Below are 72,089 nucleotides of genomic sequence, written 5' to 3'. Positions count from 1 at the left end.
TTTTTTTTAAAATGACTACCTTTAAAGTTTTTTGGGTATGCTGAAAACGAATATCGCATTTAAATTTTCTGCAAATAAGTAGCTTTCCGGATATTAAGCAATGCCATTTCTTACGTTATTGCTGTTGGCTGGTGGCAAACAACCCCGAGAAACTTTAGTTTCTCGGGGTTGTTTGCGTGTTTGCGCATACCAAGATGACCACCAGCGATAACATAAGAAATGACATTGCTTAATATCCGGAAAACTACTTATTTACAGAAAATTTAAATGCGATATTCGTTTTCAGCATACCCTAAACCCATAGAAGTAACCATTTTGAATGTTAAGGTGGAAACAAGGTAAAAAAAAAAATTACCGTTTTATTTCTTTGTTTACATAATTGAATTTTCAGTAAAACAGAATAGAAATGACAAAAATTACCATCAACTGGTGAATATATAGTTGTTGCCTATCAGGATTCCTGGTATCCTGGTACTGTGAAAGCTACATCAAGGATTCATGTAGAGTATGATTTATGGTTGCATTTCAAAAAATAGAGGTATACAAAATTGAAAATTGGACTGGTCCCAAAATGCATAAGTTCTGGTCGACTATGGGAATTTCCATCTTTTACAGAAATCTAAAATCTATATGAAAAATTTTCTTTGATTTATTTCTGAGATTAATTCATATCTACTCAATTTTTTTTTTTATTTGAGGGGAGTAGTAAATACCGACCATGAATGCTCTTTAGGCATTCAATGGCTACACCCAAGATTAAGCTCTCCTTTGGTGAGGAGGCAGAAAAATGTCTATTCTCAATAAAGCTATATTTAAATACCACTATAATATTTAGTTTTGTTCATGAATAGACACCCACTGTATGATACCATGTGCCAGTTTTAAAAAATTGAAATTTGTACATCTGAATTTATAATTCATGGCTTATGGTAAAGAGATACATTAGATTTGACTGCATAATCAGAAAGAGCAGACAATTTTACATAAGAGAATAGCTTGAAAAATAAATAAATGGTGGCAAAATTACCGAATTTCATGAAATGTTGAGGTCTGTAATTTAATCCACTTTTTCTAAAGAAAAACGTCCACGGAAAAGTCTCAATTTTGGCACTTAAAATTCTCATAACTTTTGAACTACTGATGGTATTTGTATAATTCAAACGATTTTAAGCATCTTTTACATAGCTCTTTTCATGCAAGTTGATAAAATAACAATTATTTAAAAAGAAAAAAAATCAACTTGTAATGCTACTATTAGGATCCCTCTCCTGCAGTGTACTGGGAGGAAGTTTCACATGCCTCTCTGCAGTGACTTAGTCCACACTACATTGTAGTGTACATTGCACTGTAGAGAATCTACTGTTCATTTTATAAAATTGTCTGTGAATAATGGCTTCACTTAAAGTTTAGAATACAAAAGTCAAGTAACATGATTCAGTTGTGCTCTAAACAGAAACATTCATTTTGAATGCGCCCCTGTCTTCTCAAAGAACTAACTGTATGAAATTATGTTTACATAATCACTTGAATTACAATTAAACGTACAAAAGTTAAGTATCATAGTTCAATTGTCTCCTATTAAAAAAACGTTCATTTTTGAATGTGCCCCTGTCATATAAAAGAATCTACAGTTGACTTTATAAGCTGGGTTTTTCTGCTTGTGTGGTGATAAAACTTCTCCAATGCACTTGTAATGTTAGGTTGCATAAAAGCGGTCAAAATCGAACTTCCTTCTTTAATTGAATCTTTTAGATTATTGACTTTCGATACTTATCTGATGCATTCCGATACAAAACCTATGTAAGAACACTCCCAGACACATCAAGTACCTTCATGTGAAATTTTAAAAAACTCGGCCCAGCCATTTTGGAGTCTATAGGAAACGAACTTACACACACAATGTTCCTTTTATAAAGATAGATAGATACATCTATACATTTCTCTCTCTCTCATATTAAATTATCAAACACAACTTTTTCAAATAAAAATATCCCCAGTAATACAATAGTGCGATTAATTTTATATCAATGAATTTTACAGCAATATATATATATATATATATATATATATATATAGGTAATATGGACTCAGTATTTGGAGTAAAAGTATACTTTTATCCTTGGAAAATATATATAGGTTCAGTCTTCAACAGCACTTCTTCTGAGTTGACAGTAATAAGAAGAAACCCAAAGGAACTAGAAACAATGCTATAATAAATAGAAAGACAGGTACTATTTCAGAGCTTTCCTTGTAGACTACTAAGACTTGAGAGACCAGTCTACCCTATTAGTCTTATTAAATCCAATAACTGGAAAGAAGATCGATACATACTTTTCTCTTATTTTGTTGAATTTTACTTCAGTAAGTTTGAAGAGATATAGGGGTTCCCTATCAAGACTAAAATGTCAGTCACTGCAGGGAGGCATGCAAAACTTCCTCCCGGTACACTGCAGGACGGGGATCCTATGATTTCATTTTGATTTAAATTTATATCCAATGACTGCTATTTTTATTTTGCTACAGCTTCGTTTCAAGGGATTGTTTTTAAGTACTGCGTCCTCGATATATTTAATTGGGCAAATACACAAAAACATATCAACACAATGTAAATACAATTTTGTATAAAAAAATAGGGATCAAATGTGATTCAAGTCCCGTTTGATTGTTTGAATCAGAAAAAAGTGAGTTTGTAAAACCAGTTAAATCTAAACAAAAATTAAGTCAAAAGCCCAAATTGATCGTTTTTTTACTGTATCTTTCTCCTCTCTCTTTCTCTCTTTATAGATGAAATAATGTTCTTATTCAAGATTATATTTTGTTTAGTTTATGATAAATTATTCCAATTGATTGACTCTGACTTCTTTTGGTGTTTAGTTTGGGATTCTAGCCTTTCTTGCCACAATTAGGATTTGTAGATTGTAGATGTTTCAATAAAATTGAATTTGTTATAATTACAGAATTCTTCATTTTCTGCAATGAGTTCTAAAGAGCATCTCCAGAAGGAATTGGTGCTGAGTCAGCGAAAGATCAAAGATGCGGAAGAGAAAAAGACAAAGTTAAAGAAGCTTGTCCAAGAATTGGATAATCATTATCAGACTTCCAAGGGAAGTGTGATGCGTTATAACAAACTAAAGACAATTGTAAAAGAGTTTACATCTGAGAACACAATGAAATTGCTTCAGGAATGTATCAAGCGAAAGCCAGCTGTAAATGGCAAATCGAACAGCCTTACAGGAAATCTTTTACAGCGATGTGCAGAGTTTGCAGGGAAAGCTGCTGAAGTTGCTGAGAAGAACACGGATATAACAGACGTCCATATCATACCTCCTGGTAAGCAGAACATTTTGAAAATATTTTATTCAAAAAATTGAAAAAATTAAATTTAATCAGCAAAAAAAATGATTTACTTTCGCATGGAACTGTTATTGTGGCAACGTTTTTGATCTTTGTCTACGACTTACTGACATTAATGGATGGTGCAACATCTCATTTTAACTGTGACGATTTGACTGTATTCCTAAAGTCTTAGGCCAGTGGAACACAAATTTCTGTGTCACACCCAAACCCTTACATACCATATACCTTACATACCGTCGATATACTGACAGTCACTGCTTGTTTTTGTGTCTGAGTGGGTGGGAGACTGGGGCATGGTGTTCAACCTTGCAAAAACAATTGTGTTATTGTTCTCTAGATATCTCTCTCCTGTCCTTGTCCATAGGATTTGGTTCCAAGACCCATTTGTGCCATTCTCAAAACGTCATAACTATTGGGTAATAATATCTAGCAATGTCAGGTTTGACCACCATTTGTCTTAGGTATCCAAAAGAGTTAAGGAGCTTTACGTGTTGTGTATCCTGAGCTACCAAATTTCTCATAAATGGCATTTGCTGACTAGGCTTTAGAAGGCAATGATTCCTCCTTACTTAGAATACAGGTCCCTAGTGTTCGTCAGAGTTAGTAAGGTGTTCTCCGATTCTCTTGAGCATCTATATTGTCATGCCATATATATCTATACCACATATTCCCTGCTGCGACTCTGTTCCCTCTGAAGTATACGATTTGCTTGGATTAGATCTGCTGTCTACTTGCTGAAATGTAACAATCTTCTATTGCCTACAGACTATTTCATGGTTCTTGCCCCACCGCAATGCTTAAATACCACCCTATGCTGCAACTGAACAGACCAAACTTGCGATGGTATACATTCACATTAGACACTCCGCATAATCACATCGGTGTTTGCTCAGAGATGTACTGGCAATCTCCTTTTGTACTGTGTTCTGTAGTCTTGACCGTGCTGCCTCAGAATTGTGAATGAACATCTATCACTCACTCGGAGTTCAGTGTTGGCCTCCTATCATGATGTTCCTAAATTTTATGCATTCCCTAATTAGCTTGATAGCCTCTGTGTATTGCTAATATTTTTTATGACTATGGTTTAATATTTTTTATGACTATGGTTTAATATTTTTTATGACTATGGTTTAATATTTTTTATGACTATGGTTTAATAATATTTTTTATGACTATGGTTTAATAATATTTTTTATGACTATCGTTTAATAATATTTTTTATGACTATGGTTTAATAATATTTTTTATGACTATGGTTTAATAATATTCTTTATGACTATGGTTTAATTATGTTTTTCATGACTATGGTTAATAATATTTTTTATGACTATGGTTTAATAATATTTTTATGACTATGGTTAATAATATTTTTTATGACTATGGTTTAATAATATTTTTTATGACTATGATTTAATAATATTCTTTATGACTATGGTTTAATAATATTCTTTATGACTATGGTTTAATAATATTTTTTATGACTATGGTTTAATAATATTTTTTATGACTATGGTTTAATAATATTCTTTATGACTATGGTTTAATAATATTTTTTATGACTATGGTTTAATAATATTTTTTATGACTATGGTTTAATAATATTCTTTATGACTATGGTTTAATAATATTTTTTATGACTATGGTTTAATAATATTTTTTATGACTATGGTTTAATAATATTTTTTATGACTATGGTTTAATAATATTCTTTATGACTATGGTTTAATAATATTCTTTATGACTATGGTTTAATAATATTTTTTATGACTATGGTTTAATAATATTTTTTATGACTATGGTTTAATAATATTCTTTATGACTATGGTTTAATAATATTTTTTATGACTATGGTTTAATAATATTCTTTATGACTATGGTTTAATAATATTTTTTATGACTATGGTTTAATAATATTTTTTATGACTATGGTTTAATAATATTCTTTATGACTATGGTTTAATAATATTCTTTATGACTATGGTTTAATAATATTCTTTATGACTATGGTTTAATAATATTTTTTATGACTATGGTTTAATAATATTTTTAATGACTATGATTTAATAATATTTTTTATGACTATGGTTTAATAATATTCTTTATGACTATGGTTTAATAATATTTTTTATGACTATGGTTTAATAATATTTTTTATGACTATGGTTTAATAATATTCTTTATGACTATGGTTTAATAATATTTTTTATGACTATGGTTTAATAATATTTTTTATGACTATGGTTTAATAATATTTTTTATGACTATGGTTTAATAATATTTTTTATGACTATGGTTTAATAATATTTTTTATGACTATGGTTTAATAATATTCTTTATGACTATGGTTTAATAATATTCTTTATGACTATGGTTTAATAATATTTTTTATGACTATGGTTTAATAATATTTTTTATGACTATGGTTTAATAATATTTTTTATGACTATGATTTAATAATATTCTTTATGACTATGGTTTAATAATATTCTTTATGACTATGGTTTAATAATATTTTTTATGACTATGGTTTAATAATATTTTTTATGACTATGGTTTAATAATATTCTTTATGACTATGGTTTAATAATATTTTTTATGACTATGGTTTAATAATATTTTTTATGACTATGGTTTAATAATATTCTTTATGACTATGGTTTAATAATATTTTTTATGACTATGGTTTAATAATATTTTTTATGACTATGGTTTAATAATATTTTTTATGACTATGGTTTAATAATATTCTTTATGACTATGGTTTAATAATATTTTTTATGACTATGGTTTAATAATATTCTTTATGACTATGGTTTAATAATATTTTTTATGACTATGGTTTAATAATATTTTTTATGACTATGGTTTAATAATATTTTTTATGACTATGGTTTAATAATATTTTTTATGACTATGGTTTAATAATATTTTTTATGACTATGGTTTAATAATATTCTTTATGACTATGGTTTAATAATATTTTTTATGACTATGGTTTAATAATATTTTTTATGACTATGGTTTAATAATATTCTTTATGACTATGGTTTAATAATATTTTTTATGGCTATGGTTTAATAATATTCTTTATGACTATGGTTTAATAATATTCTTTATGACTATGGTTTAATAATATTCTTTATGACTATGGTTTAATAATATTTTTTATGACTATGGTTTAATAATATTTCTTTCTCCTGATTTTCCTATCAATATTTATATATCAAATTTTAAGTTTGAAAATTTTTGAAATTCTAAACTACATATGCTTTTTTTTTTTTTTTTTTTTTTTTTTTTACAAAGGAATCACCACTTATCAAGGCCGGGGGCCACTTGAGGATAAGGGTTAATGATTGTACAGTAGTCAATGGGACAATCTTGTAGTTGAAATTTGGTAAATTGGATTACTTAAGGGGACGGCGCATCAAGAATTTGTTTACGTTGAATTTAAAGATGATCCAAAAAGCAGGCAAATGGAAGAATTGCACAGGTGTGCAGTTCCAAGAAAGAAACTTTGTTCATGGAATCTCTGTTTAGGTTTAGGCACAGATAAAAAGTGGGAGAAATTATTGATGGTGGTTTCAGTTAGATGAGTGTTTCTCATGAAAGTTTGACAAGGGGGGACCATAGATTGGAGCTCATGATGAGCACTTGCCATGAAAATAATAATAAAGCAGAGACAGGCAACGTTTGTTCTGTGGAGAGGAGGTTGCAGGGAATAGAAAAGGCATCTCCTACGAGGCTACAAAGTCTATTTTGAACTCTGTCAAAGCAGGATAAGTGCTTCTAACAGCTCCTGCCCAGATGTGGCAACAGTACTCCATCTTAGAATGTACCTGGCTCTTATACAAGTAGAGAATTGCATCGGCAGTGATCGATCTACTAGATCGATAGAATGATCCCACGATTTTTCCAGCGACCTTGGTAATGGATTTGATGTACGTTCCATTTCAGATCAGGAATACAGGTCAGACCCAGAAGCTTGTCAAAACATAAATGTCTATGAATGATCTTAGGATGTTATTTGGAAGATCATTGATGTAGATCAGGAAGAGAGTTGGGTTCAGGATAGATTCTGAGGAATTCCAACATTAATACTGTGAGCTTCTGATTTCTGCCCATCAACCACTACTCTTAAGAACCTATCAGAGAAAATGATTTTATAATTAAAAACACAATTTGAGTTATACTGTAGCTGCAGATCTTGTGAAGTAGACCTTTATGCCATATCCTATAGAAGGCCTTTTATATGTCAATAGCAATTGCCCTAGAAAGGAAGCCTCCGTCGAGAGATTTGCTAATCCTATGAGATATAACCGTTAGCACATCTGCTGTAGATCTAGCAGAACGAAAACCATATTGCCTGTCACTATGAAGGTTATTTTTGTTAAGGTGGTTGACTACTTCTCTATTTAACAGATTCCAGCAACTTATTCATGACACACAGGAAACTTATGTGTCTGTACTGTTAGTTCACCAAAGTTAAGCAATGTTGAGCCTGGTCAGTACTAAAATGGGTGACCATATAGATTGAAAGGGATTAATAGGAATTAGTATTTAAAGAGGGTCATTATACTACTACAGCTTTTGGTCAGCATGTAAATAAAGTTTTTGTTTTTTGAAATAATTGAGTCGATGTGTCCATGCATTCCAAATTGAACTTCTGTCCGCTGTCAAGTTTGTTTCATTTGAACATTTCAATTTTATTGCTAAACTTGCCAATTAAATCTATTCTTGTTTTGTTAGAAGATGACATCGAAAAGTATGACAGAATTGTTAAATAAATTTAATCATCTATAAACATGTTAAGAAAGAATTGCAGATCTTGTTTATTTTAAGAACTTGTCAATCAAAAATCCAAATATCTACATCTGTTGCTAATTATGTGAATGGAATTAATGTGTTTGTATTTTTATCTTAAAACTAAAGATTAATTCAACTTGTCACAGAAACAGGTATGAAATCTTATTTCTTTGTTTAAAATCAAATTCAGCTCGCAAGATGCTAGTATCTGGTCTATAAAAGACAAAAAAAACAGGAGCTGATTATAAAAAAACTGTAAGTTTGTTTTGTTTGCAAAACTGTCAATCTAATCTCAAATGTTTCAGCTAAAAATTTGTGGACATTTGTTGGGTCAAAAGAGTGCTATTTTGATTGTTAGTGGAAAAACATATACAGTTAATGAATTAAAACTTATCTGGTTTTGGTCGGGTTAAAAAGTGAATGCCTGTGGATTTAAAATCTGGATTTAGGTAATCAAACCCTGAACAGTTAAGTTACACTAAAAATTGCTTAGAAAAAAAAATCACTTGAAAAATGAAACTTCTCTACAAAAACTGTTTCGAATCTTGATTAATCTTTTCAGTCGTTACATATTATTGACAGTAAAGTGTAGATACAAGTATCCAGTCGAAGTGGATTATAAAGTATGATTATGATTTTATAAAGTGTAACTGCAGGGATCTGCTGTCACTCTATCTGTAGGGTTAGCATTAGGGTAATCATAATTTTTAATCATATAATTTTTAATCATGAAATTTTTAATCATAAAATTTTTAATCATGAAATTTTTAATCATGAAATTTTTAATCATGAAATTTTTAATCATGTAATTTTTAATCATGTAATTTTTAATCATAAAACAGCAGAAAGATTTTAAGTTGGATGACAGATATTGCCAGCATTTTAATGAAGCAAAACATGATGTAGAGTTTGTAGAGTTGGGGCCTTTTTAGAAACACCTCCACACCTGTAACGATGATTTGACCAGAAGGAACCCCTTCTTAAGGAAATAGATCAATAAAATGTAGAAAATATAAAAGTGGCTGACATCTCCCTCCAAGAAAAATATCCAGAGTATCTTCATCCTTAGTCAATGCTGCCTTGATTAAAAATTGATAGTTAAAAATACACACTTCCAGCACCTGCAACAGCACACAATAATGTTGTATTCAAATGATGGCCAATTGACTACATTTTAGTGCATTCAAGATGAACATTTTAGTACATTCAAGATGAACATTTTAGTACATTCAAGATGAACATTTTAGTACATTCAAGATGGACATTTTAGTACATTCAAGATGGACATTTTAGTACATTCAAGATGAACATTTTAGTACATTCAAGATGGACATTTTAGTACATTCAAGATGAACATTTTAGTACATTCAAGATGGACATTTTAGTACATTCAAGATGGACATTTTAGTACATTCAAGATGGACATTTTAGTACATTCAAGATGGACATTTTAGTACATTCAAGATGAACATTTTAGTACATTCAAGAATTCAAGATGAATCCGCTGTGTTCTAGACTACTATGTGTTAAGGAATGCCAAAACAGGAAATCTCAATGGTTCAGATCATATGCTTATACGCGCCAAGTCTTAACTATGGTTGAAAGCTATTTGTAAGTCTCAATCTTTGTTGAGATTAAATGCAAGTAAGTTTCAATGTGATGCTGTTGATGCACATTTTCAAATTTAAATTAAAAACTGCATTGATGGTTTCCCACTGCTTGATCCTGACATATCGCCAGAGAAGCATTGGTCTGTTTTTAAAGACAATCTCCAAGAAGTTCATAAAAAAAATGATGTGCTTTTAATTATCGAATGCAATGAATCTCTCAACATAGGCTGAAGAAACACAGAATGCAAAAAATGATCTGATCTTCCTCATCTTGAGAAGGCAAACATCTCGTTCTGTGAAATCTGATCACAAAAAAGTTTTGGAAAACATCTCAAATGGAATAAGTAGCAGCTGTAGGTGATTTGCAAAAGCTATATCGGCTCTTGAAGTCGGCAACAAAAGGTGCTTATAGAGCAACTTGCTAATAGAACAAGGAGTCGTTATTATAAATCTGACGGAAGATCCCAACGTTGGCATCAGCACTTTGCGGAGTTGTTAAACTATGATCCATTTACACAGGGCTTTCCTCTTAATCACAATTCTTTATGAATGTGATTGAAATGTCTCCAGACTCGCCAAAATTGCAGAAGTTACAAAGAAACAAAAAAAATAATAGAACTGCCAGTGAAGATGAGTTGCTGTCCAGAAATTAATTCTACTGAATTTTCTATTCCATTTGGAACACCCAAAACATTCCCAATAATTGTTTCTTCAAAAAAGGTGACCAGCAAGTTCACCTAATTGATGTTGCATCCAAAATCTTTGTAATTATCCTCCTTAGACGCTTCCTGCAGGAGTTTGATTAGACTTAAACAATACGACTTTCAGCACGGCAACAGAAGTAATGCTGGTGTTATCAAAAGTTAACTATTGTCTGCTTTGTTAAATTTGACTCCATTGATTGCAAATGTCTGTAGAAAATGGTGAGGCGTGATGGGTTCCCTACAGAACTGCTCAACCTAATCAAAGTTTACTACAAACATATTATAATCCTTGCCATAACAATGGATCATGGTTCTAGTTTCTTCACGTCATTGACTGGATGTTAAAGCAAGGATTAACTAGCATTCCAGGTGTACAAGTTGGACAGGACTTTATAGTCACTGATCTAGACTTCACTGACGATGTTGCAGTATTAGGCGAGACAAACTACACTTAATGGTATCAGTAGCACATCTTCGTGGGTTGGCATAGAAATTAATGCCTCAAAAATGAAGATTGTTTTAGTCAACATATTTCTGCCACATCAATTTGCTATAACCCTTAACGGGAAAGTAGTCGAAGAGGTTGATGACTTCAAATATCTCCGTATCACCTTCACATCTACAAGGCAGGAGAAAGAGGTCATCTTAATTAGAATCAACAAGGATTGTTTGGGTTTCTGCTGGCTTTGTATTTGTCTTTGCTCACAAAAAAAAATCCAGCTAACGATTAAATGCAGCACCTACTATGCCTATCCTCTACAACTGCGAAATCTGCCTCTTTCAAGTAGCTGACATTCAAAGGCTGGTGCATTCTCGGGATTTGTATTTCTGACCACAAATGCCACAATCCATGCACGATATGAGCTTTTGTTTAAGTTTTGTAAATAGAATTGACAAAACTTCAAAACAAATGTTTTCATTTTGAAGATTACTTTAACCCGTGCATATTTGTGGAATAAAAAAAATGCTTTAAATTAGTTTCAAACAGATTTTTCCTATCAGTTTTTATTAAAAATGAAGAAAATTTTTGCACATTTTCTGTATAACAGCAGATGTATATCAGCAGATGAGAAAAAATGATTTTGAAAAGCTTTCAAAAATTGATCAATATTTTTTATGTCTATTTTTTGCCTTGTATTTGTTATGCTTTCAAAATAAACACTGTATACATCAAATACTTTTATAAATAATAAATTCCAACTCTGAGCACAATGTAGAGCTATGGCCCTCCACACTACTTGGCAAACAAATGGACACATATTCCTCATATTTGAATCTTAAAGATATTTAATTTTTTATCTTTCTTCCATTCATATGAAATTATCTGCTACACACCAGATCCTTACATAAAACAAACTCTTTTAAAATAAAATCCATGATGTGTTGCATCAATTTTGATAAAGAACAAGTGACAATAGCAACCATGAAAAAAACGGACACAAGTGACGACAAACATGCATTTCAGTTGAAGCAAGAAACAAAAAGGGTCTGTGACGTAATGAAATTCAGTTCTAAGCAAAACTTTTCTGGCGATTGAATCCTCAGTGTAGGCAATAGATACAATGTTTACAATTGTGAATTCTGCCTGGTCATGGCTGACAGAACAAGAACATGCGACCACCATGGATTAATTCCGTGCAGATTCTCGAGTTTGACAAAAATATTCTCGAGTTCAACAAGATACATTTGTAAAAAAAGGTTTAAGATTTCATTGGTGAAAATATTGTGAGATGAGAACAATAGTTGAAATACAAATTATCAATCCACATATCAACAATTCAGAAACAATAAAAAACGCACACCCACTTTAGAATGAAACAAACATTTAAGTACACAACTTGTGTCAGTCGTGTAAATATTCTGTTAAAAACTAAAGAGAAACACTTAAATACAAATTTTGTAACCTTCTTTTGTTTCTGGAAACAATGGATACTGTCTGAAATAGAATTTACACAATGAGTTCATCATGACACAATCCTAATCAACTGCACTTTCCTGGATCCTGCATTGTTGACGTCCAGCAGCAAAGGAGAAATCCAAGACTGGAAGTAATGCAGAATTTATTTTCTTATTTGAAGTTTTCTTATTCCTAGACTAGTTTCTCTATCAAGTATTGCAAGTCTAGTTTACTCTACTACTTCAGTCAAAAAAAGGGAGGGGGATGGATATATATATTTATGCAACTAGATTATCCCATAGCATTTTTTGAAGTCAATACTTTAACTTTGAAATCATTTGCATGCAAAAGCTGTTTGGTCTGCAGTTTATGTCGTTAAAACATTGTTTCAGCTGTTGCATATGTTCTAAGATTTTTGTGTGTTTTGTTGCTTTCTTTCTTCTTTCACCCAGTCTTACGAAACATGTGTGGTGAACTCGCCTAAATATGCTCCCACCCTTCCTGTTAGTATGATTCTAAATATTATATTGCAACATTTAGTTTGAAATCAAACAGCAATCGACTTTATCTAACTTTAGCAAAACATTTTTAATGAAACCAGAATCTAATTTTTTTTTTTTTTTTAGATCTTAGTGCTTGTATTTATTTTTATTGAGAAATTTAATTAAATTTGTTAAACTGACAAAATAGTTTGTCTATTTTCCCTCATATTTCAACAAAAATGCTATGTGTAATATTTAAAAAATTTTTTTTCAAATAATTTACTTTTAATTTTTTAATGCTTATTTTTATTGCGATAAAAGTAAAATCAGTTTGAAATAAAATAACTTATGAATATATTTATTTAGCAGTGAAAAATGTGTACGCCAAAAATTGCAGAAAATTAGCGAGTAGAATTTTAATAAAAAATAAAAACATTTTTCTGTTTGGTATCAACGAACTCCAAACGACCGTGCAACGTGCTTATGTTAGGAAAATGGAGATAATCTTCTACAATGCAATGACTTGGCACGAATGTCATTTGGAATTTATCGACTACGAATACTAAATTCATTTTATGTTTTGTTAAAATTCTACTCACTTATTTCCTGTAGTTTTTGGCGTATAAAAATATTTTTCACTGAAAAATATTTTCATAAGTTTTCCTATTATTTTATTCTGAACTTCCATATTTCACTTGAATCAATAAAAAAATAAGTTGTATTATTTTTATGATACGCTACTTTATAACTGACCAAAGAAAAGTTTTATAAATATATCTTGATCTATGTGAATGATTTGATTAATAAAAATTACATTTCGTTTACATTTAGCCTTTTAATAACTTTATAAAGTCCTTTTTTTCAATGCATCTAAACATTTAAACTAGCATAGCAAGAATTATATTTCCGTTTAGGGCAGTTGAGTTATAACATAAGTTATCAAGGTTTGTTAACAAAGATGCAATACGTATAATTGTATAGTCAACCACTACAAAATACATTACTATAATTTCTTTTCATAGTTATCTCCCTTTATATCAAGAAACCTAGAAATTTGAAAGGAAACATCTGGGATTATGCTATGAAGACAGATAAAAAAGCTGAAATTTTCCTACATAAAATGTAAATGGTAAATGTAAATGGTTCAAATGTTGCTTCTGTTTAGCCCATTTCTTTCCTTAACCTGCTGTAGCAGGATAGAATGATCAATTTTTGTATAAATTGCAGTTTTTCTTTTATCCATTTTTCTTTGGTGAATCTAAAATTTTGTTTTACTGACTTCTAATTGAATAAAACTTTCCTTTGATAACGGTTAGTTTTAAGTTTTACTACATTGCCGGGATGCAGTGAAATCGCTTTAATTTCCAATCTTTGATTGTGTGCATATTTTTAAAACTTAATTGAATAATTTTGCTCAATTTTATTCCCTTTACTGATTTTTGCTCTTCAGTGATTGTTTTAAAATGTTTCATTTAGTTGTCTGAGCTGGACTAAATAATTATTTTAATAGTAAAATTGTAGCTAAGTATGTTACTATATTGCCAATAACATGGTACAGCAATAACAAATGAAACAACATTTGATATATCAGCTTAAATCTTATTTAATTTATATTTTTGAACATCTAACAAGATAACTTTGTTAGTTTGCACCAGAGCATGCAACTGGAAAACAAACTTTTAATGTCATTTGTTTAAGATTTGTTTGTGAGAATTTTTTGTGAACATATAAAAATAGAACGATGTATATTTATATTTCTATGCATTTATTTTTTTCCACAGATATCAAGAAAATGGACAAGAAAACTGTTTCAATGAATATTGAAAACAATGAGAAGGTTCTTGCTGACTATCAGAAAACCTTTATCAGTTTTAAGCATCGTATTGACAATCTAAAGAAAAATTATGAGGCATCAAAAGCTAACCCCCCAAACATTCGATACCAAGAACTTAAAAAAATGATCAAACAAACGATCGAAGCCGGCGTGTGATTCCCATTGGAAATGGTTTTCTTCCAAATTCCTCGCAAAAGTGCCCAACTGATTCTCTGACCATGTGTGAATTTGGTCAACATAATGTTAAATGTTGCTGATTTCAGCATTGAACAATCTTAACTAAATTTAACTTTTTGGTTTTTATTTAAGAAAAGATTTTATTGTGCAATATTATAAAACCATATTTTTTAATACTTATCACTCAACAATGTTATTGATACAATATTACCAAATATAATCTTTTGAAATGCATAGATTAACTTTTGTTTTAATGATTAGTATTTACTTAATATTATTGAATGACATCACTGACTTTTCTTATTGATTCAATATGATTGAGTGAACTTTTTTTCATCTAAATATAAGATGCACTTTTATTGAATGATTAGCTGAAAACATATCACTGCGTATTATTAGTGCAACACATTTGAGTAAATAAAAATGAAATCTCATATTTTGGTGCAATCATTGAAAAAATTGAACATCTGCTGAAAGAATAGTATTTGTTTTTAAATATTTTTCATATAATACTTTGTGGAAATTAACACTTAATCTGTTCACAACATCCAAAATTTTGGATTGAAAACAACTTTTAGTTTCCAATAAAATTAGTTTCGCACTGGATAAAAATTTTCAAAATTTTAATGTAAAATTCTTCCTTTTTTTTTTTTTTTTTTTTTTTTTTTTAAAGGAATACCTGTCCAAAGTGCTCTTTTATGGAACAGGATTCTCCACATCAAATAAACCTTGTGTCTAACTTTGTAATAATGATAGGTAAATAAAATATGCAGACATTAGACTTTTTATTCAATCAAAAACGTGCAAAAGTTATAGTCTGTTGAATGAGAAAGCGTGCTTTATGCTAAATTGATGGTTGAATATGATTAAATGTGTGCTCATCATTTTTGCATGAAATACTAATCCGACTATTAATCGCTGACTGTGCATGGAAAGGATTGCATAATACTTTGTATTGTTACAAAAATCCATACAAAATTTCAGATCCAGTAGTTTTTGAGAAAAAATGGAATGGACAAACTAAGAGAAATATATAGATTATTTGTTGAAAATTTTTGTTCAAAATTTTGATTGTTTTCTAACTGCACCCAATCTCGATGATGTGTTACACAATTTGTCTATATGAAATAACATTTTGAAGACAAAAAAATTTTCCCAGCTTTATTTAGTACAAATTTATCTTTAATTGACCTTTGGCAACTAAAGATTTTCATTTACATACATCATAAAATTGTATTTTTGTGTAATTCTAAATATACACAAAATGTTTATACTTGAACATATAAAAATTCGAATTTCTTCGTTAAAAAAAGTATGTTTTATTAAACTTTTGTTGTTTAAATAAATTGATTTTGCTCGTTTTTAAAAAATAATGGTTGAAAAGACATTTTTCACTCAGTAATGAGCTTTGGAAGATTGTCAGTGAAAGAAACACAATCACCAAAAGATAAGTTTCATTATTAGATTCATCATTTGGAAAAATCACTTGCAATGTAAAGCTCTGTCACTTATTTTCAACATTTTTTTTATTTAGTGTGGGGCTTACCTCATTTATACAAACACTAACTTTAAAATTAACATTAAAATTGTGTAACGCACAGTCTTTTATGTCCCCACAGAATTTTAGAACTTTTGTCAACTCTGGAAAACTTTTATCATGCCAAAACGATTACAATATATTTTATCCTTTAAATTTTTTTTTAGATGTATACAAGTTGAAAAAAACCCCCAAAAAACAAACATACATTCTATTATTTTAGATTTTAAAAGTTCTAAAATGAATAAATTTTTCAAATTCTTATTTAAAAAAAACCCCAAACTTTTTTAAATGTCTGTCAAAGTTTTGTACACTGTCAGCCAGCAGATACTGAGATGTCAAAACTGACTGCCGTCTGACATTTGACTGATAACCAAAAAGTAATAAAAAAGAAAAATAGAAAAAACAACTGTCCATAAACGAAAGACAAACAAATTTTACTAATTTTATGAATGGATTTAAAAAAGATGAATCTATGCAAGTGACTAGTTTTCTAGGTCATTCATGAAACCAACTAACAAGTTGAGTATCAAGTTTTGGATAGGATTTGACCCAACAATTCTAGAGTTATTTACACTGCTGATAAAAGCACTCTCTACTGGTTTTCACAGAAAAAAACAAAAAAAGCTGATAAAAGCATTAAGAGAAACCAAAAAATTAGAAATCAATTAAAATTTGTTTTCAATATGTAAATTCTTGTATATACTCACAAAGTAAAAAAAAAAATATTAAAAAAATGTCATTAAAAAATTTAAATAAGTAATTTATTTAAATTTTTATTAGTGGAAGAAACAGATTTCATAGGTCGTTGATGGACCTTTTAAAATTGCTGGAGTTGAATATTTGCATTAGACAACTACATTGCTCATGATTGTATCTATTATAAATGTTATTTCTGATCATCGATTTTAAGGCTAACTTTAGTTACAAAGAATAAAATTGTAGTTGATAATCCAAATTTCACATGCGAAATCCATAACAAAGCCATTATTTTGCTGATTCAATATAACAAAACTCGTGTAAGACAATAACATTTTTCGTAACGATAACGTTGACCATATAGGATAGCAACGGGAATATGAAAGCCTCATTATTCATGCATAAAAAATAAAGACGTTCATAATTTCTACAATAGTTTCATCTCAGATTAAGTCTATCAAAGCATGATTAATGTTATTTTCTTTAATAAAAAAAAAATCGCTTTTGGTGAATTTCTTATTTTATATTTGATTAGCAAGACTACCTGGCATTACTCGGAAAAAATGTAACATACAGTTATTAAAACTTCTGAAGGCAACATTAAATACAGAAATTAAAAAAAAATTTAATTGATTTTGAAAATTTTTTGCATTCAACTAGATGACGGGAACTTCTCTAGGAGTTTAAAGAGAGAATGTTTGAATCCAGATGTAATTTTGATAATACATCTGCTGAAATTCGGATATTCATAATTGACCAAAATGTTTTCATGTTTGTTGAAGGTTGCACAACTCAAATTACAAAATCCAAAATTTTATTTTGTTCATTAAAATTTTTCTTTCAAAATTTTCATTTAACATCTTAGGATGTATTTGATTCATGTATAGGAAGAGGATTGCATTAGAAACAGTTTTTTTTTTTTTTGGGGGGGGGGGGGTCAGTAAAACCTTTTTTTTTTTTCCAGCATAAATTGGATATTTTACATTTGAAATGAAGTCATCAGAGCTTATCAAAACAAGGGAGTAAATAAAGGAGAAAGCCACTCACTTCAATTTGGATAAACTGAGAATCTGAGCATTCATTGGTGATGAAAGGAGTTTTAGAGATTGTCAAGTCACATCAAATCGGGAGGGTTACGGTTTCAGTAAGATTTTGATCACCAATGCTTTTTGTGATGCAGTTGTATATTGTGTAGATGTCAACAAATTATTCTGAAGATCACAACCAGAGTTGGGCTCATCACTTAAAAAATGCCGGCGTTGATATTATATGCATCCAAAGTAAATGTTTCTGTTCTGTAAATTGTTGTCAAAGGTTTAAATATAAATTTTACAGTTCAGAATCTAATCCATATGACACCAGGACAGAAATCAGGAGCAATTTGACTCCAAAAACACTTTCTGTGAGTCAAGCTCCCGACTGAAAAAATCATGACTTAAGAACTGAATTCTTGTCTTGGAATCTAAAAAAAAAAGGTTCCAAATTTTCCCCCCATTTTCACAAAACGAAATTATTATAACCTGTCTTACGACTTCTTATACCTCACAGGTGTGGAAAATTATACAAAGGTGAGACATGTCATCCACTAAAATAAGGTTAGAGGAAAGCTAAAAAACCGTAAGACGTGGAAAAATTGAAAACTCAGGTATGGTTGACCACATATGGAGAGAAAAAGGAAAGCATTACTTATGAGAGGAAGTAACAATCATAGACAAGAATGGTGGAAAGTAAGATGACTTCAAGAAGCAACACATATGCTGAGTGGTGGCAAATTACTAAGTAAACCTCGTATAGAATTTAACACCATATGCGAACCATAAATTATAAATATACATAGTAATTTAGTAGATTTTAAAAATAATAATTTCATATATTAGAAGTGGTTAATTCTAAATCATATTTTTAAATCATTTTTTTCACATTATTTTAGAAAATTATTAATTACTAAATTAAATATTCAGGGGAGAGAACTCATAATTCTATCTGAATTTTCTCCCTTGACTGTTTTGATTTTAGTGTGTTTTAAGTTGGAAAATTAGATTTTAATCAATATATTCCTTTCTTTTCTCAAAGCAGTTACTGATATATATATATAACACACACACACATATATATATATATATACACACACACACACACACACACACACACACACACACACACTAGCAAGTCGCCCGGCATTGCCCAGTCGTAAGTTTTCTCCTTTCTCATCGTGCATTCACCCTGTTTGCGAAACTGAATTATGGTCCTTGTAACAGGTTGCTGGTTTGCTGTCTCACATCGTGTTTCCAACAATTCTATAATTATTTCCAACACCTTGTTATGTCCACCTTGTGTAAATCTGAAGTGATTGCGGGCATGTAGATAGTACATGGCGCAAGATACCCCGCTCATGTTTACACAAAAAACACAGGTCTGAATCAATAGCCCATAATTTTAGTTTGGCCGCATTTGGTAGATGATGTAGAGTGAAGAAGAAATGATACTGTGAATGATTCCATTGCAATTAAGGATTTCCACGATAATTTAATTGGTTCAACGATGTACATCGTTTGGCTGTTCTTTGCTCTTCCTCAAACATCCTGACTTCTTCGATCACCTCTTTTCCCTTTTGGACCCTCTTGCTGCTTGTGCTGGCCAGTCCAGCTTTATTGGTTTGAGTGACGTCTATAATGTCCTTTATTCGTAGGCTACATTCCGCCTCCTTTGTGGTTTTAACAGCAGAGTCTCACTTTCCCAGTTTTAAACTCTTCCACGAGTGAAGATATTGGGAACTGTAGGTTTCCAGGATTGGTATATAAACCTATTTTTGAAAAACAAGGAAGAACTTCAAGCCATTTACGCAGTTATGTATTGCAAAATTGTTGAATTTGTTCAACACGAGATAATGCAATCTCATACATCTGTAAGGGTCACAAAAGACAAGGTAGCAAACCATGTTGGTAACATCACACCTTCATCCTTTCGGATAGATAAGTTTCAGTCAAGTGATTTAAGGCCCTTCAAGGTTATTTTCTGGATCTCTGTACCTCGAAGTTAATCAGTCAAGAGGATTGAATAATTATGCCCAAGGCTTTTAACTGGAATCTCCCTCCAACTGTTGGGATCGTATCTCCTCCAATATTGAAATGAATGTCCCTGACAGATCCTTTGATTAACGAAAGACTTTGACTTTTCTTTGGCTTAGCCTTCATTCTCACCCATGTGAAGAAGTCATGGTATTTTTGCAGCAGTGCATCGACATCACTTTTGGATGGGACAAGAATGGTGATGTCATCCATAAAAACTGTAGATGGAAGAAGAATCAACTGCCCAGTAGTATGATTTCCATGGCGAGAACGAAAAAAAGTGGGGAAATTACACAACCCATCATAATGCCGATCTAGAGTTCCTGCAAATTCGTGTTATTTTTTACAGTAAATTTCTTGAAGGCTGAATTGAAATATTTCATTAGGGTTTCGCCAACCTTGCTAGGGAAGCTAAAGTCAAGGGCAATTCAAATTACGTCGTGCAGAACTGAATGATATGCATTCGCAAGATCATATCACATGTAATTCCGTTTTATCTTTTTTGGCCGATAGTATCGAGTTGCATCATCTGTGAATCCTCCAGATCAGGGGAAGCCAGGTATCCCAGCCTTCTGAACAAATGTATTGATTGCTCACCAGGAAGATTGTTATACGACAAGCAAGAATTCCGAAATATGATATTTTGATATGAAATATATTTTGATCAATGCAGATTTCGTATTTATTATTATATTGTCCCAATATATATGATTTAAAAAGAAGACATGTTTGCTGCAAGGCTAAAAATGAAAACATGAACGAATAGCTATTACGTTACGTATGCATATTCGTAATGCCGTCATTTGATCTTCACCTGGCAAATTTCATTTTTTTAATTTTCACACTTCTGCACTGATTTTCCCCAGTTAAAACTCATATAAAGTTTCTGTATGGGTTCGAATACCCTACATATTAAGTTACATGTTTATAGACCAAATTTTTTAAAATAAATATATATACGCATATATAAATATATATAGAAAGGTTTGTGTTTATTATAACCTTTTTATGCAAATATTACGCAAGTATAAATCATGTAGAATATCTGCATGAATTGCACGTAATAGTTAACTAATGATGATCATCCTATAAGAAAAAAAAACTAATAGGGAATTAAAATAAATATTTAAAAGAATATGCTAATTAGCTAGATCTTTTGTAGATGAATGCAATTCCATGACTCCTATATAACAAAGAAATAGAAGAAAAGGGTTTTTAATATGAATATCAATACACACACACACAAAAAAAAGGAATTTATAGGAGTATGTGTATATATATATATATATATATATATATATATATATATATATACACGAAAATAAAAAATAACATCTCTTTAATGAGAATAGTTATTTATGAGAATAAGACATGTTTTAACAATTATGGTTTTATCAGTAGTCTCTTAGTTTCGTAAATTATGTTTTAAAAACTTAAAATTGTTTAATAGATCTAATTAAATTTTAGGCTTCTAGTGTTTTATTTGATATTTCTAAGGCCAGAGGCTACATCGACCGAAACATACAAATAACACTCAAGATGAGAACAGCAGTTTGATTAAAGCAAATAATATGGATAACGTTTTAAAACAACAAAAAAATCAAAGTGTGAAACAATAAGATGAAGAGAAAGAAGATAAAGAAAAAAAGTACAAAAAAAACAAAACATTTTTTTGATATTCAAAATTTTTGTTAGAAAAAGAACTCTCAATGGTATTAAAAGTGGTAGAAATGAAAACGGTTAATAGAAAAAAAGAATGTGATAATCATAGCGGGAAAGAAATTTTTGTTGTTGTAATTGTTATAGATTGCTTCGAAGTATTTTTGGCACGTGTGACTTACTTGCACTTCTGAAAAGGTCAAAGGACATGTCATGAAGCTGTCCTTGTGTATACTTGCTAATTCACAATAAGATTTAAGTAATGTATCATAGGTAGAATGAACAAAGAGAATTTGTGAAAATAAGAAAACACCAAATTAAAGGTTTGTATCCTTAGACGCTTATTGTATGGAAGTGAAACATGGGTTACATGCAAGAATATTCATCACAATATTTGTTCCCATACAATTCTTGGAATTAGATGACAGGATTGGATAGCACGTTTGGTTGAAATGTGCAAAGATCTTCAGCATGTACTCCCTGTTCGTCAATCATGATATGTTTGTTGCTCGAGTGATGAGACACGGACGAATAATATGCTCAGTTGATGCAGGGTGTGAGATTTGGAAACAAGCTGATACCCTGTTATAGCACTGTGAACAACTCCAAAATCCAAACTTCTGATCATCATTTGTGGAGCAATTGCAGTGGTGGACAAGAGACGAGAGGAACGTGAAAAAGGTATGCCTCAGAAATCTTTGTAAATATTTCATCTATGTCTGTTAAAATGAACAGTGTCATTAGTGTACAACTCTGTAGTGACAGCAGATGATGCCACAATTATGTATTGTCTTAACAGTTCATCCATCATAATCCTCCAAGACCGTGGTGCCAATAATGGACTGTATCAAAATACAATTATAATTCTGGAGATGACAAGTTCCATCATTGGCACAGATTTTCTTTCAACTACTGTCCTCATCTTTGTTGACGTCAACATTTTGAGACATTTTCTTGCCTGTGCTGATGTTCTCACATCTTTAATTTCATGGATATGGTCTGATTTTAATGGTAACTGCTAAATTCATCAATGCATAAAAATCAATGTCAAAATATATTTTCAAGAAAACTTGTGAAACTCTTGCTGCTGACTGTTTTCCTCACATCTTTTCTAAGAAGGCCAAGAGGCGTCTACTGTCTGTGAAAATCATGTTTTGTTTTTGTTAGCACCTTACATCAAGTGGCCTCTTGCCTTGTGTGGAGTGACTTATAGAAAAAATACACAAAAAAATCAACAATGGATACGAGAAAAAACATCACTGCGAATGAATTCTACATTCAAAGAAGAAAGGAAAGCCCATTAGTTAAATAAATAGCAAAAAAAAAAATTAGTTGAAATAAAACCAATGTAAAAAAAAAAAAACAATTAAATTATTCATTGGCAAAAATCTGTTCAGTTTTCCATTTCGTCATTGAAAACAAAACGTTTTTAAGAATCAAGAACAAAAGACATAAATTCATAAATATAAGATTATTTTATTACATTCATTAAGCATCAAAAATAGATTTTTTGTTGTTTTGTTTTATGTACATTTTAAAAAAATAAATTTTTTATAAAATGCAAAAAATTGTGGGGGGGGGGGGGTTAAAGACATTTTATGTTTCAGCTCATTTAAAAAATACAAAAATAATTAAAAACAGATTTTTCATTTGATATGAAAATATTTTGAATTTAATTGACAGATTTGGATTAAAAAAAACTTTAACAAATTATTTTTCCAGCTTTTCCTCTCTCACCTCACTCTCTATTGATTTAAATATATATATGCATCTCTCTCTATAAAGACATTTACATACATACATAACTATATACATATATACAAAAAATTCTCTCTCTTTATATATATATACACACACACACACACATAAGTATGTATACGTATATATACAAACATTCTCATATATGTGTGTGGGTGTGTTAACATATGAGACTCCCAGAATCATATAGTATCAAGTGCCATAAATAGGTATGTATAGTACTGTATAAATCTAGAGGCTTTTTCTTATATATATATATATATATATATATATATATATATATATATAAAAAACATTTTATTTAATAACTATAAATGTGCCTGTTATTTACACATGGGTCTACATTGAATCAGGGGTAAAATCTGGTAGGGTTCATAAGCACATTTCAAAGTGCATCATCTGATCTAAAACAGTGTTTTGTGCTTATTTTTTTTCTGTGAGATTTTGCTAGTTGAACAGTGCTGATGAATTGTTCTCACCAGTTGGATTCTACCAGAGATCCGGTTACACCAGATTTATGAAACTTGGATACTTCCAATAGACATTGTAATGTATTGTTTTTTAAAAAAATAATAAACTATGAGTGATTGAACACTGTTTTTTTTCAACTTCTGGTACATGCTATGACAGATTCAGTAAAGTTATATTTGTTTTACAATTGACCAATTCTTTGATTAACAGGCAAAATAATAATCTTAATCCAATGAGAAATGTCTAATTCTTTGATATGGATCACTTTTGCTTTTTTTCCTTCGTATAATAATTAATTATATTATATATCTATTATAATTAATTATATTATATATCTATTATAATTAATTATATTATATATCTATTATAATTAATTGGGATTGTGCATATATGCTATGGTGCAAACTTTTGTTTGAACTCAAATTTATAAGACATGCACAAATTCGGTGTTTTGTGTTGCAATTAATGGCACATCAAGCCTTTTTTTTTGGTAATCTAATACTGAAACAATCCATAATTGTTGTAAATGATTAATAGAACATGATGTTCCTTTTCATCTATAGCTAGAAAGAAATTGTGTGTTTGTACCTTTCTAAACAGTACTGACCTATATATGTGTGTGTGTGTATAAAGTGTATGATATGAATATGAGAAATAAGCTAATCAGAAACGTTTAAGCATATTTTCATATTTCAAATTCATATTTCAGGGAAAAACACAAAACTAATTAGCTTACCCACAACAAACTTTTATATATAGCTTACTTGTCATAAATACATTTTCATACTTCAAATAAGCTTTACTCATTGAACATTTTTGAAGTAAATACTGAAAAAAAAAAATATAATAATATTATATATATATTTTATAATAATATTATAATTATATATATATTTTTTATATTCAATATTATATGTGTATATACAGGAAATAGTAATAAATCTCTCTCTCTCTCTCTCTCTCTCTATATATATATATATATATATATATATATATATATATATATATATAAAATCATAGATTAGAGGAAATATCCAAAAGTTTATAAAAAAACAAACAAAATATTCAAATTATTGAAACTTCTTTTTTGGTCAATGTGACTTTCTTCAGTGTCAATATACAGTCATAACACAAATTTATATATAAATGAAAAAATAGGAATTATTAATTTTTAAAATATATTTTTTATGCATTCAAGACTCGCACAATATAATTTATTCCCTGATGAAGTTTTCATTTACTGAAACGTTAATTATATGAATCAATGAACTTTGAAGAATTTGAATGTTTTTCTATAAAATCTGCATGTATATATATGTGTGTGTGTGCATGGTTTATGTGTGAATATATGAATACATTTATATAATATACAAGTATACATTTATATAATACATAAGTATACATTTATATAACACATAAGTATACATTTATATAATATATAAGTATACATTTATATATATAAGTATACATTTATATATATAAGTATACATTTATATAATATACAAGTATACATTTATATAATATATAAGTATACATTTATATATATAAGTATACATTTATATAATATACAAGTATACATTTATATAATATATATGAATATAAACATAAGATTGCACATGTGGCATTCTTGAGATCATTCATCATCTGCTGCTGATCACGTCTCTATGATGGGCAAATTTAGATTTACTTTTACCCAATCAATATTGGATATACTCACGCTCTTGTCTTTTGAATGTAGAAACAAATGCAACTTGGAGTGTGTGTTCCTGACAATGACCAAGAAAGAGAAAACATTCGGGGCAAGAAAGTTCAGTCATTGTGTTTTGCTGTAGAGCTTCGTGTTCGCTTTGTACCGATATTTTTTATTTGACTTTTCTCCTCAAAACCTGCATCCCCCTCGGCCTCTTTGCTGAGCTCACTCTTCAAAGATCTTCGAGGCCTTTTGTTTGCTAGTGAAATAACATTGGAAACAGACTCCTTCATTCTTTTCCGTTTCTGTCTTGTCAAAGGCTCGCTAACATTTTCTGCATCGCTTGTAGATAAGAAAATTTTCTGTCGTTGAATGGAATCATGACTTTCACATGTTTCATCTGATTGTAATACCAAGCGATGTTGACCGTATCTTTGCTGACTCGACTTGTACAAATGTTCCGAGAGAGAAGCGGGAAGCAAGACTTTTTTTGGTGAATGTAAATCCAAAGGAACCACAGAGAAATCATTGGTTGTATTGTTGTTGTCATCTTGAGTGAAAACATGCGTTTCGTGTGCCTTTCCCGAGGACGACTGTTTGCTATTATTGTCGCTTGTGTTTGGATATTTTGTGCATGGGATTTCAATGGCGTCTGAATGTGAAGATGACCTTGAAAGCAAAGGAGGCGAAGCAAGAAGAGAAGTAGCTGAACACGGTCTTTGGGAATTTAAGCTTCTAACTTTGGTATTTGTCAATGATTTATCAGTATAACTGCGTGATAATTTGCGTTTCACACACGATTCATGCTGGCGTGACTTGCTTAACAACGTTGGTGAAATTGATTTAACTGGTGTTGTACTAAACTTCTTAAAGGTTGGCGTCCTATCGGGGCTTTTAAAAATGCACATGGGCTCTTTGGTAGGAGTTTTGAAGATACATTTGCTTCCATTTGGTGGAGAATTGAATAAGGCAGGTTTATTGCTGCCTGAAGAAGATGGACTTTGTGAAGACATGTTAGGTGAGTGAAAAACATGTGATTTTGCAACAGTTTTCTCAGGTGTCTGAAAAAGAGCCTGCTTAAAAGAAGTCCTTTCTGATTTGTTTGGTAATTTGGGACTTGTACTGAACGGAAAAGAAGGACTTTTTCGGTTTGGGGTGTATTTTAATACAGGGGAATAATTATTCACTATTGGGCTATTTGAAGAGGGTGAGCCCATGAGTTGAGACAAGGCAAAAGTGCTGGGTTGCTTCACTGGGGACTGGATGTTTTCATGCCTTTGTGAAACAATGGACAGGTCTGTTAGCTGGGCATAACGATCGTGGCGACCAGCAATACGGTCGGCTAACTCAAGGTATTTAGTGAGATTTCTAGACTGGGATTTTGCGTTGTTTAAACCATAAAATCCACGTTTTATCAACACCGTTGTCTTTTTGCTGTTTTCAGATAAATCTACAAAGAACAAATTTAACACATTTAATTAAAAAATTTAACATTTAATTAAAAAATATAATACATTTAAAAAATTTAATACATTTAGTTAAAAAAGATTAAATAGAAAAATAAAAACTTTTCAAATGAAAATTCCAAAACTAAATAAAATTAAAACAACAAGTTTATATGCCGTTATCTTTCGCATGGGAAATACGCTTTGATAGTTTAATGTTATCATGCACTAATGAATAGTATAACTTTGATATCAATAAGATATTGCACAAACACATTGTAGGAGATTCTGTGAAAAAAAAAAAAAAAAAAAAAAAACTACTCAGAAAATATACCCAGTAAACCAAGCGCAAGAGAGATTAAAACAATCACATTTAAATGGACGATTAGAATCTTACAAATATCTCTTGGTTGGAATGTATGATAAAGTGAGTGAACGTCTCATAGGATGCCCCATCCCCAACAAAAATAAAAAAAATATCTGTATTTTCCGAAATAGCATAGTTTTAGTTAGTATTTCACTCTGAACATATTCAGCTTTGCAATAAACATGGCTGGCTTTGCAATTAAAGAGGAGCACATTTGTTTTTATAACTTTTGTAAAGGCACACATTTAAAATTACAAAAAAAAATATTTCTTTATAATAAAAACATCTTGTATCCTGCCACTGTGGGTTACATATTCTTGGCCTTTTGGTCAAGATCAAAGTGTAGTATCTGTTCTTCATTTTCTTGTTATCTTTCTGTGGAGGAGAAATCCTTCACGACTGAGACAATTTTTATTTTTGTACCTTTTCTCCACGTTAAAAAACGACCCTGGTGTCTAACTCTGTTCCGTCGGGAGGCATAGTAAATAGATACATATTGTGCTATGTATCAAATTGCAAAGAATGATATAGGTCATTATGGAAATAGATTAAAGGTGGGTGGGGAGATGTCTGATTTGCTATTTGCTTTCTCAATTCCCCTAAATACTGGAAATGGTTCTGTTTGGCAGTTGCTAAAAAATAAGAAAACGTATCTAAGCAAACCCAGGGCTAATGACCGGCACAAACAGGAGATATTCGACCACTATTGCTTTTGTTGCATCCTCGGTGTCTGCTGGCAACAGTTTGTCTACAAAAGTACAATTCACACTCACTGCAGGATCCACTACCTCCAAAAATCTCTCTTTACCTTTGCTGGTTCGGCCATACCTTTTGTCAACACCCAGGTGACTTCATCCATGAAGTCATTGCTCCAACTCCACCATCAGACTAAAAGAAACAGTGTGGTGGTCAACTCAAAATCTGGCCAGTGAAATAGGACACTGAACTGATTCTGGGCCCCAATTATTATGGGAACCACAAATCGCTTGGAAGCACTCTTGAATCGCCATGCCTTGTCAGCCAGTGTTTGGGACATGGCAAATCAGCACATCTGACCCAGGGTGAATGGCACAACCATGACAAAATCACCTTTTAACATAAAAAGAACAATGGCTCACCCTCAATCAAATTGAAGAAAGAAAAGGTTAAATAGAAATCAGCCGATCTTTGATAAAAGTTTGGCTATTGATTGGTGAAAACAGGAGCAGGAATAAAAAGGAATCTAACTGATTAACAAACTTAATAGCACATGTATATATAATACATGTATATATAATAAATGTATATATAATACATGTATATATAATAAATGTATATATAATAAATGTATATATAATAAATGTATATATAATAAATGCGCAGTGACATCAACTTCATACATATATAATAGCACATGTATATATAATAAATGTATATATAATAAATGTATATATAATAAATGTATACATAATACATGTATATATAATAAATGTATATATAATAAATGTATATATAATAAATGTATATATAATAAATGCGCAGTGACATCAACTTCATACATATATAATAGCACATGTATATATAATACATGTATATATAATACATGTATATATAATAAATGTATATATAATAAATGTATATATAATAAATGTATATATAATAAATGCGCAGTGACATCAACTTCATACATATATAATAGCACATGTATATATAATAAATGTATATATAATACATGTATATATAATAAATGTATATATAATACATGTATATATAATAAATGTATATATAATAAATGTATATATAATAAATGTATATATAATAAATGTATATATAATAAATGCGCAGTGACATCAACTTCATACATATATAATAGCACATGTATATATAATAAATGTATATATAATAAATGTATACATAATACATGTATATATAATAAATGTATATATAATACATGTATATATAATAAATGTATATATAATAAATGTATATATAATAAATGCACAGTGACATCAACTTCATACATATATAATAGCACATGTATATATAATACATGTATATATAATACATGTATATATAATACATGTATATATAATAAATGTATATATAATACATGTATATATAATAAATGTATATATAATACATGTATATATAATAAATGTATATATAATACATGTATATATAATAAATGTATATATAATAAATGCGCAGTGACATCAACTTCATACATATATAATAGCACATGTATATATAATAAATGTATATATAATACATGTATACATAATACATGTATATATAATAAATGTATATATAATACATGTATATATAATAAATATATATAATAAATGTATATATAATACATGTATATATAATACATGTATATATAATAAATGCGCAGTGACATCAACTTCATACATATATAATAGCACATGTATATATAATACATGTATATATAATAAACGTATATATAATACATGTATATATAATAAATGTATATATAATAAATGCACAGTGACATCAACTTCATACATTTGTTTGATGAATCCTTATGCGGATGAAATATAGAAAATTCTCTCTAGCTAAATCGGCATAGATTTTTGTCATAGCTAGCATGTATTTATGGTATACACATGTAGCATTAAGATTATTTGCTAACCAATTAAATTCCTTGTTATTCTCACTCCTGTTTTCACCAGTCAATAGCCAAACTTATCAAAGATCAGCTGACTTCTATTTCACCTTTTCTTTATTCATTTTGATGGAGGTTGAGCCATCATTCCTTTTATATTAAAAGGAGAAACTGAATTGATTGGACCTTAGTTTTTTTAAGATAATGCTGGATATTCTGTTATTGTTAACTCAGAACTTTACATCCACATAATCAATAATTTCTTTTTGCCTGAGTTAAGACAAAATTGAATTCCAATCTGATGTGTGTGGTTTCAGCAAGAGAGAACGACAGCACATACTGCCAGGAATTCAAATAATGTTTGCTGAAAAACTTTTGCTGAACAACTTATTTTCAGATTTGATGACAATCCATGGCCTTCCCAGTCCCTTGACTTGTTCTAATGTGATTTTTTCTTGTTAAGGAATGCGTTTATCAAAAAAAGTCACATAACATTGAAGAATCAAAAGAAGTGATTTGTCTTGTAATTGCAGAAATAGACAGATACCTGCTGCAAAAAGTGGATGCAAACTTTCATAAATGCATTCATAGATGCATCACCAAAATTGCACATGAAAGATATAAAATGGCAAACATTTTTAAATAAATTGAAGAAAAAATTATCTCATTTTCAATGAAATTTTGTGTTTCAGGAGTTTTTAAAAACAATTGGTATTTCTGCCTCATCATATATATATATATATATATATATATATGAATATATAACTTTCAAAAAGTGGATGCATATTTAGTTAAAAAAGTGAAAATGTCTTACTTTTTAATGGAATTCCTTCTTTCAAAGGTGACTCTTCAATAACAGATACTGCCGTGTCTAACGTGGCTCGTTTTGGTGTCCAACCAATTTCAGATGAGGGTGATTCAAGTTTTGGTTTCATTGGTTCTGTTAAACGATTCTGCAAGAGATGCCATTTCCTCATCACGTGCGGATTCAACTGCTTATGGGCAGGCGTCTCAGCTACCATTGTCTTGGAGTGTTTCTCAGCTGAAGAACTCTTTGATTTTGAAGGTTTACCACTGCGACGGTGACCATATCGTTGAGTTCGATGTGATCGGGACTTCTCCTTGTCACGCACAGCAAATGACCGATGACGTTCTAAGTTCTTCTTTTCGGATATGAATAGGCTTCGACGTGCTCGTATTCTTTCCTTATCGTCATCTCCAGTTTTTTCACTTTTCATGTCTTTTGTTAGGCTTTTCGGTTTTTTGATTGGTGCCTTCTTCTTTCCAACTACAATCTGACGTTTCACTCCTTCGCCAAGACCAGGGACAATTTGCATGGTTTTAACTTTTTTGGTTTGCGCAGCTAGTTCTGGAAATCCATCTCGGGTTGTTTCATCCAAAAGGGAAGTGCTGACAGTTGAAGGACAGAATGAAGATTGGACGCTTGACTCAGGAGAGGCAATCCAAGTTGAAAGGATGCTGGGTAATGGCTGCATGAGTTCGTTGTAAATTTCAGCAAGTGGACGAGTCAGAGTATCAGCATAGTTCTTCAACAAAACATCAGTGAGGAACACGGGAACGATAGCAGCATTGGTAATGAATGATAATGTCCGTAGCATGGTAACAATCTCTTCAACAAAAATGTCAACGGTGCTTTCTTCATTATCTTCTGGTTCTTCGTTATTTGCTTGTGGATCTTCAGATGAAAGTTTCAAATACGTAAGCATTTCCATTCTTAGGATGATCTGCAACTGATATTCAAGAATCTTGTCTTGTTTTTTAGAACTTAAAGACGCATCCTGATATTTCTGGCGCAGGTTGCAACTTGACATGTACACTGTTTTTTCCAAGAATGTTTTTGCTTCTTCCTCCGGGTTATTCTTACCTCGTTCTTTCATGTAGGAGTGGACGACAGCCACAACATGGTGGATTCGGTTCCATGAATTCAGATTCTCGGTGATTGTGGAATCATAAAACTCTTTAATATAATCACTCAACGCTGGATCATCAGTTAACTGCTTAACAATTGCAGCTACTTGGATTTCACTTTCGCCAGACAGTCTCGATGAACGACTGATACTGGTGATGTCATCTTTGTCCACTTTGCTTTGTTGTTCGACTACTTGCATACTTTTGGACAGAATCATTTCAGCCCTTGTTGGCCCAAGGTTAAAACTCAGCAGTTTCTGAAGAAGCCGGGGTTTTGGTTCTCCTCCGCAAGCAGTTGGATTCTGGCATTCTTCGGATGCATTTTCAGATGATTTTTTTTGCTCTTCCTCCTGTTGTTTGCTCTTGTCGATCAATTGAGACGGGCTGTCAGCTTGTCGATAGAAAGTTTTCAATTGCTTAAACAAGTTGGTCTCTCTTGTCACATTCGACGAAGAGGGGCCAATGGCAACATTCTTACTCAAAGCCAGAGACATCTTAGACATTTCAGGATTTTTCACACGAGCCAAAAAGCTCCATTTGTTCAAGATGGCAGAATCAAACACATTCGAACATTTTGGCACTTTTTTTTCAGATGGAATATCTGGAGAAAAAAAACAAAAACAATTAGAAAGAGAATAATATCAATGTATCAATCTAATAAAACAGTGTCGTACTAAAACCCTAAGTTACAACTTGTTCTAATAAATGTTTCATCTAAACTTTATTTTTTACATTTTTAATTATGCATGATTTTAAATAGAAGTTGCGGGATAAATTTGTTCTCAGGATATTTACAAAAAACGTTTTTTTACCCCAAATAGTGGTGATTTGAAGTGCTTGCTAAAGTTTGTGTAAGAAGTTACATGATCATTTAAATTATTTGCCTTATAAATTTAACTCTAAATGAAACCAAAAAATATTTAATAAATTATAACTTTTTCACTCCTGCATTTCCTCAAATCATATATTTATATATATATATATATATATATATATATATATATATATATATATATATATATATATATATATATAAGCACTTTAGAGATATTTTTACTTACCAGATTTATTTTGAATATCTACAGACTTAAGAATGTATTTTGAATGCGAGAGTCTTTTAGCATAACGCTGAGTGATATAATCGACATATGCTGTTTCATTTTCTTGGAATTTATTGGTCTGGTTGTTTGTGGCATTTGAGTCTGATTTTGAGAACAAATGTTTCTCCAGGCCGAGGCTAAGTCCCAATGGAAAAAAGACAACCAAACCGAGGTTAACTGTCAGCGGTTGCAGAACAGCCAGAAATGGTGTTGCCTCACCAGACAATTTTACAGTTAAAACCTGAAATTAAAAAAAATATAAAATAAAATATAGTTTGAAAAGAAATGGAAACAAAATTTAATATAAAAAAATAGTTTCAACCTTTTGTGTGATCATTTTAATCAATAGATTTTTCTCAATCACCTTAAAAATGTTTTTTTTTTTATTACTTTTATCGATCAGAATATTGTTCTCATCTTGCAACGTTTTGGTCAGATTAGCCTTCAACTGTAGTTAGGCATGTTAGTTGTTGTTTGGAAAAGAAAATAGATGGTCGAAGGCCAATCTGACCGAAACATTGCACTAACAACACTCAAGATGAGAACAATATTCTGATCAATAAAAGTGATATAAATAATCAGCCTCATCTAAAACATTAAGAAATCTGATTTTTTTTATTTTTAATTTTGTTTCAGATCTTAACACCATTGCAATAAAGTTGAACACCATTGCAATGAAGTTTAACACCATTGCAATAAAGTTTAACACCATTGCAATAAAGTTGAACACCATTTCAATAAAGTTTAACACCATTGCAATAAAGTTGAACACCATTGCAATAAAGTTGAACACCATTGCAATAAAGTTGAACACCATTGCAATAAAGTTGAACACCATTTCAATAAAGTTGAACACCATTGCAATAAAGTTGAACACCATTGCAATAAAGTTTAACACCATTGCAATAAAGTTGAACACCATTGCAATAAAGTTGAACACCATTGCAATAAAGTTGAACACCATTGCAATAAAGTTTAACACCATTGCAATAAAGTTGAACACCATTTCAATAAAGTTGAACACCATTGCAATAAAGTTGAACACCATTGCAATAAAGTTGAACACCATTGCAATAAAGTTGAACACCATTGCAATAAAGTTGAACACCATTGCAATAAAGTTGAACACCATTTCAATAAAGTTTAACACCATTGCAATAAAGTTTAACACCATTGCAATAAAGTTTAACACCATTGCAATAAAGTTGAACACCATTTCAATAAAGTTGAACACCATTGCAATAAAGTTGAACACCATTGCAATAAAGTTGAACACCATTGCAATAAAGTTTAACACCATTGCAATAAAGTTGAACACCATTGCAATAAAGTTTAACACCATTGCAATAAAGTTGAACACCATTTCAATAAAGTTGAACACCATTGCAATAAAGTTGAACACCATTGCAATAAAGTTGAACACCATTGCAATAAAGTTGAACACCATTGCAATAAAGTTTAACACCATTGCAATAAAGTTTAACACCATTGCAATAAAGTTTAACACCATTGCAATAAAGTTGAACACCATTGCAATAAAGTTTAACACCATTGCAATAAAGTTGAACACCATTGCAATAAAGTTGAACACCATTGCAATAAAGTTTAACACCATTGCAATAAAGTTTAACACCATTGCAATAAAGTTGAACACCATTGCAATAAAGTTTAACACCATTGCAATAAAGTTTAACACCATTGCAATAAAGTTGAACACCATTGCAATAAAGTTTAACACCATTGCAATAAAGTTTAACACAATTGCAATAAAGTTTAACACCATTGCAATAAAGTTTAACACAATTGCAATAAAGTTTAACACCATTGCAATAAAGTTGAACAAATGAAAAATAGCTGAGCAAAGCGCAGTTTTCATCTTTGATGGCAAATTTATATTTTTTGACAAAAGTTTTATAACCTCTTTAAGAAAGAAAAACAATTGCTACCTGAATTTTTACATTATGATCAAGGAGTAAATGCTTCATCTATTGACCCAAGAGAATCAAGTGTATATTTAGAAAAGGTCAGGAGACAGTAAAAAAGATCTGTGACTGATCCCGAAGCTGCCTTGAGGCTATAATCAAATCCTGCACCAAGTTTCATGAACAAATCTCCAAAAATGAAATTACTGCGTTTTTTTTTTTCTATTCATTTAATATTATTTTTTTCTTGCTAGACAAACATTGTCAGCATCCTGTATATCTATTATCACACTAAAACTTAGTTTCCCTGAAAACTTTTTTCCTATATATTTTATTGAGATAAAATACATGCTAAAATATTTCTTGGTTCTGGGATTGAGTTATGCCTGAAAAAAAAAATTGTAATTCTTATGAGCTATAATTTGTAATTAACTGAACAAATCATTTTTCAGTTTTCAATGTTTTTCTCTCACCCTTTCTCATTCTCTGTTGATTCAAAAACTTTAATATTTACAGTCTCTGTGAGCATTTAGAGAAAGAGTGACTTTCTTCTTTCAGTGTGGCCATCTAATTTAGATGCATGTTTGTATACATCACAAGCACACCATGCAAAAGATAGTAATTCTATCCTTAAGGGTTATACAGGCATAGAGATTTATTATTAATTATGCAATCTCTAATAGATATCTTACAGCTTATGAATTTTGGAATGAAATCAAAGTATAATAAATAATGTTAGTAACCCAATGGATCATGAATATAGCCACACTGATGAATCTTGAATAATGTGAAACATATATGTGAATATTAAAAACATTTCTTAGAAATTAATCAGGTTATCTGGTATTGCTTATGGTAAAACTGTGTTATTTCTATTAAAACTTTTACTCCCCCACATCCCTTCTTTCTCTCCCACCTAGTTGATTCCTTTCTTGCTGAACTCTCTTTTACATAATAGATTCCTATTGGAATGAGTCAGCATTTTTTTTTCTAAATTAGTACAAAATAACACTGAACTATCATGATTAAACCTGATCTAGTTGACCTCCCAAGGAATGAATAATTATTTTTAAATTTTAGGATAATGCTGTTCAAGAATATACCAACATTGTGGCTGTTTGTTTTGTAGTTTTTGATTTTCAGTTGGACATGCATATACATACACACAACTTTCTGTTAATAGACGATTATTTCAAGCTTCTTTCAAAGAAGACTACTATGTAAGGAAAATATGAAAAACTTCTCAGCAATATTGCAAAACGTTTCTTTCCTTAGGTAGGGCAAACACTCTCTGGGAGCTTACTATGTTCGTTAAATAAATAATACGAATATCTTCCTTTTCCATCATACAGCTGTTTCAGTGACTATCTATCAGATAGAAGTAAAAACTGACAAGCATGGAGTTGGAATCCTGTGACCAGTAATAGAGTTATATACAGTCACACTGATGTGTCTAAGTTAAGATGAAACATATATGTATGTGGATATTAAAACATTATAATATATATATATATATATATATACATGGCTTTAAAATATTGTTAATATTACTTACCAAATTCTGATCAGCCTCAACCAGTTGACGAATTAAACTTTGGAATTTCGTACCTACATTAAGATGTGGTGATGATTTCCAACTGGTAAGTTGATTGTCTGTATTGAATTTTGATTTCGATGGAATAGAAACAGAACAGAAAAAAGTATAATTTGATGTACTACAGACGTCATCACTGCTTAGATAAGAATAGACTTCAAGCTGAAGAGCTGCAGACCGCCCTGCAGGTGAGAGTTGAGGTGATGAGGATGCTGCAGAAAGAGAATTGTCCAGGTGATCTCTGGTAAGGACAAATTCTATATCAGCCTTCGCTTCATCGCTTGATTTTTTATGGTTCTCAGTCATTGTTATACGCACGTTCTTACAAGAATTAGAGTTGTGCAAACGAGTAAAGAATTGTCTGCAAATATAAAAACAAAATAATTTGAAGCTATCAGAAGAACAATAATTCAAATAAAAATAATAATTGACTTTTTTGAAAAGGGGGTTTATCTTCAAAAAGCTGCACATTTTCAAAGTCTGTAGAATAAGCTTTAGTTTCAGTTTTGTGTCTGACTAAAATGAAACAAAAACTTTAGTTGTGGTGAATTTCATGTTGCTGATGAGATTAGTTTTTATTGTGGAATTGCAGTCAGAGCAAGTTCATTTCTTCCAGAGTTGGTTAAAATTGGCAGAGTTTAATTCAAATTCTTTTTTTTTTTTTTTTTAAATTGAATTCTTTAAATCTCATTCACAAACAAAAGTTGAATTTATAGTTTGAAAAAAAAAAACATAGGCATCCCCCCTTTAAAATCAAAGTGCTATGATGACGACCATATTTGGTTAAATATCTATTTTACATGCTGACATGTGTTGGACGGTTTGGGAAATTGACTTTCAAACTATCTATGGCTAGGTCTATACCTCTTTCTTTCAAATCCATCCTAAACACTTCCTCCAATATTTCCGTTGGCCTTCATCTGCTATCTCAACTACTCTCATGAAAATCAAACTTTTTTTGTAAAGAAAGAATCTCTACACGAATAAAATTGTGTTAATATCATTTCTCATGTGTGCATATTAGTTTGATAAACGTCTAATATTTTTGAAATATTCATTGAAATCAGAAATGCAAACTATTATAACACGCCTTTAAAAAATTCTATTAAAAAATAACTTAATTACAAAATTAAATACATCAGAATGCATTTCTGTTTTGTTGTAAACAAGTTAGTCATTTAAATATTTTGTTAATAGTTGAAAAAAAAAAGAAAGAAAAAATTAAAATTTTATGAAATTTGAAACATTTCAAATTGTCACATATGAAGTCATTTAAATTGTCTTAATATTTTTGGAGAATATTTTAGTTTTTTTTAATGCTATCTTCTGAACACACTGTTTTTCTCTCTAATACATTTAGAACATTTATCTGAATAACATTTATTTAAATATATATTTATATTCTAAACCTATATTTCAATTACCATTACTGGTTTAATATTATTAGACTGGGCTAATATTCAGAGAGAGATGGAAAAAATTATTAATCATTTGAAAATTTGTAATTCTAAGTCTAATTTATATAAACAAATGCTTGCAGAATCAGGATAACTGGAGAAGATTTTTTAGGTCATTTTGGCCATCTGTAAGTACAACTGTCAAATGTTCAATAAATGTTTGGATATAGTCAGGTTCCTAATGTAATTTTGTGGGAACTTTTTGAAGATTTGTAAACCTATACATTTTTGGAAAGGTTTTTGTCTCAGAAATCAGAAAATCAATGTTTGCATTTGCCCAGATGCGTATATGGTGGCCATATTGGATTTACTAAATGGTCGCCGTAAGATGTACGTTTTGTAATATCTCGGCTTCTAAATAAGCTGGAACACTGATTTTAACTGCTAAACCCAATGGTGGTGGTTATAAAATTTTCCCAGATGTGTATACGGCAGCCATATTTGAGTTTACAAAATGGCCGCTGTAAAATGTACGTTTTATAATATCTTGGCCTCTAAATAAGCTGGAACACTGATTTTAACTGCTAAACCCAATGGTGGTGGTTATAAAATTTTCCCAGATGTGTATATGGCCGCCATATTTGAATTTACAAAATGGCCGCTGTAAAATGTATGTTTTATAATATCTTGGCCTCTAAATAAGCTGGAACACTGATTTTAACTGCTAAACCTACATTTTCAGTGTCATAGAAACCAATGGTGATAGTTATAAAGCAACAACATTTTTAATATTAACCTTTCGATGCATAACTGGATTCAAACTGATGTGGTGTTGTTTTTCTTCGAGATACTAACGCTAGCAAAACTGCTGAAGAACCCTTTCTACAAAAGGCGAGTCTGCTTGAGATGATAAATCTTATTGATGTAGAAACAAAAAACAAAGCATACCTTAGTATGGATTATATTAAACGACTTATGTTAATATGCTTGGTTCGGAAGTTTTTGAAAGTCATTTACCTGTATTCAGTAGAAAATGGTTGAGAGAAAGGACCCCTACTTATTTGCCGCACCTGAAGTCTGTTCGACCAAACATAAGGAAGACATCTCTCCTCTATTCACCATGTGAAGAGGATATGGTTAATACCTCAATGACAACTGTTAAGGAGGAGAGGAACAGCATGAAGACAATCTACAAAGCAGCACAGGTGATAAGGAAAAGCATTGCAACCCTCAAAGAGCCCAAGGAAAGAAATGCCATGCAGGTATCTAGTGACAATGATGATGTTCCAGCTGAATTATACACCTTAATCCATTGGATAATGATTGGGCCTGCTGAAAAGCTGGAAACTTTAAAGAGAATCAAAGATGTTGACCGAGCAACACTGACGGCGAGCCAGAATATCATATATGGGTTCAAATCCAGTAAACAGGTAAGATACAAGCCAAGCAATGGATCAGCATTCGTCACCCCATGCATGAGGGAACCCTCAGGTTTTGGGACTGGCACTAACTGTCCACCATGACACACGCAACAAGAAGATGTTGAATCTTCTCAATGCTCATGGCTACACTATTTCACATCGCCGTGTTCTTCTCATGGAAACTTCTCTGGCAAATGTTATAGAAAACACCAGAGCATATCAAGGCTTCTATGTACTACCATTCTTGAAGAAGGGGACCTTTGTTTTTTTCGCAGTAGATAACAGATTTTGCAGAGGACACTCCTGATGAGAAGGGAACCACCCACGAAACCATCACGGCAGTGTACCAGAAAGTTGATCCTTCTAAAGAACCTGTTGCAGAACCTTTGATCATAGGTGATGCAAAGAGTATATCAGTCATACCCTACCATGTAGACATGCTTCACTGTAACAAGCCAAAACCACAGGCTAACAAGAGGTCAGAACAGTTTGCCATCGGCCAGGGGATCTCAGGATCCTATCAGCTGACACAGCTTGGATAAGTTGTTGCATCTGCTTTATCCAGAATGAAACCTTGAGAAACCTCCAGCAAGATTCCAGGCTGGGCAGGATACAACTCATTGCTGTCTGAAAGCCTTCCCTTGACACAGGTTGGAGCCTTGGCACACGAGTGGTCAACTCTGCTAACTGTGATGGTACAAGCAAATCAGCTGAGGAAGTTGGCAGTTGGGGAAGATCACTCCATAGTCATTACCATTGACATGGTTCTATATGAGAAGGTGGTGCAGCTCTTAGATGCCAGATCTTACTTGAAACAAATGGTTTTTCCCAGACTGGGTGAAGCGCATGTCATAATGGCTACCCTCAGAGCGCTTGGTGCCTCCATAGAGAACTCAGGCATAGATGATGCCTGGGTGGAAGCAGGTGTGTATGGTCCTGCCATGACATGGCAAATCCTGAAATGCAAACACTACAAGCGAGCTCTCCATGCTCATATCTACTCATACATAGCACTCTATGAAATGGCTCTAGAGGTGTTCTTCAAGGACAACCCACAACTGAAAGATGTGTGCCTGACAGCAACAGAAGGAGTAGAAGCTGCCTGCTCTGAAGATAAAGACACGAAGGCTGAATTCATGAAGCAAGCAAACAGCACCCTCCAGGAAGCCTTGATCACAGATGAGGTCATCACAGCATTTCAAAAACGGAAGGAACAGAAATCCCAGAATACGATGTTCAAAGCCATGATGAGGTATCTAGATTGGATCGAAGCAATTATGTTCTTTGTACCAGCAACTCTGAATGTTGACCTGGAACTCCATCTGCAAGCTGGAGAAGCACTGAGCAAGCTGTCCTTTGCCATGGACCACATCAAGTATAAGCGACCTTGGCCAAGATACATCACAGATACGCATGACTTGAGAACCAATCACCCTCAGACATGGGAGGAATTACAAGCAGAAAATATATCAGTCACGCAAAGTTTCATTCCCTTTGTGTCTGTTGGGGCAGACCATGCACATGAACACTTGAACAAACTGATGAAGACTAGCTTTGGTATCATAGGCATCTCCAACAATGCCAATGCCAGACAGAGATTTTTTCTGGCCACACCAGAACTTTCGCGTCTAGTCAGTTTGACATGAAAGCTGACAGAATCACAGACCATCATGAGCTTGGACCAAATGCAGGCAAGAGGACACATGGTACAGTCGACAAAGCCAAGTCAAGTAAACCATATTCAGCCATGGAAACCCCTTTACCACTAAAGGGGAAAAGCTGTACAATGTGATCACTAATGCCTACATCCCAAATGAGTATGTAATACAGATCTTGAATGTTGATGTCACTGGACAGAAGTTGTATAAGGATTACGTGTCAGAGCGGATCAATGGAGATGTCAGCCTCTGGGTCTCTGTGAAGAAAGAGAACAACAAGATGTTCCTTTCTGAGAACAAGAAATTTACAGTGAAACTCAGAGACAATACTGTGGATTTGAAGAAGACCAAGAACCTGTTTACAAAGCTGATGGTACTTGCCAGGTCAAGCCGAGACATCAGCCAGAAAGAGGCCATAGGAAAACATGAATTCACTCTGACACCAAGAGCACTGTTTGCTCCTTATGGAACAATGCTGCCATGACATGATAATTCCAAGTTAATCCATCTATTTGAGAAGCTGACAAGAGAAGACATGCCCCACAAGAACCAGTCACCTCAAGCTCTACCCACCAAGATGCAACGGATACAAGATTTATAGAGCCGACATCTACTGATCAGCCAAGTCGGAAGATAGCACTGGTGGATGGCATGGTGTTTATGTAGAAGCTGAGCAAGAAACCAGTGACACTAGTGACAGTAAAGAATCTGAGTGACTGTTTCAATGACAGACTGATGCAACTAACATGAGATTATGATGAAATCATCCTCGTTTTTGGACACATACCGAGCAGATTCTCTGAAGAGTGCAACCAGAGATAAATGAAGACAAGGTAAAGCTTCTGTTCAGCATCAAGTCAGAGATGACACAAACATCAAACACATCCCAATGAGGAGGTTCCTCTCCCATGACAAGATGAAGTCTGATCTGACTATCTTGCTGCCCAAACTCTAGAATACAACAGGGGATCATCCAAGCTGATCATGACATCTGCTTCTGGATACACTAAGAGCAACAAAGACCTGGTCTTTGAAGTAAATAACCCTGAGGAAGCAGACATGCTGCTGATCCACCAGGCTGTGCTGGCTTCACAGTGAAACCCACCTGATGTCCAGTTAGTATTTTTCTCCCCAGATACGGACGTTTTAGTATAATTGCTGAAAAACATGTCCATTTCTATGTCCTCTTGTGTTATACAAATTGAACCACTGTGGCGAGCTCTAGGTAAAGAAAGAGCAAAGGCTTTGCCAGCCTTCCATGCGTTCACTGGGGCCCGACAACACAGGGAGGTTCTCCCGTATATGCAAGACAACCTGGCTGCAGATCTACCTCAAAGCAGATGCAGGATGCAGATGTTGTCAATGCTCTGCAAATGCTTATGGATGAAGCAGAAGTGACAGAGGCAATGCGGTCAACACTGGAGTCCTTTGTATGTGGAGCTTACTCGCCAAAAGGGATCAACATAAAAACAATACCTGAACTGCGATGGCATCTGTTCTGCAAGCATAGGGCAGAAAGTGACAGACTCCCTCCAATACCTGGAGCTCTAAAGCAGCATATTTTAAGAGTCCATGTCCAAGCAAGGGCACGGGCACAAGCAGCCATTGCTTGCAGATTTACCAACTGGATCCTCTGGAAAATGGGTACTTCAGACAATTGGATGGCATCCTGAAACCAATGACCACAGAGGTCCTCCCAGCCCTTAAGATGGACACATGCAAATGTATATTTGACTGTTCTGGCAGATATTCCTGCAGGTCTAAAGACTTAACCTGTACTGACATGTGTCAGTGCAGCAACCAGTGCAAAAATGATGAAGATTCCTTGGACCATTGACTTCCTTGACACTGAAAATGTAGGTTTAGCAGTTAAAATCAGTGTTCCAGCTTATTTAGAAGCCGAGATATTACAAAACGTAAATCCAATATGGCCGCATCTGGGCAAATGCAGGCATTGATTTTCTGAATCCTGAGACAAAAACCTTTCCAAAAATGTATAGGTTTGCAAATCTCCAAAAAGTTCCCACAAAAGTTAAAATTGTGCCTGACTAATATTTATAAATACAGAAAATATAAGCAGAATTCCAACAAGAAAGGTTGAATAATCTTTATTAATGCATCAGAATGATGAATTTATGTTAATTGATCATGACAAAACAAATGTTTTCTAATTGTACATTTATTATTTAGTACCAAATGCTATAAAAGATTCAATTTTTTTTAACTTGTGATAAAGAAAACAGACTTACTCAAGAGTTTGTGTATTGGAGGAATTAGTAGGCACTAACTTGAGAGGACACACTTCAGTTTGGTTCTCATCTAATAAAAAGAAAAAGATAATCATTAAACAACAAATCTGCATCACAAAAATCTAAAGGTTGCATAACATTTATTCTTTTCGTCAAACATATTCAATAACATTAATGAAAATTTAGTCCAGTTTCATGTCAAGGAAATCAAGAAAACATGAATTAATTATAGAATTTCAAATTCATTTCTTTACTTCCATTTTTTTTTTGTTTCTTTGAAATTTGTAAGTTGTGTTTCAAAATATTTAGAAACAAAAAGTTGGCTATCACTGCTTTTTTGGTTTAATCTTATTGTATTATATAATATTATTGAGGTTTTCTTTTAAAATGCCAGAATCATACATATATTTAAAGAAATAAACATTTACTTCAATAAATCTATTTGCTTATCTGCATAAGAGGGAAAGTTTCTGGTTTTCTTCATAGAAAATTAGATATCAAATATATTTGCCTCATTGAAACAATTTGTGGGTGAGCTTTTAAAAGACTACCTGCAATTTGACAAAATCTTTATATTCAAAACATATTTGTCATTCACAACAGCCAATATTTTTAGAGTTGCTTGCTACTCTCATCTATATAACAAATGTTGGCTTGTTGGTTTCTTAATATCTGCTGAATACAGTCATTTTGGTAAAACTTTTGATGCTTCAAGTTCTTAATATTTAACATTAATAATACTTTTTTCTCCTAATTCATTCAAAATTCAAATCTGCTACTAAAGTTCCAGAAACACAAGACTATCTTTTATCGATATTACTATTGGACTACACTTTTACAGCACTCTATCTTCCAAGTCATCAAAATAACTGCTCTACGCATCAACACTCACACAGAAAATCTTGGTATAAATGACAAAAATAAAAATCTACAATAGAATCTTAATGTTTTTTGACTTCAAGCAAAACTTTCTTATTAGTGAAATATGTCAAACATCATTCAACTGTAAACCACAATCAATTAACGAGACCATCATACACCCGTGATCATTCTACTAAACTCTCAATTAAAATTTCAACCTGTGGCACTCATTTGTTATAGGCTGAACAATATCAACATTTTGCACCCATTGCAATAAAAGGTGGGAAGATATATCGAGGAGATGGGCATCCAGTTTTAACAATCATAGAAAACATGACTGAGAACCACTGTGAGCATGACACTACAATTTATTGAATCACAACATGAAATGAATTCTATTACAAAGTTTAGTTTGACACAATGACACAGCAAAAATGAAATTAAATAAAGACATATTTGCACACACACTAATTGTTAGAAATTATTTTCCACCACCTCATTCAACAAATTTCAAATCTGATAAACAGTTGAAATTTATGAATGAATTTTAAATGATTTGGTTGTTTTTGTTTTACTGCATATCAACCCTTTTCGGGTTATTTAATGCTGAATCCAAAGATTTTGAAGAAAATTTTTTTAATAGAATATATTTGTTGTTTTCAAGTCGGTTTCTATTTAACCCATAGTTGGAACCCTAACAGGTACTACCACTCTGGGTCAGAGTGGACCTGGGAGCAATGGTAATTAAAGGGTGGCTCCACACTCCTCAAAGCCCACAAGCTGGGGCCTCACCACTGGATATAGTTTAAGGTTATATCCAGGATCCCCATTGAGGGACTTTTACCCTCTGTAGGGGGGCAGTCGGTGTATTCTAATGTCCCACCGACAGGGCCGGAATTTTAAATGAACCCATTTCTACTGAAACTGATAATTATAAATAAAGTAAGACAACGAATAGCTTACATCATCAAGAATGTCATCATTAGGTTCGCTGAAGATTTTAATTCCTCTATACTTATGCATGCTTCTAAGTGCTGATCAGCGACAAATCAATCAGTGAGTTACAGATTTATTTATTTTATTGTTTTTGCTTTCATTTTCTTGTGATAAGGATTGACAGGAGAAAGAATAAAGACATCTCCAAAGATAGGAAACTGAAAATCCATTTCTAAAAGCTACCCAACACTTGTCAACATGTAAAGAGGTTATGATGATGATGATGATGATTCTCTTCAAACTACTGTCCACATTATTTTTCTATGTTTCGGCTGATGTGTATTCCGACCATCTTCAGGTTTATTGTTTAATTAGGTGATGTTTTTCTCTGTATTTAATTATGTAATGTTGCTGATTATTTGGGAAAATGTTGTTTCTTATGTTTCATCAAATTTAAGAAGAAACAAATTCATCAATTACAAGAATGTTAAAATACAGACAATACAGATTCAGGCAATGAAAATTTAAAAACTAAAAAACAAACACTTACTTTGAGGAAACGTTAAAATAGCTTCAAGATAAGGTCTCTTCGAGATGGCATCAATTCCATCTTTTCCCAGTGTTGTTGTAGCAATGGTTAAGGGTCCTTTAAAGAGGAAGTGATCTAAGACTGAAGTTACAGGCAATAACCCTCGACCGTTATTTTGATATTTGGATCTTTTATTTTTGGAATCCACTTTGGATCTGTCAGACAAAGGAGGAAAGTCATCATCAGCTTCTGATTTCTTTTCAAAGAAATGTCCAAACTGGGATGGCTGTTGAGGGCTGTTGAGATCAGGAAACGAATGATTGGCCAATCTGGTGTTATAATAAATAGATGACCAGTGTTTGCTGCCCGTGACGGTCAGACTGTCCAGTGGGATAAGAGTGCCATTCAGTTTGACCAAAGCTTCATTCACAATTCCAAAAGAATCATTTTCATAGTTTGAGAGCTAAAATAAAATAAAAATTAAATATTATTCTGATCTCAATATATTTTCGTTCAGGAAATTTTAGAATAGAAGCCACATCAATTGGGGAGGGGGAGATTATGGAATCAGTTATACAAAGTCCAAATCCTATCACATCTAGTGTGTTTTTTTAGATTAGTGACAATTCTGAGAAATATCAATACCAGACCATTTCTTACAAAAAACTTAAATCAAGCATTATTGAAAAGAGCATAAAAAAACAAAGAAATAATATCTTTAGTTTTTTAAAATCGGTCCATTAGAACTGGAGTTATGACCATTCAAAGTATCAAAAAATGTCTGGTTCACTGGACATTTTTTCTGAAGTCAGTCCTAATCAAATGCATAAAAGCTTGTGACTGAAAATGGTAATTTGCACAATTTACAGACTAACCCATCTTTAAAAAACTTCAGAGCTTTTTAAGATATTATGATGAAATTTTGAACATATTATAACAACACCTTGAAGCTTTAGATGGCTGTATTAACAATCATCTCGATATCTTATAGCATATTTGTTGCACCTTTATATATAACTTTGAAGGAAGCATCATGACTGAAAATATAAGCTGTGAATTTTTATCAAATACGATGAGAGTTTGTAGCAAGCATAATCTAAAAGTACTGGGATTTGTACGAATCATAGGTTTTGCAGTTCATTGTACAATGTTTTTCTAGTTCCTCAATCTTAGCAAGATTTCTTAATTTTGCTCTTTTTCTAATCAGTCTATGTACTTTGACTCTCATCCAGTTGTTAAACAGAATATTGTGAAATTTCCAGCAGATTAAAAACTTTTTGAAACCGAATGATTTGTGGCAAATTTCACCATTAATTGAAGAATGTATCCATTTGATAACTTTCTGGTTTTTATATCCGTGGATAAGTCAGTTTACTGTACAAAAGTTCCACCAATATTTAATATTTAACATTTGAGAATTACCAGAATGCAAGATTTCACCTGCAATAAAATAACATAAAAATTAATTTTTTTTTCTTAGTCCTTATTATATGGGGATTCATCGTTTGGCCCCCTGGCAGTTTAATAATATAAATAGATTAAAAAAAAAAGAAGTTTGGTTTATTTTGAAAGTTAGTGAAAAAGAAAGAATAATGATTGAAAAAAATAAAACAAACAAAAAACAAATATAAAAAGATTTTAACCAATAAAAATATATATATAAATATATACCAGAAAGTATGTCTAAAAATCATAAAACATCTGAAGGCTTCATAGAAAAATACACTAAATTATATTTAAAAAAAAATGACATAAAAATATTCAAAATATTAATGTCATAAAAATATTCAAAATACTAATGACAAAACATACTAATGAAATGAAAGATATTAAAAATATTAGTGACATGAAAGATATTAAAAATACTAATGACATGACAGATATTAAAAATACTAATGACATGAAAAATATTAAAAATACTAATGACATGAAAGATATTAAAAATACTAATGACATGAAAGATATTAAAAATACTAATGACATGACAGATATTAAAAATACTAATGACATGAAAAATATTAAAAATACTAATGACATGAAAAATATTAAAAATACTAATGACATGAAAAATATTAAAAATACTAATGACATGAAAGATATTAAAAATACTAATGACATGACAGATATTAAAAATACTAATGACATGAAAAATATTAAAAATACTAATGACATGAAAAATATTAAAAATACTAATGACATGAAAAATATTAAAAATACTAATGACATGAAAAATATTAAAAATACTAATGACATAAAAGATATTAAAAATACTAATGACATGAAAAATATTAAAAATACTAATGACATGAAAGATATTAAAAATACTAATGACATGAAAAATATTAAAAATACTAATGACATGAAAAATATTAAAAATACTAATGACATGAAAGATATTAAAAATACTAATGACATGAAAAATATTAAAAATACTAATGACATGAAAAATATTAAAAATACTAATGACATGAAAAATATTAAAAATACTAATGACATAAAAGATATTAAAAATACAGACTAATATATATATTCAAAATACTAATGACATGAAAAATATTCAAAATACTAATGACATGAAAGATATTAAAAATACTAATGACATGAAAGATATTAAAAATACTAATGACATGAAAAATATTAAAAATACTAATGACATGAAAAATATTAAAAATACGAATGACATGAAAAATATTAAAAATACTAATGACATGAAAAATATTCAAAATACTAATGACATGAAAAATATTCAAAATACTAATGACATGAAAAATATTAAAAATACTAATGACATGAAAGATATTAAAAATACTAATCACATGAAAAATATTAAAAATACTAATGAAATGAAAAATATTCAAAATACTAATGACATGAAAAATATTAAAAATACTAATGACATGAAAGATATTAAAAATACTAATGACATGAAAGATATTAAAAATACTAATGACATGAAAGATATTAAAAATACTAATGACATGAAAAATATTAAAAATACTAATGACATGAAAAATATTAAAAATACTAATGACATGAAAAATATTAAAAATACTAATGACATGAAAGATATTAAAAATACTAATGACATGAAAAATATTAAAAATACTAATGACATGAAAAATATTCAAAATACTAATGACATGAAAAATATTAAAAATACTAATGACATGAAAGATATTAAAAATACTAATGACATGAAAGATATTAAAAATATTAGTGACATGAAAGATATTAAAAATACTAATGACATGACAGATATTAAAAATACTAATGACATGAAAGATATTAAAAATGCTAATGACATGAAAAATATTAAAAATACTAATGACATGAAAAATATTAAAAATACTAATGACATGAAAAATATTAAAAATACTAATGACATGAAAAATATTAAAAATACTAATGACATGAAAAATATTAAAAATACTAATCACATGAAAGATATTAAAAATACTAATGACATGAAAGATATTAAAAATACTAATGACATGAAAGATATTAAAAATACTAATGACATGAAAAATATTAAAAATACTAATGACATGAAAGATATTAAAAATACTAATGACATGAAAGATATTAAAAATACTAATGACATGAAAGATATTAAAAATACTAATGACATGAAAAATATTAAAAATACTAATGACATGAAAAATATTAAAAATACTAATGACATGAAAAATATTAAAAATACTAATGACATGAAAAATATTAAAAATACTAATGACATGAAAAATATTAAAAATACTAATGACATGAAAAATATTCAAAATACTAATGACATGAAAAATATTAAAAATACTAATGACATGAAAAATATTAAAAATACTAATGACATGAAAAATATTAAAAATACTAATGACATGAAAAATATTAAAAATACTAATGACATGAAAAATATTAAAAATACTAATGACATGAAAAATATTCAAAATACTAATGACATGAAAGATATTAAAAATACTAATGACATGAAAGATATTAAAAATACTAATGACATGAAAAATATTAAAAATACTAATGACATGAAAAATATTAAAAATACGAATGACATGAAAAATATTAAAAATACTAATGACATGAAAAATATTCAAAATACTAATGACATGAAAAATATTCAAAATACTAATGACATGAAAAATATTAAAAATACTAATGACATGAAAGATATTAAAAATACTAATCACATGAAAAATATTAAAAATACTAATGAAATGAAAAATATTCAAAATACTAATGACATGAAAAATATTAAAAATACTAATGACATGAAAGATATTAAAAATACTAATGACATGAAAGATATTAAAAATACTAATGACATGAAAGATATTAAAAATACTAATGACATGAAAAATATTAAAAATACTAATGACATGAAAAATATTAAAAATACTAATGACATGAAAAATATTAAAAATACTAATGACATGAAAGATATTAAAAATACCAATGACATGAAAAATATTAAAAATACTAATGACATGAAAAATATTCAAAATACTAATGACATGAAAAATATTAAAAATACTAATGACATGAAAGATATTAAAAATACTAATGACATGAAAGATATTAAAAATATTAGTGACATGAAAGATATTAAAAATACTAATGACATGACAGATATTAAAAATACTAATGACATGAAAAATATTAAAAATGCTAATGACCTGAAAAATATTAAAAATACTAATGACATGAAAAATATTAAAAATACTAATGACATGAAAAATATTAAAAATACTAATGACATGAAAAATATTAAAAATACTAATGACATGAAAAATATTAAAAATACTAATGACATGAAAAATATTAAAAATACTAATGACATGAAAGATATTAAAAATACTAATGACATGAAAGATATTAAAAATACTAATGACATGAAAGATATTAAAAATACTAATGACATGAAAAATATTAAAAATACTAATGACATGAAAAATATTAAAAATACTAATGACATGAAAGATATTAAAAATACTAATGACATGAAAAATATTAAAAATACTAATGACATGAAAAATATTAAAAATACTAATGACATGAAAAATATTAAAAATACTAATGACATGAAAAATATTAAAAATACTAATGACATGAAAAATATTAAAAATACTAATGACATGAAAAATATTAAAAATACTAATGACATGAAAAATATTAAAAATACTAATGACATGAAAAATATTAAAAATACTAATGACATGAAAAATATTAAAAATACTAATGACATGAAAAATATTAAAAATACTAATGACATGAAAAATATTAAAAATACTAATGACATGAAAGATATTAAAAATACTAATGACATGAAAGATATTAAAAATACTAATGACATGAAAAATATTAAAAATACTAATGACATGAAAAATATTCAAAATACTAATGACATGAAAAATATTAAAAATACTAATGACATGAAAGATATTAAAAATACTAATGACATGAAAGATATTAAAAATATTAGTGACATGAAAGATATTAAAAATACTAATGACATGACAGATATTAAAAATACTAATGACATGAAAAATATTAAAAATACTAATGACATGAAAAATATTAAAAATACTAATGACATGAAAAATATTAAAAATACTAATGACATAAAAGATATTAAAAATACTAATGACATGAAAAATATTAAAAATACTAATGACATGAAAGATATTAAAAATACTAATGACATAAAAGATATTAAAAATACTAATGACATGAAAAATATTAAAAATACTAATGACATGAAAGATATTAAAAATACTAATGACATGAAAAATATTAAAAATACTAATGACATAGAAAATATTAAAAATACTAATGACATGAAAAATATTAAAAATACTAATGACATGAAAAATATTAAAAATACTAATGACATAAAAGATATTAAAAATACAGACTAATATATATATTCAAAATACTAATGACATGAAAAATATTCAAAATACTAATGACATGAAAGATATTAAAAATACTAATGACATGAAAGATATTAAAAATACTAATGACATGAAAGATATTAAAAATACTAATGACATGAAAAATATTAAAAATACTAATGACATGAAAAATATTCAAAATACTAATGACATGAAAGATATTAAAAATACTAATGACATGAAAGATATTAAAAATACTAATGACATGAAAAATATTAAAAATACTAATGACATGAAAAATATTAAAAATACTAATGACATGAAAGATATTCAAAATACGAATGACATGAAAAATATTAAAAATACTAATGACATGAAAAATATTCAAAATACTAATTACATGAAAAATATTAAAAATACTAATGACATGAAAGATATTAAAAATACTAATGACATGAAAGATATTAAAAATACTAACGACATGAAAAATATTAAAAATACTAATGAAATGAAAGATATTAAAAATACTAATGACATGAAAGATATTAAAAATACTAATGACATGAAAGATATTAAAAATACTAATGACATAAAAATATTAAAAATACTAATGACATAAAAAATATTAAAAATACTAATGACATGAAAGATATTAAAAATACTAATGACATGAAAGATATTAAAAATACTAATGACATGAAAGATATTAAAAATACTAATGACATGAAAGATATTAAAAATACTAATGACATGAAAGATATTAAAAATACTAATGACATGAAAAATATTAAAAATACTAATGACATGAAAGATATTAAAAATACTAATGACATGAAAGATATTAAAAATACTAATGACATGAAAGATATTAAAAATACTAATGACATGAAAGATATTAAAAATACTAATGACATGAAAGATATTAAAAATACTAATGACATGAAAGATATTAAAAATACTAATGACATGAAAGATATTAAAAATACTAATGACATGAAAGATATTAAAAATACTAATGACATGAAAGATATTAAAAATACTAATGACATGAAAAATATTAAAAATACTAATGACATGAAAGATATTAAAAATACTAATGACATGAAAGATATTAAAAATACTAATGACATAAAAATATTAAAAATACTAATGACATAAAAAATATTAAAAATACTAATGACATGAAAGATATTAAAAATACTAATGACATGAAAGATATTAAAAATACTAATGACATGAAAGATATTAAAAATACTAATGACATGAAAGATATTAAAAATACTAATGACATGAAAGATATTAAAAATACTAATGACATGAAAGATATTAAAATACTAATGACATGAAAAATATTAAAAATACTAATGACATGAAAGATATTAAAAATACGAATGACATGAAAGATATTAAAAATACGAATGGCATGAAAGATATTAAAAATACTAATGACATGAAAGATATTAAAAATACTAATGACATGAAAAATATTAAAAATACTAATGACATGAAAGATATTAAAAATACTAATGACATGAAAGATATTAAAAATACTAATGACATGAAAAATATTAAAAATACTAATGACATGAAAGATATTAAAATACTAATGACATGAAAGATATTAAAAATACTAATGACATGAAAGATATTAAAAATACTAATGACATGAAAAATATTAAAAATACTAATGACATAAAAAATATTAAAAATACTAATGACATGAAAGATATTAAAAATACTAATGACATGAAAGATATTAAAAATACTAATGACATGAAAGATATTAAAAATACTAATGACATGAAAGATATTAAAAATACTAATGACATGAAAGGTGCTTATGCAGAGAAAATACTATGCATTTTTTTTTAATAGTATTTAAGTTAAATTCAAGTTTTATGGTATCTTTTGTTTATTAAATTGTTATGTGAAAGTACAGAATAGTTATAAAGCTTCCCATGTTAAGAATGGGTTTCTAAATAATAACATTATTTGAGCATAGTTCTTTCTCTGCATAAATATCAAAAAAATATTTCAAACATTATAATTAAAGACAGGGTGGAACGATAAAATTGTTGCCCTAGAAAAGATGACATAATTCAATTTCTGTTTGATGGAAACCGGTTTTCTTTTTTGTTGTAGACCATTTATTAGTTGGCCAGTTGTGTACAAATCCAAAGAACGAAATTGGAGATGCGCCGCTGTACAACTCATGATCTCTACCAATACAAGTTATGATGTCAGGACCATTGCTAGCACCCTCGAAATGCAAATTCGAATGGTTCAATGCTTGAGGGCACAGCTCAACAAAGTTTCTGGCCATGGTTATGGTCTTTGGTGTGCTTTCAAGTGAAGGCCACATCATGCCACCCCACATCTTCGAAGTCAGCTTGAAAGTCAACATCAAAGTGTACTTGAATGTGCTGAAAAATGTGGTGATCCCCTGGTGCAATAACTAAAAACTTTTTTTCTCTTTGTACCAAAATCAAATGGAACTTCCATGAACAATGTTGCTTTCCTAGACATTTGTGGAGTAAAATACTACAAGACTACTTCCCAACCAATTACAACATGGTTGTTTTCAAGTCAAATGTAAACAATTCGTCTTAAGTAATCTTCTGCCAATTCCATCAATTATTTCCAATCCTATCATGTTGACAATCATCATTCAATAGGCTCTTATCACTATAAGCACGATCCATGAATAAAAATAGTTAAAATATCACACTTATGTTTGTGAAATCATGAAATAATTTCAGTGCTATTGCAGAATATTAAAAAATTCAAGGGAGATAACTTGTGCTTAAATATATATATCTATAAAAGTGAAAATGTGTGTGTGTGTGTACATTACCCTACCAAATAACTCTGTCAATTTTCAGTTTACAGACTCGAAATTTGGCATACAGGGTACTGAGATTTTGGAAAATCTTTTTAATTGTGTTTTGGCCAGAAAATTTGCTCTTAAGGGGTCAAAGTTCAACGATTTGACCATTGAGAACTCTACCAAACTCCTCTGCCAATTTTGGGTCTAAACATTTGAAATTTTGGTTATCCTGATGCTCCGCACTTCTTTATTTACATTGGAAGTGACGTCACACAAATCTTATAATACGGATGGCTACAATTGTAAAAATAATTTGTTTTATTTTTCTTTCATTTTGAGCTCCTTTTTTCTCCTATTTGTTTTTGTTTTCTACAATTAATAAACCAGTTTACAAGTAAAAAATAATTTGTTTTAGCGAATTTAATTTTTTTTCTCTCTCCCATTTGTTATATTGGTATTTGAGCGGAGAATCTAACATTTCTTTTCATTTTGAGAATTTGTTTTAGTTTTTAATTACTAACACGGCGTAGAATTTAACTTTTTTTTTCTCTCATTTCTTATTTTGAGCGGAGAATTTATTTTATTTTCATTTTGAGCTCTTTTTCCGATCCGGCGTTAGCTTTTATAGGCACAGTCCTGCAGTCCTCACTCCTGCACTTTACGACCCGAGCTATTTTTTTAATGCTATTATTTAGAAACCTATTATTTAACATGGGGAAGGGAGGGTGTATTGTAACTATTCTGTACTTTCACCTAACAATTCAATTAAAAAAAAAAAAGGTAAATATGAAGAATTACTCCACCCTCAAATTCCTTTAAAATTACCACTCTTAAAGGTTTTCGGAATCGCTGAAAATGAAAATAACGTTTAAAATTACGGCAAACGAGTAGTTTCCAAGATTGAATTTACTTGTAAACTGGTTTATTAATTGTAGAAAACAAAAACAAACGGGAGAAAAAAGGAGCTCAAAATGAAAGAAAAATAAAACAAATTATTTTTACAATTGTAGCCATCCGTATTATAAGATTTGTGTGACGTCACTTCCAATGTAAATAAAGAAGTGCGGAGCGTCAGGATAACCGAAATTTTAGATATAGGTTACTTGCACATGGATCTAACTTTATAATTTGATTTGAGCCCAAACCAGTAAATGTTAAGGGATCAAAATTAGGGTCAAAGTTCGAAAAAAAATTGACGTCTGCGATCTCTGCAAACTTTTCTCTATGGTAGTCAATGAAGCCTATTATATCGAAAGGTACATATTCACACTTTTTAACATATGCATATAAAGTTATGAAAAGTAAATAGGACCCGAGCAACGCCGGGTGGAACTGCTAGTAATGAAAGAAAATCAAAAATAAAGGCAACATTCAACAAATGTGCAGAATAAGATCTCAATTTATTTTTTTCATAAATTGTAAACTTTCAAACGAAAATGCATATTGTTCACGAATACACACAAATGAGTCAATAACATGGTAAATCATTATTACCGACAAATTATTAAAAAAAAAAAAATACGGTTTGGAAATTAGTTTGTTACCTACTCCTTCGTGACCTATTTGCGTTAACAATTTTTAAAATATTTAATAAATCTTTAAAGTTCTATAAATAATTGTCAGCACATTTTATGCTTCGTCCCCAAAGATTTGTACTACGTGACTTAACCAATCACAGGCATTTAAAAATTTTACGTTGGTCGTAATTTTTATTTTCAATATTAAAAGGCAACGATCCTTTTTAGTTTTAAATAGTTGCGATGATTGATGGCGAGTTACGTGATTGTGATTAGTGGCGATGAAAAGTGCCAATAAGCAATTTGAGGAAAACAACCGTTTTTGAGTGCTTATTAAAAATTTAATTAATTAAAAGAAACAAAAAACAAAAAAAAAAAAGAAGAAAAATCTTTAAGATGTACGAAAAATCACCAAAAAATCACGTAAACTGATTAAGTATATTTTTTTAACTAAGAAAATCAAACTTTACGAAGACGAGAGACGGGGTTTCAAAGCCGCCATTTTGTTTTAAAATTTAAGGGCGACAATTCAATTCGACTACCGAGATTTTGTTTGTATTCAAAATAATGAAACTTTTTAATCGCTAAAATTCGTAAATTTTGATTTTCTCAGTTAAAAAAAACAAAAAAACCCAAAAAACAAAACTACTTGATCAATTTACATAATTTTTGGAATATGACATCTTCGTTCCGTGACATAAACGTTTTTCTGTATTTTTATTTTTCTAAATAAGAACCCATTTTTGTTTACTCAGTGTCACGTAAACACAAATGTCCAATTTCCTCAGATCGGATACTGACGGAACTTTAAAAGCTTATAGCTTATAATATTTAATATTATTTTTTTTAAACGCAAGTAGGTCACAAATGTGTAGGTAAAAAAAGAAACAAAAGTTGTTGATTTTCCAGTGGTATTTCCGTTAAAATATCGTCTCTAAAAAACAACGATTGAAAGTAATTTGTTTAAGAAAGGAAATTTTGTGCGTTTGTTTACTAAATAATTTAATTAAAAAAAAAAAAAAAAGATCAAACAAAAATGAATTAATAATATATTGAAAAGGTTAATCTTAAACAATAATCATCAATCGTGTTGTAAAATAAATTGGAAAATTAATTTTTGGAAATATATTTGTTGTTTCACTCGAGTACCTATTTACTGTGCCTCCCCACGGGACAGAGTTAGACACCAGGGTCGTTTTTTAACGTGGAGAAAAGGTACAAAAATAAAAAAATTGTCTCAGTCGTGAAAGACTGATCCTCCACCGAAAGAGAACAAGAATTGGAAGTGCAGCAATCTGAAGTCAGATACTACACTTTGATCTTGATCAAAAGTTAATGCTGAGGAATATCCAGCTTCTCGAGAAAAAAAGGGCACGCTGACCTCAGTCTATAAGGATTTCTCCTTTACTGATCAGAGAGAGAGAGAGAGAGAGAGTGAGAGAGAGAGAGAACAGAACAGATACTACTCTTTGCAGTATTTTTACAGAATACGGGCCATGTTGAGCTAATAAGAATAATATTTAGAAATTCATAATCATACTTAACATGCGAAAGGCGTTTTGGGTACTCGTCATACACTTATTGATCCGTGCTGACTGCTGAAATACTAACGTTATTTAAAAAGCCATTCTTTAAATGGGGAGGGGGAGAGTGTTTTGTACCTAATCTGTACTTTAACCTTACAATTGAATAAAAAAACATAAAACTTTAATTAAACTTGGAAATACGATTTAAAAAATAGCGGGGATCAGTAAGTGCATTAGCACCGCGTTTTGTAACTATTCTGTAATATCACGGTATTAGTTCATTTTTTGCTACCGTGCTGCTGAAATAATAATGTTATTATTTTGAAAGCCATTCTTAACATGAGGAGGAGAGAGTGCTTTTGCTTTGTAACTATTCTGTTTCTACCTAACAATTAAAAAAAAAGATATCGTGAAGCTTGAATTTAACCTGAAAAAAAAAAAACTATTTAAAAATAGCGCGGTAGCAAAAGTGCACAAGAACCAATTTCACTTAAGATACCGTCAAAATTTAACGTGAAAATCCCATCTAAAATTAGCACGGTCAGTATTCTGCACAAGCACCTTTATGTACAAAAGATGTAAACAAAAACAAAGGTCATTAACTTTCGAAAAATAAAAGGAAGAAAATATTTTGTTTTTACATTCGTGTCATCATGGATTTGGTGATCCACCCAGTAGAGAGAAATGTTCCTGGTGACAACAAATTCTTTAAACAAAGACGGAGGCATAAAAGAATCGAGAAAAACCTCGGAATCGACGACCATTTTCCCAGCAAAATGTCGAAGTTGTAATCGCGTGGAAGGGCAACTTTGAAACAGAAACACCAAATTGTAGGGTCGACCTGATGAGAAACCAGAATCGTCGAAACAATCGGAAGATCGTTTCTTTTTTTTAGAAAACGAACATTTCCTGCTAATTACTGGCGATGTGATGTCAGGGTTTTCCCAGTTGAAGTCGTAGAGGACGTGCGAAAGTGTTCGTTTAAGACATTCCGCCGATGTCGGACCAGACGAAGTCCGGCGTTGGCCGGGCGTTAACGGATTCTCCTTTCGAGTAGAAAGTTGGTTTTTTGGCTTCAAGTTGACAGAGTCGTCGTCTAGGTCTTCAAATTGTTTCTTTAAATCTTTTTCAAATTCTTCAAAATATCTCAACTTAAAGTCTTTCAGTTGGTGGTGTTCTGTCTTTCTTGGAAGTTTGTTCGAGTTGAAAAACTTATAACCCCATTGTAAGGACGACTGTTTCCCACTCAGATATTCGATCTGACTTTTTAAATCCGCGGCCGCCGTTTTATTGTGATCGATATCTTCTTCGGTGCTTTTGGTTTCCAAATCGTCGCCAGTTTCAGTCTTTGGATTTCTACTAGCATCGCCAGGATCATTTTTGGTAAAAAGATAACAAAGAATACGAAGAGCAGACAGCGAGATAGACTTCAAGACCTGAGATTTTAACTGATCGATATCTTCAATCGATCCACAATCACATGAATAATCGATCAGCTTAGAAGATGACACCGGACACTCAATTACGGATCCTTCTTTTTCTTTGCGATTGGTTTTACAACATCGATGATTATTGAAAAAGTTTTTCGTGTGTTCAAACGATTTATCGATAAGAAAAACTACTTGAAATTTTTTATGATGCTGCTTATCCATCATCTCAAATCGGTCAGATCATGTTAAAAATCTAATTTAAATCTCCATAAAAATGTCGACTGGCGAATCTAATAACTTATGAAGATTAAAAAAATAAAACAAAAATATCATGAATTCTTAGAATTAAAAAACAACTTTCCTTTATATATTTTTTCATACTCTAACAGACATTTTAAATGTTAAGTATGGCTTCCATTTCGAACAAGTGGATCCCATTTTAACCAGTTAAAATAAATTGTTTTTCAAATCAAAACAAATATTTTTCCGTTTCTTGAAATGGCCTTTTTTCCTTCCCGCTGTACATCCAAACAACAATCCCATAATGCTTTCAGCTAAAGCCAGACACAAACTGTTAGTTTCGAACTATTATTTCAAAGTGAATAATTTTCTTATTTTTATTAAAAACTGCATTTTATGGAATTATAAGTTTATAAAAACAAAACAAAACAAACAAAACGACACTAAATTGACTGACTGCTTTGTAAAACAATAGTTGGTTTACTTAGCATGTAAAATATAGAAAATAATTGGACACGTGTTTTTACAGCAATTTAAAACAACAACAACACGATTAATTTGATTTTATTTGTAAACAAGGTCCAGAGATTGATATTTAAGTATACAAAGATATTTTAAATACATGTTTCTTTGGAAATTTTTGTTTCGTAATAAATAAACAAATAAATAAATAAACAAACAAATAAATAAATAAATAAATAAATAAATAAATAAATAAATAAATAACTCTTGATTACATATGAACCTATTTAAAGTAGTAAGACGGAGTTGTCTCCCTTAGACCCTAGACATTTTTTTTTATTACTAGATGTTAAATTGTTCCTATTTAGTTGCCTCCCCACGAGGGCAGAGTTAGACAGAAGATCGGTTTTTAATGTGGGGGAAATCCATCTAACTCAAAGGGGCACGCTGGACAGAAACAAAAATAAAAATTGCCTCCGTTACGAAGGATTCTTTCTCCACTGACAGAAAAGGGGAAGTGTAGTACCAGAACAGATACTACCCTTTGCTCTTTGCCAAAAAGCCAAGTAGTGTTAAATTATTAATTATAAAAAAATTAAGAAAAAAATTTCGTTGGGGCAAAACCTTTGTAAATGTCAGGTGACAAAACGTGAAGACAACTATAAATATATGAAATAATTGGAAAGGGCAAATTTCAAGCGAATTCAAAAAAAGGCCAAACTGCTTGTAGCGACTACTACATATGGCCGGAACAAATCTCCGGCAGAAACATTTTCATAGGAATCACCATGTTCAATGCACACACGTATGAAGAATGCGCAAGCACACAACATTGTGATGTGACCACCCACACATATGAAACAAGGGAACTATGTTATGTTTCCTTGTGTAGAGATACAGCAAACAGGCTGAATGACAATTCACACCCTTACAAGTTAATGACTCCACGGTCAGTACCTACAAATTGGTAGCTCCGGCGTGAGTCCTACATGCTAAAAAACGGACAAATTTTGCGAATTTAGCCTTTTTTAGCATGTAGGACTCACGGCGGAGTCCTAAAAATGGCAAGTTGTGCTAAAATTTGGTTATTTGAACGTTGTATTAGAAAGTGAGCACCGCTACAAATATTTAAATATTGATTTTTATTTTGCATTTTTCTGATAATCTGGTAGAGTAGTGTCCATCCGATAAGCATCTGCTGAAATAGTTGAAAAAAAAAAGACATAAAAAAATATAAAGGGGGGAGTACCACTTGTACACGTGAACCAACTTGTAAACAAAAAGAAACAGTTTAATAGATACAGAAGTGTTTCAATTATGTTTCAAAAGTTCATTTATCCAAAATAAAGGCAGGTGTCTTATGCAGAAAAACTCAACAACTGAAATTGGTCTGACATCATCGTTTTGTTTGTAGAGCAAAGTTCCTCAGCATGTGTGTGGAGGGAGGTTGGTTGGTCATATGAGCTTGAAAGGCTAAGAATTTGTAGCAACTGTTATGCCTGGCCGGAATAAATCCCCGGCAGGAAGATTTCATAGTGATCATCGCTTCAATGCGCACGCGTATGAAGAACGTGTAGGTACATGATGTAGTGATGGGACCACTGCACACATAAGACAAAAGGAACTATGTTACTCTCCCTCATGTAGAAATACAGTACATATGCTGGAACATTTGAGAAGACTTGTATTTAAAGATTTGCCCACCAAAAATCAAGTTAGTTTCCTTCATTGATTTCTCAAGAACAGCACATATTCAGGATAACCCCATCACCGGGAGATGTTAAAACCCTCTGTCCTGATATTATGCGCAATGCACATGAACTTTAATTCTCATCATGGAAAGTTACCACGTCAAACGAGAATTTAAATCTTCTGTTAAATAATTTTATTTCGAACTACTGTTTTTATGACACACCCGCATTTGCTTACATGATTTATGGACTGTTTTTCATAGAAAATAACCACATTAACTTTAAGCCCATGTGTGACATTCAGATCATAAAAAATCAGTAACTTCAAACCTCGTACTAATCTCATAATACCCTCATTTCATTATGTGAACATGGACTTCATTATGAACATTGCACACAAGAAAACACTTATGTTGAAACAATATAAATTAATATTCCTAACATGTAAATAAATGTTGTTTATTCCATGTTAATACAGTGATTTTGTGTTCTTTGTCGAGTGTTGTTATTTTCTGGATTTCATTTTTATTTCTTTATACAAGTATGTGAGTTGGTGAAACCTATCTATTAATTGGTGATGCCATTGAATTTACCTTTAATGATCTCACAGATACACTCCTACTTTCAATTTTAATAAAATTGCAACACATGCAACCACAACCCCAAAAATTGATAAATCCCAATTATAAATTGGTTATTCTACCGATTTCACATCACGATAAAGTATTTTCAATTGTCACAAAACAATATTAGAAAATTAGGGGTATGGGAACAAAATATTCAGGACACACAACATATATCTGGAGTATTTTGTCATTAGTAATCATTATTTTATAATTGAAATATTAAATCACACATTATTAAGCAAAATATTTGATTAATAGAATAACCTATTTTGTTATTGTAATTTTTTGTTAGATCTCTGAAAAGTGTTTGTTTAAGGGTTTTAAAGGAAAAAGTAATCGGACATATTTGTCCAATTATCTTTTCATTTAAAAAATTCAAAACTTGCAATGTTTGTGTAGATCTAAATGTAAAAGAAAGTTTTTTTGTTATAAATAATAACATTTATACATTTACTTAAATGCCTTGACCTGCCAAGCTAATCTGATTTCTGAAATTCTTAGAAATTTAGTGGTTGAAAAACAACTTTCAAATTTTATATTTGTAGCAGTTGCATCGGTGGAAACTATTCAACTCATTTTACGAGTAATCTCTTGTGCATGCATATTTTATTAATAGTATGAATGTTTTAGAACACTTCTGCGCATCCATGCTTTTTCCTAATTCCTGTTGAAACCAGTTTTCAAGCAAATGATGCCAATTTAAATGGAGACTTCAATGTAGGCATTTCTTATTGCTGCTCATTACTATTGTAAGAGGTGGCAATGAATCCCGTGTGAGTTACAAAACTTGAACCTGATTACGTTCCTATTATAATATGTGCATGTCCTTGTTACCTTTCATGTTTACGATTTTGTATTCCCATGTTCTGGTGAAATAAAGTTGATTTATTGTAGAGAAGATGTTGGTATTTTATTTGGAATTCTTGTGACCTACTTTTCTTCTTTATTTCAAACCAGCATGAATAATGACTTATTTTCTCTCTGTGAAAAATATCCTTTATAGGTGTTGGTTGCAGCTTGTAGGGCATATTTATTTTATCAGCCCCAAGAAGGACTACTATCAATTTTTAAGACCAAGGTTACAGGTGCAGGAATCTCTAGAAGTCGAAAGTAGTAGAGTATCCACAGGACCGTTAAAGATAAATTTAACGAGATCGTCGATTAACAGAAGAGTGTCGCTAAATCACACCCTCACATACATAAAATAAAAATAATTCTGGAAAATAACGACATCCAACAAAGACTCAAGATTGCTGTGTTAATATGAAATAACAGCATTTATTTATGCATATGAAAAATTAACTCCAAGCATTCCAGTGTAAGTGTTTTCTTGTTATGAATGTTCTATTATGCAGGACAAGCTAAATAAGGATTTTGTGAGAACATCATTGTGTTTAAAATTACTGATTTTTATGAACAGAATGTCACACGTGATTTGAATATAATGTGATTATTTTCTAAGAGAAAAACAGTCATTAATCATGAGTGTGAAAGTGTGCATGTGTTCATCACATGAGAATAGTAATTTGAAATAAAATTTGTTTAAGAAAAAGAATGAAATTCTCGTTCGATGTGGTAATTTTCCATGCAAAAATTAAGGTACATATTTCACAGCATTCTCAGTGAAGCTGTTTTATGTCTGAATAAACGGAATCCTGCGTATGTGTTGAGAACAGGCAACAGTGATGTTTACTTGTAGAACTGCATCCGTGACTGTTTGAATTTTGGCAGTTAAATCCTTATATAGAGGTGTTCTCGAACATTCCAGCCAGTTTGCTGCATCTCTATGCACAGAATGTAATGTGATTTCTTTGTTAATATGTGTGTGGACGGCCAAATCATGACGTTGTGTGCTTACATGTTCTGATACATGTGGGTGTTGCAAATGGTGATTGCTACGAAAATGTCTCTGCGGAAGATTTGTTCCGGCCATATGTAGTGTTGTTACAACTTTCAACAAATATAAAATTTCACAGAATTTTTTTTCAACAAAAAAAGTCCCTTTTAATTTCACGTGTCCAAATTTAAAATAACTTTTTATATTTGAAAAATAAAATTCTATTAATTTTGTACCAGTTTTATGAATTCTGCAACAATTTCTTTGAAAATTGAAACAGAAAATAATGATCCTTCGTAATAGTCAGTACTGTGGGTCAGTGACTGTAAAACTTAATCTTTGACCTTGGCAGATCACATGAATTTTAGTGACACAGTCTGCTATATTTATGTTGGTCTCACCTGTGCTTACTTCGGACAACTGTTGCTAATAAATATCTGAACTCCTTTCCTATTTTATTTCATTTATTTATTTATTTTTTAAAATTCTTCTTTGCATATGTAAATATTCTACAGTAAGCTTTCAATTTCTGTTTTGAAATCTAAGCAATTCATACATTTATTTAATCACTAGAATATGTACCCGGCGTTGCCCGGTATTAAGCATAACATTAAATTCCTTTAAGAAAATGAAATAAGAAAAACAGAAAGAAACTGAAGCATTTGTATGCGAATATTATGTTTTTTCTAAACAGTTCACTTCTTGTAAGTAAAAAAAAAAAAAATACTCGAGTTGAGATCGAAACCAAAACCTAAAGAAAGTGAGTCAAGTACGATTAGACCAGCTTGATATGTCTCCAAAAAATGTTTTCAAACCTACTTATTTAAAAGCTATGTTTCACAGCCGTGCATGCATATTTGTAAAACAGTTGACAAACAGAAAAAAAACCTGATGACTTCCAAGTAACATTTTTTTAATTTTGAGTCCTTAGCAGCCCTTTTTTTCCGGATGAAAACCAATTAAAAAAGATTTCCACATGTCTGAATACCCTATATACCAAATTTCAAGTATGTAGATTAAAAATCTCTTGAGTATGTAGGTGGAGAAATGGTATCACACACACATTTTCACTTTTATGGATATGTAGATTACTTCTTATTAGAAGCAGAAACAAAGTGTACTTTTATATAGCCTCACTAGAGTCTGCAAACAAGGCTCCAAACTGTTTTTCGTACATATTTTCGGCCGTTAAAAACGAATATATTTTATTAGGAGTTATTATTGAGATTGATGAAGGGCTATTTTTAGTCTTGTTTATACATACTTTTGCGTATTGTACTTTTTATCTCTTACTTTTTTCTATACAAATATATATATATATATATATATATATATATATATATATATATATATATATATATATATATATATATATTAGTTGTTACAGTTTATCGATCAAGTTCCCTTTCTTTTTATTTATTTCTCAAAAGTTGAGATGTCTTCTTTTAAAAGAAAAAAAACATAGACTTCAAAAACTTTTTAAGTGACTATTGATAAGTGTGCATTTCTCATCTGGATTTTCATTTTCACAACGTTTTTATAACAGTTTTTACAACAGTGATATCGCCACTGATATTCTCCCCGTTCAACTAGAAAATTCTCGAGTTTCTAGCAGTCAGGCATAAAATAAAGATATATTTTCTCTTGTGAATCAATGCTAAGTGATTTGGCCATGCACTGACCAATCAACATGCAGGGTGCATTGATTCCATTTGTCGAATTTGAGAATCACGATCCATCAGCTGAGACAACCCAGGAAGTATCAAAGAAAGGAATCCCTTATCTCTCTCTCTCCCCTGCCCCTCTCCACTGCACAGTCCAGCATTGACAATCTTCACCAGAGATAACTGCTGGCCGAACTCTGACAGCCCCAAAATTTTCACCTCTTCATTTTCTTTACTCAGACACCATCCAACGTTCTGCAACTGAAATGACCACACTCCATCATCTCTGATAGTTCACAGATGTACTTGAAAAGGGCCGGAGAATGCGTTGACTGAAACGTTGTAAATATAACAATAACAAGAAAAGAATTCCCAATAGTTGAAACAATCAGAAGTAAAAAATAAAATCAATTAATTAAAAAAGTAAAAATTCCCTTTATTTATCCAAATATTAACCTTAAAATTCGGGTTGGCAATTAAGCTTCTTACATATGCAGTGTGGCAAGAGTCTTACATTAACATTTTGGACAACCATAAACAGCAAATAATTTAAGAGTTGAAGATTGAGACCTGAAATTTCTTAACTTAATCTACTTTCCCAGCCATGGAACATGGATTAGATAGTTGACTATAGTACTGTGACACGATTGTTTGCTGGGGAGTGCAACTTGGTTTCTTTGTGCTGTGATCATGTCTCTTTGAAGAGTTGTTACATCCTGAACATGACACGACTAACTCTCTGGAGATTAAATTTTAGGCACATCCTCTGGGTATACAGACCTTTATTGTGTTTTCAGCATCATTGATTCTATCCAGAGAATTAGTCATCTGGACTGGGACAATTAGCTGAAATTGAACAAGTAGCATCATATAAAAACTATATTTATTGCTATATTTCACTTTCTGAAGGAGCATATAATTATAACTCAAGAATTAGCTGAGTTAGCTCTCACAGGACTGTTAAATAAGATTGCAATTTCAACTGCAAAACAAATCTTCTCTCATGATGACAAAAAAAACAAGAGAGAAAGCGGAAGAGAAAGGAAGAGACAGAGGAAGAGAGAGAGGGAAAGAGAGAGAGAAAGAAAGATGAATGTATAAAAACAGAGAAGTCATGTTATTAAATTTTAACAGTCCTGCTGTAAACCAAGTAGATTTGATCTTTAGTTCCATTTGATGCACCCATCAACCTGGATATCAGCTGAGATTTGATAAACATCTGTCAAATCCAGCTTAGATCAAATCTGATTGACAACACAAATCGCCATGTTTTAATAATAAATTTTGTAATTTTACTCATCTCCCTGCAAGTGCAGAAAAATTTCTGGCAAAAGACATTTTTTTTTACATAGGCATAACCACTTATCAAGGCGAAGATCCCACTCGAGGATAAGCGTTAAAGAGTATACATTAGACAATTGGACAATATAGTAATCGTTAGTTATGGAAATTCGGTAAATTTGTTAACTTAAGTGGAACGGCTCATCAAAAACTTGTTAACGTTAGACTTGAACACAACCATATTGTAAAGCAGGAAAATGGAAGACAATTCCCTAGGCGTGTAGTTCTAAGAAAGAAGCTTTGTTCATGGAGTCTATGTTTAGGTTTAGGCACAGATAAAGATGGGGGGAATTATTGATAGTGTTTTCTGCTAGACGAGTGTTTCTTATGAAAGTTTGGTGAGGGAGGACCATAGATTGGAGCTCAGTCAAGCACTTGCCATGAAAATAATGATAAAGCAGAGACAAACTTGCAATATCTCTTCTGTGAGAAAGAGGTTGCAGGGAAGAGAAAAGGGCATTCCCTATGAGGCTACACAGTCTATTTTGAACTCTATCAAGGCAGGATAAGTCCTTTTTAGCAGCTCCTGTCCAGATGTGGCAACAGTACTCCATCCTTGGACGTATCTGGCTCTTATATAGATAGAGAATTGCATCAGCAGTGACATATCTACTGGATCGATAGAATGATCCCACCATTTTTCCAGCGGCCTTGGCAACGGATTTAATGTATGTGCTCCATTTCAGATCAGGAGTAAAGGTCAAGCCCAGAAGCTTGTCAAAGCATGAGGCCTCCCCAAGACGAGAGCCATTCATTTCAGTTGATGCCAGATGGGGATCAGAGCGTTGATGATGTAAAGATAAAAGCTTGGTTTTTAGATGCATTAAAAGTAACAAGCCACCTCTTTCCTCATTGTACCATGTGCTCAAGATCAGAGGAGAGAGAATCAGAGAGAACTTGGTCGTTTACGGCCTTAGATGTGCTACCATGGATAGTAGTGTCATGAGCATGAATGTCTATGAATAATGTAAGGATGTGATTTGGAAAATCATTAATATAGATCAGGAAGAGAGTTGGGCCCAGGATGGACCCCAGAAGGACTTCAGCTTTAATACCGTGAGCTTCTGATTTCTGCCCATCAACCACTACTCTTATGAACCTATCTGAGAGAAATGATTTAATAATTGAGAAGACATTTCCAGCTATAGTGTAGCTGGAGATCTTGTGAAGTAAACCTTTATACCATACCCTATCAAAGGCCTTTGATATGTCAAGAGCAATTGCCCTAGAAAGGTAGCTTCCGTCGAAAGATTTGCTAATCCTATGTGATATAACTGTAAGCACATCTGCTGTAGATCTAGCAGAACGGAAACCATATTGTGTGTCACTAAGAAGGTTATTTTTGCTGAGATGGTTTATTACTTCTCTATTTAACACAGATTCCAGAAACTTACTCATGATGGAAAGGAGACTTATTGGCCTGTACTGAGGGGGAGATGAGCGATCACCTGAATTCTTAAATACAGGGCATACTGATGAGATTTTCCAGGGTGATGAGAAGCAATCTAAATGTGGGAAGCTCACGCTCTAAAAAAAGAGCTCTTATTATTGTGTCACAATACAAATCAGTCTGTTAGAAATTGACCTATTAATGTGATATGTGCTACTGCATATAATAGTGAGTCATGATCCATTCAAATAATGCTTGAGACTGGGGAATAGATTATAATCAGAGAGTGCAACATCCAGAGAATAAGGAAGGTGTGGAATTTTGCCACTAAAATCTCATTAAACAATAAGGATGCTTTCATTAATGCAGGTTTGTTTTGGCTAACTCTTGTGTCATCATCCTCATATTCAGTTTAATAACCTTTTCACAACCTGACTTTTAGAAATTGACTTCCAAACTAATCTGTCTTTGGCTAGGTCTTTATTTATCCCCTGTTCATTTATGTTAATCATTATCACTTCTTCCTATGTTTTTCTTGACCTATACCTGCTAACTGACCCTACAACTTCAACTGTTATATATATATATATATATATATATATATATATATATATATATATATATATATATATATATATATATATACTAATCCAACAACTCGCATCTATTTTTTCAATAGTGGCTATATCATTAGTTGTTTGTTTTGCACACATCTCCCTGTTCCTGTCCAGATAAAATTTTCCTCTGAGATGACCAGATCTAAACTTGCCTTTAAAACTCACATTACGTAATTAGTGTATTATTCTCGGATCATTTCTTTTTATGCAACACATATTCTCAACACTCACTAATTGAATTTGAATTTATGTATTATTATACACGAGCTTGTTCATTTCAAAAGTTTATTTAAAAAAAAAATCATTTAACTTCAGGAAGGACATATACATCAACATAAACAAACCCACTTAATAGTGTAGGACTGACCTGAGTTACCCCTAAAAGCCATTTTCGTCACCTCATAGAAAGTTGCGAAGTGTTACTTCTGACAGATCACAAGCCAATATGTGGTGCATTCCACAGTCTAAAACCTACAAAATCAGATAGACAACAAAGACAGCTAGCAATTATTACAGAACTAATTTCAGACATAGCCCATGTGAAGGGTAACCAAAATATAGTTGCACATTGTCTATCTCAACTAATATTTGCTGTACAAATAGATATGTATGACCTCCCAGCACTGGCAGACCCACAAAAATCAGACACCGAAATACAGTCCTTTCCATATTTAAAGAAATTCACATCATCTGGAAAAGATCAATTTGTGTTATGTGATACATCAACATCATACCCTAGACCTTTTACACCATGCACACTATGAAAATTTATCTTCGACAGCTTACATTCAGTATCACATCCTGGAATAAAATCATCTATCAAAATGATTAAGGCTAGATTTTACTGGCTACATATGGATAAAACCATCAAAAGAATTATGTGCATCATGCACATCTTGTAAACAAGCAAAAATATACAGACATACAAAATCACTGGTACATACGTTGGAAATACCATCATCAAGATTCCATACTGTACGCATTGATATAATTGGATCACTACCCCCCAGTAAAAGGCTCCAACAATCTTTACATCAATCCATATCGGTATATTTTAACATGTATAGATCGAACCAGTCGATGCATAGAAGCACAACCCATAGCAGATATTACAGCACAAGCTGTAACAGAAGCTTTTGTAAACACGTGGATTACCCGTTTTGATGTTTCGCTCCATGTAATAACAGACAGAAGCACACAATTTGAAAGCGAACTATTTCTTGAACTATCAAAAATTATTGGATTTTATAGGCTACGAACAATGGCTTATCATCCGCAATGCAACGGATTCATAGAAAGAGCCCACAGAACTATTAAAGCGGCTATAATGGCCCAAAAAGAATCTTGGATTTCAGCTCTACCAATAGTCCTCTTTGGAATAAGAAGTATGCTCAACTGCTCCAATTTTCCCCTTTTTATGCGGTCACAGGTGCCCGAATGCTATTACCACAGCTAATGATAGGTACGGAAAATGTAGAAACTGTTACACAGAATTTTACAAGAGAACTGCATAAAACTATGGCAAAATTTGATCTGACAGATTTTTCAAACAGAAAAATCAACAAAAAAATCATACGTTCCAGATCGACTTTAAACCTGTAATGAAGTTTGGGTTAGGATAGACCATGTCCGAAAACCACTAGAAGCACCCTATTCAGGTCCTTACATGGTACTCGAATGAACACCAAAATATTTCTTAATAGAAACTAATCCAAACATGCATACACAAGTTTCAACAGACTGTTTGAAACCTTACAATGAAAACAAACAAAAATGCACTCAAAATACAACTACAAATACAAATAAAAGACCTGATAGTTTACCTCCTTAAAACGTGCAGGAAAATAAAATAAAACAAGAACTTCAGGTAGGAGAGTCACATGGAAAAAGATAATGAATACATTTATTAAACTTTCAAAAAAAAAAAACAAACAAAAAAACACTCTGTGAATTGGTAGAGGAATATTGTAGGACTGGCCTGAGTCACCTCTAAAAGCCAAGAAGTAGGACGAAAATAATACCATTCCCCAAGAAATAATAGTTTCTTAGCCCCTCTCTTTCTCTTCCTCATAAACCGGATACAAACCAGGAACTGCTATCATCATCATCCCTCATCATCTCCCTCTTCCCCTCTCTATCTCTTTCTCCTTAACCAATCCTTAGCCAGCATAACAGGCGAGTAGGCAGTACACTCTTAGCCCCAAAACCAACGAGACGTATGTTGCCGGTGAACATTATTAACAAGAGGTGTACTCACTTCAAAATGTAAAAAGGCAAATAAAGTTCTTTCCTTTTACCACTTATCAAGACCAGAAGACCACTCGAGGATAAGGGTTAATGAGTGTATGGTAGTCAATGGGACAATATCTTAGTAATTGTTAATAGTGGAAATTTAGTCAATTGGATTACTTAAGGGGACGGCTCATCAAGAACTTGTTCACATTGGACTTAAAGATTCAGCTGGAAAACAGGGAAACAGAAGAGAGTTCCGCAAGCATGCAGTTCTAAGAAAGAAGCTTTGTTCATGGAATATATGTTTAGATTTCGGTACAGGTAAAGAGTGAGGGAAATTATTGATAGTGGTTTCAGTTAAACGAGCGTTTTTCATGAAAGTTTGGCAAGGGGGAACCATAGATTGGAACTCAGACAAGCAATTGCCATGAAAATAACGATAGAGCAGAGACAGGCTCGCAATGTCTCTTCTGTGAGAAAGAGGTTGCAGGGAATAGAAAAGGCATCCCCTACTAGGCCACAAAGTCTATTTTGAACTCTGTCAAGGCAGGGTGCTTCTAGCAGCTCCTGCCCAGATGTAGTAACAGTACTCCATATTAGGACGTACTTGGCTTTTATACAGATAGAGAATTGCATCAGCAGAGAGATATCTACTTGAGTGGCAGAAAGATCCAACCAATTTTTTCAGTGACCTTAGCAATGGATTTGATGTACGTGTTCCATTTCAGATCAGGAGTAAAGGTTAGACATAGAGGCTTGTCAAAACATTGACCCCCCTCCCCCTCAAAGAGGGAACCATTAAAATCAATTGATGCCAGACGGAGGTCAGAGTGTTTATAATATAAAGATAGAAGCTTGGTTTTAGATGCATTAAAATTAACCAGTCATCTCTTTCCCCATTGCACCACGTGCTCAAGATCAGAGGAGGGAGAATCAGAGAGAACTTGCTCATTTTTGGCCTTTCAAGTGTTGCCATAGACGGTAGTGTTGTCAGCATAAATATCTACAAATGATCTAAAGATGTGATTTGGGA

The 72,089-nt window shown here is 31.0% G+C and overlaps 2 protein-coding genes and 1 pseudogene across 7 annotated transcripts in view; 2 read left to right on the top strand and 1 right to left on the bottom strand.

Annotated features, from left to right (window-relative positions):
- LOC145297679 (uncharacterized) overlaps positions 1-15,643 on the top strand; it is a 78,729-nt gene extending 63,086 nt beyond the window's left edge. For all 6 annotated transcript variants that reach the window (XM_080143866.1, XM_080143867.1, XM_080143868.1 and 3 more), the window contains exons 2-3: positions 2,958-3,330; positions 14,635-15,643. In XM_080143866.1, the coding sequence (XP_079999992.1) occupies positions 2,958-3,330; positions 14,635-14,843 (582 nt within the window). In that variant the 3' untranslated portion in view covers positions 14,844-15,643. The remainder of the gene's footprint in view (positions 1-2,957; positions 3,331-14,634) is intronic.
- A 10,092-nt stretch (positions 15,644-25,735) lies between these two features.
- On the bottom strand, positions 25,736-59,508 carry LOC145297678 (uncharacterized). Its single transcript, XM_080143863.1, has 7 exons — positions 58,168-59,508; positions 45,781-46,222; positions 43,434-43,503; positions 36,670-37,069; positions 33,154-33,433; positions 30,978-32,693; positions 25,736-27,196 (listed from the first exon to the last, which is right to left on the bottom strand). Exons 1-7 carry the CDS (start codon positions 59,179-59,181, stop codon positions 25,866-25,868), a joined length of 5,253 nt encoding a protein of 1,750 aa, XP_079999989.1. The 5' UTR covers positions 59,182-59,508; the 3' UTR covers positions 25,736-25,865.
- LOC145298050 (U2 spliceosomal RNA) lies at positions 27,868-27,986 on the top strand (annotated as a pseudogene).
- Positions 59,509-72,089: the final 12,581 nt, after the last annotated feature.

This window comes from Euprymna scolopes, chromosome 18 (assembly GCF_053919585.1).
Source record: "Euprymna scolopes isolate OS-2025 chromosome 18, ASM5391958v1, whole genome shotgun sequence".
NCBI classification, from domain to species: domain Eukaryota; kingdom Metazoa; phylum Mollusca; class Cephalopoda; order Sepiida; family Sepiolidae; genus Euprymna; species Euprymna scolopes.
This window is presented reverse-complemented; position numbering and strand designations above follow the sequence as displayed.

Excerpts from the sequence above, each read along its gene's own strand:
- LOC145297678 (XM_080143863.1), bottom strand. The coding sequence starts at position 59,181 with ATGATGGATAAGCAGCATCATAAAAAATTTCAAGTAGTTTTTCTTATC. Across the intron at positions 33,434-36,669 it reads TTGAGGCTGATCAGAATTTG|GTTTTAACTGTAAAATTGTC; the intron begins GTAAGTAATATT and ends TTTTAATTTCAG. Across the intron at positions 27,197-30,977 it reads AGAAGGAATTCCATTAAAAA|ATTTATCTGAAAACAGCAAA; the intron begins GTAAGACATTTT and ends TGTTCTTTGTAG.